The sequence below is a fragment of the Lactuca virosa genome, chromosome 3 (genome assembly GCF_052849685.1).
Source record: "Lactuca virosa cultivar CGN04683 chromosome 3, Lactuca_virosa_CGN04683_v6, whole genome shotgun sequence".
Lineage (NCBI taxonomy): Eukaryota > Viridiplantae > Streptophyta > Magnoliopsida > Asterales > Asteraceae > Lactuca > Lactuca virosa.
This window is the reverse complement of record NC_136428.1, coordinates 65,379,582-65,451,670: the sequence shown is the minus strand read 5'-3', so window position 1 is coordinate 65,451,670 and position 72,089 is coordinate 65,379,582. Positions and strand designations below refer to the sequence as shown.

The 72,089-nt window shown below is 36.9% G+C and overlaps 2 protein-coding genes and 1 pseudogene across 2 annotated transcripts; all 3 read left to right on the top strand.

Moving 5' to 3' along the window:
- The first annotated feature begins 22,612 nt into the window (after positions 1-22,612).
- Positions 22,613-24,551, top strand: LOC145165869 (protein LAZY 1-like). Its single transcript, XM_079084780.1, has 5 exons — positions 22,613-22,868; positions 22,950-23,010; positions 23,115-23,869; positions 23,953-24,208; positions 24,296-24,551. The coding sequence occupies exons 1-5, from the start codon at positions 22,863-22,865 to the stop codon at positions 24,313-24,315; spliced, it is 1,098 nt and encodes a 365-aa protein (XP_078940906.1). The 5' UTR covers positions 22,613-22,862; the 3' UTR covers positions 24,316-24,551.
- Positions 24,552-54,128: 29,577 nt separating this feature from the next.
- Positions 54,129-58,933, top strand: LOC145163603 (F-box/kelch-repeat protein SKIP25 pseudogene; annotated as a pseudogene).
- Positions 58,934-61,588: 2,655 nt separating this feature from the next.
- Positions 61,589-63,176, top strand: LOC145163602 (protein LAZY 1-like). The gene is made up of 4 exons (XM_079082421.1): positions 61,589-61,666; positions 62,159-62,695; positions 62,801-63,071; positions 63,157-63,176. Exons 1-4 carry the CDS (start codon positions 61,589-61,591, stop codon positions 63,174-63,176), a joined length of 906 nt encoding a protein of 301 aa, XP_078938547.1.
- The last annotated feature ends 8,913 nt before the right edge of the window (positions 63,177-72,089 follow it).

Here is a 72,089-nt window from a genome sequence, read left to right as displayed (position 1 = left end):
TGGGATTGTGAAATGAGAATCATTGGAATTATGTTCAATCGATCTATTCCACAAAATAAAGATCATAGACAAACATAGTGTGCATACTTGGTGTATGGCATGACTATTGTTTGGATAAACATAGTGTGCATGCTTAGAGCATGGCATGACTAGTGTTTTGATTCAAGTAGAGAGTTGATTATTTGAAACATTATGCAATCAATAATGTGTAATCAATATGGTGATAAATAAAAGGTGTTCTATTTATATTCATAAATTCTGAGACCATATTGGATTCGATTATTCTTGTGTTTCACTTTGCATGTTTTGACTTCCAGAATAACTAGGTCATTCTTCCCAGATGACTACGTTATTCAAACCATCCACAGTCGATAATACGTTGGAAGTAGGTATTAAGGCAAGACTGTCATGAATAGGGTTTGTAGATGTCTAAGGTGTTGGACATAGCAAGAGTTTCTACAACATTCATGAGTGCTCCTGGAATGAGATTCGAGTATTGGATTCAACCCACGCTCATTTGAATCACTTCATGGATTTTATCACGAGTGATTCATGAGACGATAATATCTTATATTCTTCAAACCTAGAGATATGAGTTGTTGACTATGAGTTGGTTGTACATTGATTGTACGAAAACGCATTGGTAACTTGATGTTATAAAACATGCCTTTATGTATGATTCAACAAGTAGTAGGACAAGCATATGAGTCGAAGTTTATCCATTCCTTTTACCCTTGGAGGGATAAAAGCGATATCTGTGGGCCCCTCGATGATTTAGTGATGACATCCCTAAGTGCTTGGCCAAGCCTGGACTGATTTGATTTGTTCAATTAGTCTGTCGTCATAAATCAGAAATCGGGAAACAACAAATGGACAGAGAGAATGATTATAATCCATGTCTCAGTCCATATGATATCTAGAATGGAGGAATATATGATCCCTTATCTAATGGACAAGTCATTGACTAGGTCAGAGTTCGATAGCTGCTTTAAGAGCTACGATTTCTAGTCGGGTTTTGGAGTCATACGCAATAATAGTTTTAGACTTATCCAAGTGGGAGACTGTTGGATTAGTGTCTAAGTCCATAACTATAATTGGTATGTACTTGACCCGATTTGGAATGGTCCATTTGGGTTGCATGGAATCGGAACAATTGGATAGACAAAATGAGAAAAAGGATACTAATTGATTTATATTAATATATTATAAGTTCTAATATATTAATATGAAATCATATTATTTATTTATTATTGATCAAGAATTAATTTAGAATTAATTTAGTGATCAAAAAGGAACTAATTAAATATGGACTCATATATATATATATATATATATATATATATATATATATATATATATATATATATATATATATATTTGTGTGTGTGTGTTTGTGTGTGTGTTTGTGTGTGTGTGGTGGGCCAAGTTCATTTAGGTTGGGATAAGCGTTCATGGATAGTCCACGGATTGTTTAACCCATGGATCCTATGGAAATGAAAGGTCATGGGTATTAGGGTTTACATGAATGTAACCCTAATCCTCCACACTATATAAAGAGGTCTATGGTTCATGAAATGGGGTTGTGTGCTAGGCACTAGAGCGTGTATACACAAAGAGGGCAAAAACTGATTTCATGAGTGTGAACCTAAGTATCCTTATTCTCTAGTTATTCCAAGGGTTCTTGGTGTTGTGTGAACCATTTGAGGTGCAACACTTGAGGCACTAGGCTCTTAAAGGTTCAAGATTTCAAGCTTCATCAAAAGGTATGTCATTCTACTAGATACTTATACTTATTATTATGCTAGTTAGGATGAAACCTTGGAATATCAAATATTTGCATGTATAATAGAGAAAACATAGATCCAAAGTTTATAGGGTTGCATGTACACCATAGGAGTGTTAGAATGCTCAAAACCCTTCAGCAGTATGCTGGGAGCTTGCCCAAGTGCAACAAGTGCAATTTCCACCATAATGGACCCTGCCGGGAAGTGCAGTGAGCTAACTGCAACAGGAAGGGGTACACTGCCCGTTTCTGCAAGGCTCCGGCTAGGCCAATCACCCAAGTCCCCGGCGTTGGTGTGGGCCAGGCTTGCTATGGATGTGGCGAGGTGGGTCACTACAAGAGGAACTGCCCCAAGGCAGGAAATGCTGGCGAAGTGGGAAGAGTTTTGGCTATAGGCCATGAGGAAGCAGTAGCCGACCCTACAGTGGTCACTGGTACGTTTCTCCTCGATAACTGTTATGCATGCATACTGTTTGTTAGTGGAGCGGAGAGGAGTTTCGTGAACCAGAAATTTGCTCACTTACTTAAACAAAAACCACGTGCACTGAAAGAACCGTTCACTGTAGAAATGGCTAACGGAAAAACTGAGAGCACTAGCAGTATATACATAGGTTGTACTCTAACTCTAGATAGCCATTCATTCCCAATCGACCTCATGTCGGTCTCAATTAAAAGTTTCGACGTCATTATCGGCATGGATTGGTTGAGTTCTCATCGTGCCGACATCATGTGTTACGAGAAGGCCGTTTGTCTTAATCTAACGTCTAACGAAACTCTAGTTATCTACGGCGACACACCAGGCACGAACCTTCGTATCATCTCGAGCATACAAGCCCAGAAGTACTTACGAAAGGAATATCATGCATTCCTTGCTCATGTTGTCGATGTGAGCCAAGAGACGAAAGACATAAACAACATCCCAGAAGTACGCGACTTTCCCGAAATCTTTCTAGAAGAACTACCAGGATTACCTCCACAACGTCAAGCCGATTTCAGAATCGACTTAGTTCCAGTGGCTACCCCAGTAGCCAAATCGCCCTATCGTCTAGCACCAGCCGAGATGCAGGAGCTATCCGGTCAACTGAACGAACTGCTCAGCAAGGGCTTTATTAGACCAAGCTTCTCACCCTGGGGAGAACCGGTCTTGTTCGTAAAGAAGAAAGACGGATCGTTCCATATGTGTATCAACTATAGAGAACTAAACAAGCTTACCATCAAGCATCGTTACCCTCTGCCTCGCATAGACGACTTGTTCGACCAAATGCAAGGGGCGAATTACTTCTCAAAGATTGATCTGAGATCCGGGTATCACCAGTTACAAGTGTTAGAGGAGGATGTTCCGAAGACAGCCTTCCGAACTCGTTATGGACACTACGAGTTTGTAGTTATGCTATTAGGATTGACCAATGCACCCGTAGTATTCATGGACTTAATGAATAGGTGTGCCTTCCTTACTTGGATCAGTTCGTCATTGTATTCATCGATGACATACTTATCTACTCTCGTAGTAAGGAGGAGCATAGTCAACATCAACGTCGGGTCTTAGAAACACTACGAGCAGAGAAGCTTTATGCGAAGTTCTCTAAATGCGAATTTTGGATTCGAAGAGTCAAATTCTTGGGTCACGTGGTCAGCGAAGAGGGAATACAAGTGGATCCTTACAAAATTAAGGCCATTGAGAACTGGTCAGCGCCGAATACACCTACATAAATTCATCAATTTCTAGGTCTCGCTGGCTACTATCGCAGGTTCATTCAGTACTTCTCTCGGATCGTGAAACCACTTACTACATTGACCCAGAAGGGCATGGCCTTTGGCTGGGAAGAGAAACAAGAGAAGGCATTCCAAACGCTAAAGCGAGCCTTATGCAGCGCACCGATACTATCCCTCCCAGAAGGGATAGAAGACTTCGTAGTTTATTGCGATGCATCCAACCAAGGGGTTGGCTGTGTTCTTATGCAACGAGGAAAGGTCATCGCCTATGCCTCAAGACAGCTAAAGACACACAAAGTCAACTACACCACACATGAACTTGAGTTAGGAGCAGTGGTATTTGCTCTGAAGATCTGGAGACACTACCTGTATGGTACAAAAAGCACTATCTTTACAGACCACAAAAGCCTTCAACATATATTCGACCAGAAGGAGCTCAACATGAGACAACGACGGTGGGTCGAGCTACTCAGTGACTACGAATGTGAAATTCGTTATCATCCCGAAAAAGCCAACGTAGTAGCTGACGCCCTAAGTCGGAAAGAATACTCTGGTCGTAGAGTCAAATCATTGACTATGACTATCCATTCACATTTGTCCACACAAATTAAGGAGGCTCAACTTGAAGCCTTGAAACCTGAAAATGTGGTGGGTGAATCCCTGAGAGGGATGGATAAAAACTTGGAAGTCAAGGGTGGCGGAGCCTTATATCTCATGGATCGGATCTGGACACCGAGGCACGGTGGTTTTAGAGACTTGGTCATGACTGAAGCGCACAACACTCGATATTTCGTCCACCCAGGTTCAGATAAGATGTATCTGGATCTTAAAAAGTTATATTGGTGGCCTAACATGAAAGCATAGATTGCTACCTTCGTGAGTAAGTGTCTTACTTGCACCAAGGTTAAGGTCGAATACCAGAAACCCTCAGGTTTACTACAACAACCGGAGATACCTGAATGGAAGTGGGAGCGGATCACAATGGACTTCATAACCAAGTTGCCTAAGACAACGGGTGGTCTCGATACCATATGGGTGATCGTAGACAGGTTAACCAAGTCTGCACACTTCATGCCTATCAAAGAGACTGACAAGATGGAGAAACTAACAAGAACCTACATTAGGGAGATTGTACGGTTGCATGGCGTTCCCATATCCATTATCTCTGATAGAGATAGTAGATTCACTTCAAGGTTCTGGCAGTCGCTACAAAGTTCCCCGGGAACTAGGTTGGACATGAGTACAGCCTACCATCCGCAAACCGATGGACAAAGTGAGAGGACTATTCAAACTTTGGAAGATATGTTGCGAGCCTGTGTGATAGACTTTGGGAAGGCATGGGATACTCATTTACCCCTTGTCGAGTTCTCCTACAATAACAGTTATCACACGAGCATAAAGGATGCTCCATTTAAATCCCTCTATGGCTGAAAGTGCAGATCCCCTTTGTGCTGGGCTGAGGTGGCTGACACACAGTTAGCTAAAGGACGAGTTCCTGACAGCACTCTCACAGGTCCGGAAATCATTCGGGAAACGACAGAGAAGATTGTTCAGATTCGTGAATGATTGGAAGCCTCTAGAGACCGACAGAAAAGCTACGCAGACAAGAGAAGGAAACCGTTGGAATTCCAGGTTGGTAACCGTGTTCTATTGAAGGTCTCACCCTAGAAGGGCTTGATACGCTTCAGAAAGCGTGGAAAGCCAAATCCAAGATACGTAGGGCCCTTCAAGATTATCGCTAGAATCGGCCCTGTAGCTTACAAACTCAAACTACCTCGAGAACTTAGTAACGTACACCCTACTTTCCACGTTTCGAACTTGAAAAAGTGTCTATCGAACGAGACTCTTGTAATCCCACTCGACGAGATCGAGATCAACGAGATCCTCAACATCGTGGAATAACCAGTAAATATCATGGACCGAGAGGTCAAGCAAATGAAGCAAATTCGTGTCCCGATAGTGAAGGTTCGCTGGAATGCCAAGCGGGGACCTGAATTCACTTGGGAGCGCGAGGATCAAATGAAACTGAAATATCCTCATCTTTTTACTTAGTTATCTGTAATTTCTTAAACTCTAATTTCGGGACGAAATTCTCTCTAACGGGGGGACGATGTGACAACCCGAAATTTCTATCTTGTAAAGCCATTCAATTCAATCAAAAGTCAGACTTGTTTCTGCTATCTTTTAGCATTGTTAAGGGTCTGTTTTAGTGTTCTAAGCCTAGTACATTCAAGGATTGGGTGTTAGGAAGTATCTATCAGAGTTCATTGTGCAACATTCAAGCCGGAAAACTCCATCACTTGGAGTTTACGGCCGTAAACTAGAGCTTACGGTCGTAAGCTCTGGTTTGGCCGTGAACTCCACTCTTAAGTATGATATTCCTTCATTTTTCTTCACTTCTCACATCTCCAAGTTAAGAACACTCGATTCTCTCTCAAGTATCATCAAGAACACTTCCATTTCTCGTCAAATTTGTAAGTGATTCTTCCATTTATAAGTTGATATCCTTCTTGATCTAGTAAAACCCCATGATTTCATCCGTGAATTCGTCTATTTTGGGTTAGATCTTCAAGAACACCAAGAACACACACTAGTTTCTTTGAGCCGTGAACACCCTTTCAAGCTTCCAAATCGTAAGTATCCTTTCCATATACTACTTATCCATTAGAAGCTCTTGAAATACGTCCAAGAATCAACCATTTTAGCTTAAACATCAAGAGTTTACGTCCATAACTTATCCCTTGGCCGTAAACCCTTCTGAAGAACATCTTTGGCCGTAAACACCCATGGTCGTAAACACCTTGGCTGTGAACACATCTAGGTCGTAAACACACTCCTGTGTGGCCGTGAACACCTTTAGAACAATCAAATGTGATTGTAACACTTCATTTCAAGTGTTTCCTAGTCCCTAAGGTGGTTCCCTATCATGATTAGTTGTTATATACACTAATTATATACATATATGTGTCATTAAATTCTTAATAGGATCTATTTGTGCTCGAGACTCCACTTGACACTTAGCATCCTATATCGATCTTACATTCCAATCACTCACTACAGGTGAGTTCATACCCTTAACTTATCTTCTAAATGATTTTAAATGCTTTTATGGGGGGGGGGGGTGAATACAAGTAGAAAACATTATAGTTATTGTTGTTGGGTTTTGAGCATTCTAACACTCCTAAGTGTACATGCAACCCTAAATACTTTGGATCTATGTTTTCTCTAATATACATGCAAATGCTAATATTCCAAGGTATTACCCTATCTAGCATACAATCATAGATACTTGGGTAATAATATAGATAGAATACATACCTTTTGTAGTGTAGCTGGACTCCATGGGGCTTGAGTGCCTAGTGCCTCAAATGTGACACCTCAAATGGCTCACACAACATCAAATGCTCTTGGAATAACTTAGAGAGAAATCCACACTTCAAGAAATCGGCTAGCTCTTCTTTTACACACACTAGTGGCCAATTTTGGTGAATAATATGATGCTTATATAGTATGTTACAATTAGGGTTACACCATGTAAACCCTAATTGTCATGACCTTTCATTTCCATGACCCATGGGTTAAGTAACCTCCATGGAGCATCCATGGAGCAACCTATGGGTTTAACCCAACTTGATTATCCATGGAGCTTTGGCCCACTATATAAGTTATGGATGATTTACACAATCAACCCATATATTTAATTAGTCTTCTTTTGATCACATAGTTAATTCTAAATTAATTCTTGATCAATATATTAGAACTTATAATATATTAATAACCAAAGTGTCTTATTTCTCTCATTTAGTCTATCCAAGTGCATGATGCCATGGAACCTAAATGGACCATGCCTGGTCGGGTCAAGTACATACCAAATATAGTTATGGACTTAGACACTAATCCAACAGTCTCCCACTTGGATAAGTCTAAAACTATTATTTCCTATGACTTCAAGAACCAACTGCCAATCGTAGCTCTCAAAAGCCTCCGTCGAACTCTAACCTTGCCGATAATCTCTGACCTTTGTCAATGCCTTGTCCATTAGATAAGTGATCATATATTCCTCCATTCTAGATATCATATGGACTGAGACATGGATTATAAATCATTCTCTCTGTCCATCTGTTGTTTCCCGATTTCCGATTCATGATGAATGACTGATTGAACAAATCAAATCAGTCCTGGCTTGGCCAAGCACTCACATGTGTCATCGCTAAATCATCGAGGGGCCCACAGATATCGCTTTTATCCCAAAGGTAAAAGGAATGGATAAACTTCGACTCATATGGCTTGTTCTACTACTTGTTGAATCATACACAAAGGCACGTTTTATAACATCGAGTTACCAATGCGTTTTCGTGCAATCAATGTACTATCAACTCATAGTAACAACTCATATCTCTAGGTTTGAAGAATATACGATATTATCGTCTCATGATCACTCGTGATAAAATCCATGAAGTGATTCAAATGAGCGCGGGTTGAATCCAATACTCAGAACTTATGAGCACTCATGAGTGTTGTAGCACCACTTTGTCCACCAACTTGGACCTCTACAAGCCAACCCATGACAGTCTTGATTCATATCTACTTCCAACATATGACCGACTGTGGATGGTTTGAATAACTTAGTCATTTAGGAAGAATAACCTAGTCTATTCTGGAAGTCAAAACATGCAAAATGAAACACAAAAATAAATGAATCTAATATGGTATCAACCTATGAATATAAATAAAACACTTTTTATTTATCACCATACTGATTACTCATTATTCATTGTTTCGGTTTTATCAACTTTATACTTGAATTTAGAAAACACTAGTTGTCCCATGCTCCACGCATGTACACTATGTTTTTCTAAGAAATAGCTTTTCAATACATCAAGTATGCACTCTATATTTGTCTATGATCCTTACTTTGTGAAATAGACTAATTGAACATAATTTCAATGATTCTAATTTCACACTTCCAAATCCTTATCGAAAAATGTGAGAATTTCAAATTCCTATAATTTATCGAAATCTGTTTAGATTTTAAACTTATATGCACTGACCCTCCTGTAATGAATATGTACAAAGTCACAAAGACTTGTCAACAGTCATTATAAGGTATTCCAATGGAGTTCAACTCCATGGAAACTAAGTCTCATATTCAAAGTACATTGCTTTGAACATGCTTCTTGCATTAAGTTTTCTAATCTTACATAGATAACTTCCACCTATGGAGACAACTCCATATTCTCATTTTGACTATCACTTCTGAACAAGAGATGCCTCTTTTCAGAATATGTCAATATGGTCCTTCCAAAATTAGCACTATACTTCCAACTGTCCCTGAGCAACCAATCTTTGGTAAACCTTAGATTGTCCTCGACAATTGCTTAATCCTTGTAGTCATATCCAATTCTAGACCTTTTCCCTTCTTAATGCCCCAGGCATTTGGAAAATTTTAGAAAGGACAAATATTATAGCACATGCAATCGATCTTGTACCCAAAGCAAATGGGACACGATTCATGATGTCTCACATAAAGACATGATTCTAGACCAGTCTTTTGCTACAATATTTTTATTTGCCATGTTTTCAAAATTTAACTATGAAGAGGGATGCCGTAATCATAATCGAATTTTGAGAACGCAATATATGGAATTTACTTAAGTTGAACCAATCCAACATGAAATTCATATATATATTCTTGACTAAAGATGATTAAGGTCTCAATCTAAGCCTTTAGAACTGAAATGAAGTATATCCTCTCCCTTAATTATAGCAAAACAACTTTTTCAACCCCTGCAGCTTCACGAATTGAAACTTTCGTTTTTCTATAATTAACATTGCTAACTTGCAACACTAACAATAATTATCATGCTCCCACTAACATGATCATTAGCATAACACTTAAGCTCCCACTAGCTTTGACATGTATTCAGAAATCAGCTGAACTTCTAGAAATCAATACTTTATTGACTTTCTTACCAAAGTTCAGACTTCTGAGACGAGATTGCCTTGATAAGACTTTATCAAACTCATACACCTTTCCTTAGATAGCATGCATGTGTGTCTAAACAATTTCAGAACTATGAAAAGGGATGTATTAATCATAGTCTCAATTGTTTAGACCTTTTGCCATCTGCTTCAAATCTACTTGGTGGAAGTGTTTCCTCATCATCATTTTCATGAATCAGAGAGAAACCTTATGGCCCTTAGATTTTATGGTGTATGTGTTCTTATCCATGTGAATCGTCAAAACCATAGTCACAAGACAAGGATAATGACAAATCCAAACTCAGATGGACTGAACTGATGCAATCTTAACTTCTTGCCACCTGGCAGCTCAAGGGCCTGCCATTGCTTCCAAGTTGTTATGCAACCAACTGAGAACTCTAAGAACTCATATGCAAAGCCAACTTTAACTGGAATGGGCACAGAAATAGAAATATGTCAACACGATAGGTTATAAACCTCACGTCGTGTGCTAGTGTTAAACTACAGGTTTTATTCTTGCTTAGTTCTTGAGACTCTCAAGACCTTTAAGACTCCCACTGTCCTCTTGACATATAAGACTCTCTTGTCAAATATTCAAGGGATAGTACGGATTCTTTATCAAGACAAACACTTCACACAATTGGCCTAAATTGGTCTTTGTTTTATCCAAAACATCACAACTTACCAATTTCAAATGTACAAGAGTAGGACACTTTTACTCTTACATTTGACAAGTGTTTTGAACCTTTCTTTAAGATATGTCACTCAACTTATAGTCTTGGAGTATGACTCTAAGACTTGTTTTGAAACGAAGTATGACTCATCTTCTTGATTTAACCATTTCAACAATTCATGACTCCTCTTCTTAGTCATAAGAATGCACTAAGATGTCCTTAGAAGACCAATTGTGACGTGGTTCTTAAATCCTTAAGATGATCACAAAACATGATACTAAAGTACTCTCCCATCTTTTTAGATTTGAGAAACTTTTATCTTTCTCCCTAATTTGATTCTTCTCATTCGTTCTGCCATACATCGAGACTTTTCCAATGCTTCAGAATTACACTTAAGCCTGTAAGTATAACCATATTTACTAAACTTTAGTAAATAATGATGAAAGTCTTATCGATCTTTGTGGTGGACTTGACCAGTGCACAAGAATGTGTACTCGATCCCTTTAGTCATTTACTTGACTCACATATACATGTGAACAAGGAATTAGTCTTAATTTTCGAAAGCTGAAAGTTCTCATTCATCATACTATACAACTTGCATGATTCACAGTTTCGGTCCAATTGAAACTTGGGTGATGAGAATCTTTCCTTATTTGGTAAATTATGACACTACCACAAACGGAAGAATTAAGTCCATTTTTCCAATATTGATATCAATGGAATCATATAAACAACCATTTTTCACAAATGCCACTGTAAGGATATTTAAAATAAATAAAATTAAACATTTTTTCTTTTATTTTAAAACTTTGCGGAAAAACTTAGCCTTACAATCCATATGAAAACTTGTTGTTATCTATTCCTAAGCAATAGATCATAACTCCTTAGTAACAGCTTCAAAAATTCTGATCACCAAACCATGCGATCGAAATCCATCTTCGTGATCAGAATCAGCATGTACTTCCTTTAAGCTTCTTCACTTTTCTTTGATTTTTAAAGCATCAACATGTGACCCAGTCACATCATGTAATGAGAATCTCATAATAGAAACTTAACAGAGTTAGATAGTGGACTTTTACCTGAAGAAGAGTCAAACTTCTTGACTTGATCAACCTTATGATCTTTCAGGTAAATAGGCAGCTTCGCAATCAATGCCCCTTCCTTTGGCAAGATAAACATATGGACTCTTTGGTAATGGGACTATCTCAGACTTAGCCATTCTCTTTACCATTTGGTCAACCGGGTTGACTATGGCCAATCCCTTTCCATTGGGAAGAGAATGCTTTTTCTGGGTATCCAATGTTACCATTGTCAATGTCCATTGAAGGTTTTTGGAAGTTGATCTACTAATCAGATTTGCTTTACTAGCCTTCCAAATCATTGCTGATTCAGCAGTACCAAGCAAATAGATAAGATCATTAAGGGTCTTGTCATAGTCTGTATCATAGGAGTCCCAAAGGAACTCACTATGTGACTTAGAAAGTGATTGAACCACCAACTTTCTCAAGACTTTGACACCCAACTCTCCCGGCTTGTGAATACTTAACTTCATCTCCAAGATGTGATCACACATAGACCTTGCTTGCCAATAGGGATTGAGTGACCTTAAACTTTTCAAGAACTTGTGGGTTAGGGAGAATAACTGGAGGAGGTGAAAGAAGTAAAGTTCCAAGAGATTTGGGAAGATCATAGATGTCTGAACTTAGACATCTTTTGGGAGATATTCAAGATAGTTGATCTAAAGTCCTTAATATGACACCCAATATGAAATATTAAGGCTAGGACCCAACAAACTATTTTATAACTTAGAAAAGGGATGCCGTAATCCAAGCTATAAAATATTTGAAGGTAGGTGAATGACGATTCACCAATTTCCACCAAGATAAACGAAATGTATTATTAGGTTTTAATTGGATTTGAAACTCCTAGATCTTTTGAGATTCATTGAACTTTGCAATGGCATGTTTCAATCTCGAGTGTGCCCTTCAGGTGTTGTGACTGGGATGCCGAGGATCACAAAACAAGGTGTGAAGTAACCATGCAAATTACTTGGTACCCTTAAGTGGTTACCCCTCAATCGATGTGCCGGTTAACCACACACGCTCCATCGATACTATGATAAACATTAAGTTACCCTTTGCCTACCTTGTTAAGTCTAGGTTAGTGTGCCGGTTAACCACACACGCTCCACTAACGGCTTAAACAAAGTGCAAAGTGTAATTTAATGGATTAGCACCTTATTCACATTTTCCTAAGTAACTAAGATTGGGAATTTATAAGTGTTTAGTTACTTAGTATTTATCATTAATACTTTTAATGAAGGGAGAATTATAGTCTTTGTCCTACCCGTTCGGCTAACGACCCTCCACCAGTCAAGAAAGCGGTGGGTGAGAGTGGGCACCCATTAAACTGCCATTTTATAGGCAGTAACCTTATACCTCCCTTATTGACCGGCTTAGTGAATGAGGCCTACTAATGGTAAGACTGACTTTACTCTTATACATATATATAAATATTATTAACTTATAATATTATAAAGTATAAGGGTTGAATTTAACTTATAAAATTCTAAGGGCTAACTTGGAATTAAAGTATTCATAAGTGAAAACTTTTTCAAATTCCAAAACTTGAGGGCAAGTTTTGAAACTATTCAAAACTAATTAATTCCATAACTTATGTGTTTAAAGTAGTTTTAGTTAAAAGACTCTTCAAGTTCCATAACTTGAGGACAAGTTATGGAAGACTTTAAACTAATAAAAGAATGTAACTTTTCTTTATTTTGTAACTTATGGAATTAATTAAGGTTACATATTTTATTACTTAATGAAGTGACTCTTGAATCTCCATAACTTGAGGACAAGACTCTTCATTTTTGTAACCATTTCCAACTTTTATGAGTTTTATGAAACTTAAATGTGACTTTTCATATAACTTGAGGACAAGTTACAAAAACACATTTTAGAATCAACTCTTAGATTAAAATGGACTGAAAACACATAATCAATTAACTTTTCTATTAATCTAAGCAACTCATATGAACAAGATAATTGGAATCAAACTTTTTCATGTAATTAGCATAACACTTAAACTAATACAAAACATGAATCTATTGACAATTATCTTTGAAATTGGATTAGCATGAACATTACCACATCAAAAACAAGTTTATAAGTTCAAAAACAACTTATGGTAATGTTCCTAGTCCAATTCCAGCCAAAACAGTCGAAGATATGCTGTCTGGGACACAAACTCGTCGAGTTCTTATAGGAAACTCATCGAGTTCATGCCTTAACACATGAACTCGTCGAGTTTATGGCCAGAACTCGTCGAATTTTCTGTCTGGACAGATTCTCAGCCTTGAAAAATAAGTTGCATCAAGTATAATTGTAAACAGCCCTAGGCTCTAATACCACTGTTGGGTTTTGAGCATTCTAACACTCCTAAGTGTACATGCAACCCTAAATACCTTGGATCTATGTTTTCTCTAATATACATGCAAATGCTAATATTCCAATGTATTACCCTATCTAGCATACAATCATAGATACTTGGGTAATAATATAGATAGAATACATACCTTTTGTAGTGTAGCTGGACTCCATGGGGCTTGAGTGCCTAGTGCCTCAAATGGCTCACACAACATCAAATGCTCTTGGAATAACTTAGAGAGAAATCCACACTTCAAGAAATCGGCTAGCCCTTCTTTTACACACACTAGTGGCCAATTTTGGTGAATAATATGATGTTTATATAGTATGTTACAATTAGGGTTACACCATGTAAACCCTAATTGTCATGACCTTTCATTTCCATGACCCATGGGTTAAGTAACCTCCATGGAGCATCCATGGAGCAACCTATGGGTTTAACCCAACTTGATTATCCATGGAGCTTTGGCCCACTATATAAGTTATGGCTGATTTACACAATCAACCCATATATTTAATTAGTCTTCTTTTGATCACATAGTTAATTCTAAATTAATTCTTGATCAATACTAATTAAATATTATTATTCTTATTATTAATATATTAGAACTTATAATATATTAATAACCATAAGTGTCTTATTTCTCTCATTTAGTCTATCCAAGTGCATGATGTCATGCAACCCAAATGGACCATGCCTGGTCGGGTCAAGTACATACCAAATATAGTTATGGACTTAGACACTAATCCAACAATTGTATTAATCACATGTGATTAATAACTATCAAACAAGTGGATTTCTTATACTTCAAAACTGTGTTATCAAACAATCTATTTCAAAACATTTTATAAACTGACATCAAGTCATCTATAATCATTCAAATGGTTAAAACTCTTTTATATGCTAAATTCTTTATCAAACTCTTTTAAACTTATATATTGTCAAAATCATGTCTATATAGATATAGTTATATACATAAGGTTGAAAGGGCTTAGGACTGATAACTCGGTTTATAACCTGTTCCTTGTTTGGTTGTGGACTTAGAGTATCGGTTGTTTGTTAGAGTGTCGTTTGAATCTTAGTTATATATTATGTATATGTGTATAGATATAAAAGTTCTTCATTCATTTCAATAACTTTGGGTAGCAAAGGTGTACAAACATGATCAGTCATTCAAACAACAGTACTAGTAAACTATAATAGGTATAGTTTAGAGGATTACTACTCACTATTTCTAGAACAATGAAACATACAAGAGTCAGTTCATACATGAGTCAGTTCAAACATACTATAACGAGAAACAGAAAGAACATACTATAACGAGAAACAGAAAGAACATACTAAACACTAGAACATAGAGAACATACTATACACTAGAACAGAGAGAACATACTATACAAATACAAGAACACTATAACATTAATGTGAGCCACTACTTCATGGCACGGCAATGTACTGCTATGTCAAGTTTTGTAACCAGAGTCTCCTGGAGGGAGAGCATGAATTTGTGTATAGATCTATACGGGATTGACCATCCTACACCTTGCTGCTAGCTACAGTGGGACCTGCAGGTCTACGGGTGACAAATGTCATACCATTTCGACATCTTTGATTGTCGTGTTTTACTAGTCAATCAAGTATGGTTATAATCTCATCACATTTTACCTTAATTAAACAATTGGTTTAAGGTAGTTAGTACATCCATAGTTACTATATACAATACTACTGTACATCGTCATTTTCCCATTATATTCATATTGTGATCTTCTCACATAAACGGTAATGTAAACTATTTTCTGGTAACAATAGTCATTCTTGGGAAAAACACTCACTTTTACAAAAGAACAAACAGACAGAACAGTAGGGTCTTGGTAGAAGACTACTTTAGTAGAAAATATAGGATTTTCTAGGAAGTATACAAACATTTACAATAAACACTTACAAAAATTTACATCAAACATTTACAAACACTTTCATCAAACTTATACAAACATTTATAAAACTCGTCTTTTATTTTGATATATATATTTTTGGTGTCTTACAAATACATTCAGAACACACTTGTGTTAAATTATATTATTAATGCAATGGATGATGTTGTTGCTTGTTTTACTATTATGCATTGTTATGATACTGTAAATGACGTCCTCGGCCCCCGAACGTTTCCGCTGTTCTGGTTTGGGGTTGTGACATGTTCATGTGTAATTTTCACTTTTCATCACAAATCATAGAACTTGTAATAAGGGATTACAAAGCTTCTCCATTAAACTGTTTATCATGATAGTCTAGTACCCTAAGGTAAGGTACTATCATGGGCTTATCATCATCATTTTTTAGTTTCCAATATTTGTATGATTCGATTCAGTCTTCATATTGTTTATCTTCCTTTCAGGCTCGAGAAATATCTTCATGTGTCTTTTCCTATTCTTCTTTCCTTGTGATGACTTCACTTTCCAGTCTAATGCACCATCACTCATCTTTTACTAGTGTCCTAGTGTCACAAGGACACCCTTCTTCCATAGCTACCATCACACTTGACACTTGATAATGTTGTCATCTGGTTGTCAACTCCTTAGGATCCTATTAGATCTCATTGTTTCAACAACATCATAATTCTTTCCAATTTTTCTTGGTCGCGCTTTCAAGTACTATATCTATTTCATCATCATATCACCATTTCTCCAAATAGGTAATTGTGCATACGTTCTAACACTGTCAATTGCATCTGAGTATTTACTTTCATCTAAATATGGAATCCATGATTCCATTTCATTCTTTTCTTAATCAACTCGCTAGTAATTTAAAGTTATCACTCTGATGTAGTAACATAAGCTCGTCCTAAATTACCAACTTCAACTATTTTTTATAATCATAACTTTGGAGTTCCAGTTCTTGTCCCATTTTAGACTTTTTCCAAAAGTCAACCATGTCCTTTTTGAGCTAAATTTTTGTTAACAATTTAAATAGCTCAATTCAATTCATTCCTTGGCGTTTCTAACTCATTACCAATGATACTAAAAGGGTATAAACTCAATTTCAACCATATATCAAATTATCCCAAGTAATTTCTCATTTTCATACTAGTTGTTTGACTTTGATGGAAAAGTCAAAGCTATCAAAATTTTCCATTATCCATTAACATACTTTGAACTCTTTCATGACTCCATTTGACACGAGGTATGTGCTCATTAAGTCCTTCACTCACTTGAATCTTTACCATATTTCACAAAACCCTTTCATGGTTCCACCAAGTTCGTGTATGTATCATATGTTTATAATAGTACGGGTCATATACTATTATAACCACATCATACATAACCGAACTTGACTTCACCACTTAGGAGGTTTTGATCCAGTGGTTTAGATCGTCCATACACTAGTCTTACTTCCATTACTCACTTTAGAAACACTCAATGTAGCATTCTAAAAGTTAATCTAACTTATCTAAAGCCTCATATCATCTAGCATGGCAATTCCTTTCTATCACTTGTTGAATATGATTCTATATAACTTAAGGCATAGTAATACTATGACTAATTCACACTTTCCATAACCAAAGTCTGAACCTAGAAGTGGAATGATCCAATCCTAATTCTCTTAGACTATGGCTCTTATACCAACTATAACACCCCAATTTTTTCATAACTTTTTCAAATGCTATGGTTATAAAAACAGTTAGGTATTAACTCCCATTTAACATAAAACCAATCCCATAAAAACAATTACAGTTAAAACCTTGGGTGTTACCATTAATCATCATACATCCATAGCAAGCAAATATGAATTACAGCAATAACATTAAATAAAGAACTTAACAAGTTCAACTCCATTCTCTATCTCTTAATCTTCTAACTTCCATATATCAATTTTATCCTTAATTTCAACCTGGAATACATGGCATTAAAAAGAGATACGTAAGACAAAAATGTCTCGTGAGCTACGTGGGTTTGTGACCCAAAACATTTATCACTTTTTCATCAAAAACATTTCATCCTTTCAAAACATAATTTTAGACCATAAATTAGTTTCAAGCATTTTCAAGGAAAAATTGTTTCGTACATATCATAAATATCATTCATTTCATTTCATTTCATTTCATTTCATTTCATTTCATTTCAAAAGAAATCTTTCCATATTCCATTTTATTTTATCATTAAGGGCTAATTCTGATATCAAATTGTTTCCATTTTTATACTTAGGGTCTACGTCCAATAAAGGAACCACTCCCAAGTCTAGACCAAGGTGGAAAGAACAAATCAATCCACCAAGGCATCATTTCCATTAGGACATCTATCTCGCGAAGGGGAGGCGTCATCCGATAGATTCCTCTAGTGCCTCCTACGAGGTATCATGGCCCGGGCAGTTTTCATTTCGTTACTTTCCAATTCTTTTCATTACTTTCCATTCCTTTTCATTACTTTACATTTATTTTCATTACTTTCCATGCTTTACACATTTCATACATTAGTATCATAAAATCATTTCAAAAGTAAAGCATCTATATTTCAAAACATTTCAAACACATTTTCAAAACATTCGATCTTCCAAAACGTTCTTTTCTTTCAAAAACATTCTTGCCTTTAAGGTAATATTTCAAAATACTCTTTCCAAAAACATCTGACGCTTTCATTTCAAAACATTTCATATATCAAAGCATTGCATTTCATTATCATAAAATCATTTTACCATGTACCCCAAAGTGGGAAAAATGCCAACACGTACTCACCTCAATCACACGTAGGTTAGCTAATGCTTTTCTAGTTCCTTTCCCTAGATCAATCCTCTTCAAGCACAACCTACACCATATATGGACAAAAGTCATTAAAAATGACCAAAATACCCCTCATATCTTCCATTAATAAATTTTATTGTTTCAAATCATTCTTCGTGCAAAAATATGAATGTATGCAAAAATCGTGCATAAATCCGAGTTCATATGCAAAAGTTATGAATAAATCAAAAAAACCTCTAATAGGGACTTACACGGGCCGTGTAAATTAAAGCATGCATTTACGTGGGGCCGTGTTTTCATGTCTGCACACACAAAAAACTCGATTTTTCTCAAAATAACACTATACTTTGCATAGTTCTTGAAGTCTCTTTTCCAAATCACTTTGTACTATTTGTATAGGTTCTCACACATGTTTAGGAGGTTTTTTATCATCTTAAAACTCTCCACTTAATCCATTAAGTGTTCATTGAAACCTTAAGATCATGAAGATCCTCAAGTGTTTAAAAGAAGGGTAAACTAGTCCATTTTTAACTTGAACATTCCAAAGCTCACAAGTCTTATTCCCAACTTACTGAACACTCAAATAAATGTTGTCAAGTACATCAAACCTCATTAATCTCATTATAAATACATAAACTAACAATGTAATCCTCAATTCCTTTCCATGTTTCCCAAATTACCCTTATAGCCAAACAATCACTAGAACCACTTATAGATCAAGAGATCCTTCACGTTTATATTTCACTATCATCTCTAGAGTGTCAATTAATGTTCATGAATGTCATTCACTTCTTATATGACAATCAACATATAGTTATCCCTAGATTTCCCAAAATACCCTTATGACCAATTATTATATATATTAATCTAGGAATCAAGCAACATCTTATGTTTTGATTTCCAATCATCCCAAGAGTATCCATTTGTAATTATGAACTTCCTTTACCCATCGATCTCTCAACTACAAAGGACTCCATTGGTTTCATCATATTGTCCCCAAATCCATTTCTACCCTAACATATACATGATTCTACCATCATTGATGTGTTTGAGCATTCCAATTGGATTCATTGTCATCAAACATCATCTAGGTCATTGAATCCATTCCAATCTAACATACAAACATGAAATCCCTAATTTGAATTTCTAGGGTTCATAAAGGTTTTCCCTCAAATCCATCAATAGGATGATTGGATTGAGATTAGAACCATGGAAACCACTCAAGGGAGGTTAGAAAACCAAAACCTAATAACTTAATCTCATCAAATTCGACATTGGGGTTTTACCCACTTCATAAAATCGATCTCTAGGCTAAGAGGGGAAGAAATTATACCTTGTAAACATTTGTTCCTTCATTTCTTTGCGTGGGTGTTCAATTCCTCACTTGTAGATGGAGAATGGATGAAGAATCTCCATTAGAGAGGGTTTTTGGTACTCAACCTCGTTCTTACTCCATAAAGGAAGAGTGGATGCATCTTAATTTTGGATTTGTCACATTTGGTCCCTCTAGTTTGAGTATTTTTGCCAATTTCCACAATAAACTCAATATTTATGATTTTAACTCAATATTTGGCATAACAAGTCCTCCTCCATCCATTATATAAAATTTCTAGTCACTTCCATTAGTTGAGTCAACCCTTGGTCAAGCATACTTTTCCAAATTGGCACTTTTGGTCCCTTAACTCTGAAATGTTAGCATTTCAACCTTTAACTTTCTAAGCTTTATATCAACTAATGATATAATTATCATTTAAATGACTTAATTATGTAAATAATCCTTTATTTAGTTACTTAATTAATTTAAGAACCTTATCTTAAATTTTAGGATGTTACATATAATTTGTTGATCGATTCAGAAGTTATACTGTCAATTATAGTTATAGACTTATCCAAGTGGGAGACTGTTGGATTAGGTGTCTAAGCCCATAACTAATATTGGTATGTACTTGAATTAATAGTAGCACAGTCTTTTTGGGTTGCCCTCAAACCTAGCAATTAGACATGATGATTAGAGAGAGAGAGATTAATTTATTATGTGAATAATAAATTAAATAAATAGTTTATTAATGTGTTATAAAAATAATATATTAATTAGAAATCATATTATTTAATTAATAATTACTCAGAAATTAATTGGAATTAATTTTGAAATTAATTGGATTAATTAAAAGTACAGTGACTGTTTTGTTATTTATTAATAGTTGAGAAAGGAAGGCTCTAGAACCTCTTAAAAGAGGTGGACGAAAATCTCTAAGGAAACCCTAGGAGATTTCGTCCAAGGCCCCCTTGGACAAGGGGTTTGGGCTGCTTGGTCACCAAACAAAGGATTTAGGCATATCCCTTTAAACCCTAGCTTTGGCATCAAGTTTCCTCAACAATATAAGGAGTTCCCTAGCCTTATTTTCGTCCCATGCTTCCCTCCACAAGCCTTGGACGAAATTTCCATCCTCTCTCCTAATTCAATCTCTTGCTAGTTTGGGTGTGATTGCATTAGAGATACGACACTTGTGGTGCTTGCTTCCAAGAGATCTTCAAGAGGAATTTTAGTTGTTTGCTATAACAACTAAAAGGTATGTAATCCTAAAACCTTCTAATGTTAATTTCGAAAATTGCCTAGGGTTTACAGGTTTCTTTTTGATGTTCTTAGTTATAGGTTTAACAAGAAAACATAGATCCTATTTATATTGCATGCAAACTTAAGGGTTTTAATTTTGTTTGTTTACCTAAATCACATCAATAACATCCCTATTGCAAACGATGTCCTAAATAGATAGACCAACAATAATGTTGCAACGATTTTATCTATTTTAGGATGGCTGAAATAATTACATTATGCATATATAGTAGCCAAGTAGCAAATTAACTAACCAAACTACTGAAGAGCTTCTAGTATTTTTTTTATGAGATCGAGGGTTTAAGTTTTGTCAGAGACATTGATAAATTAAAGAGTAATATAGGAATATGTTAGATTTATCGTTTTTTTAAAAAAAAAAACAAAAAAACTCACTAGCCGAATGTATTAATTAGGTGTAAATGAAAAAGAAATACCATTAAATCAAAAGGGTACAAAAATAAGTTAAAAGTTAGCCACCTTGATCACGATGCTATTGGGGATATGGTGGATCTATGAATTGAAGGACACTTTATGTTGTCATGGGTATACGAGTCATATAATAGCTGACAAACAAAGGCCATGATAGTAGTTAGCCAATCCAATCATGATAGCCTACACACATCTACTAAATCTTCCATACACAAACCAACAAAAATACACTTGATCTAGATCTAGTTTAAGTGACACATATGATCAAATAATCACCGGTCAACTTTCTTTCATATTCAAGGCCCCACATTAGTTACACGTTCGTTTGCATGATTTCATTTTCCTAAGCCACCTTAAACGAGTTTGGGTCATAAAAATAGTCTCACCCAAACATACGAGTATATATAAAGACTCTTGTAAACCTAAAAAAGCGAACACCAAAAGGACTTAAAGATCTATGTGACCAATTCACAAACCCCTATGATGTGCGCATAAAACGGAAAATTTTCAACCCATATATCATGTAAAACTTAAAACTCATAATCATTAGAAATAAAAACATAGTTAGACCCTAGATGGATCAACGGCCACCAGTGCATATACATTTATCTATGTGTGCCACCTTTCTTGACAAAAGAACAATAACAGGGCCCTGGTGTGAACAACACACAAGTCACACGATGTCAATCAGGATTCGCAACACGAACAACAAGTGGGAGAGCAGGTATCAATCAGGCAGAGTAAACAAATAATTATTTCTTAATAAGATGCTTTCCCTTTTTGAGTTGGCACGAAATGTCAAATCTTGTATCCAAGTTTTCGGTTCGTTACTTCATGAACAAAAGATCGCGTAAATATCTGCGATCATTCAACTCTTATTACTTACACGATATAGTCAGAGAGCATTTTAACTAAAGATTAAAGGATGATGGAAAGAATAAAATATAAGTCACATACAGCTGTCAGATTCACAGACAGTCTTCAACAAGCAACTATTTTTTTTTTTTTTTTTTTAAACAAGCAACTTTGTTGATGTACGTAGAGTTGTTTTGTTATTTCCATCGTATTAGGCCAAAAAAATGTTATTCATTTTTGTGGGACAACGCGTAATGTGACCATTAACTAAACCATTACAAGTAAAAAAAACAACAGTACGTTCGTGATGAGATTCATGAGACTTAGATGGTTGAAGTGTATACCTTATAGCCACCGCAAAGACCATCATCTCACATGGCAATGGCATGCAAACATGAGACATCAACTAGTTGGCCCATAGACTAGTGACCTTGGGGGCCAAATAATTTGGTCTTTTCACAAGTATCCACCCAAAGCTTTGTTATTTTCCTTATGTTCCTCTTCACCTGCCATGAATTTGACATTGATCAACTCCTCCTGGATTATTTCACATTGAGATATTAAGCATCACATTAACCATAAGAAGTCCATTTTTCTTCTTTCTTCTTGTCAAAGAATTGAGTGAACAGAAAACTCTTCTGGACTGAAACTATGAAGGTATGTTCAAATTTGCTATAATGTTCAGCAATACAATGCATGCACCCTTCAGTGACTCATGCTTGCATGTCTTCTTGGCAGTTGCTAGATTGGATGCATCGCAAGTTTAGGAATGGTGATCCACTAAAAGAATTTGCTACAGGTATGCCATGCATCCTCCAACACCTATTAATTATATATGTATATTTCTCGATTAAGGAGTAGATCGTTTTGATGTTAAACTTGGATGCATGATCCATATACTAGGAAACCCTTGTACTTGTCTTATGGGGCAACCATCACTTGATGATCAAGAGTACTATCCTAGATCAAACTATTACGCCAAGACATCGAGCAAAGCACGTGAAAACCAGCTCCTTAAATCATTTTCATGCATAAGAGCAGATGACGAGCACATGGGAGAAGAATCATCTGCTGCTCTTTCTGAACTCTTTCATGGATTTTTGGCGATTGGGACTCTTGGAATAGATCCAATTAATAGTGATCCAGCAACACCAACATTCTCCACATCAGTCGAGTATATTATGGAAAAAGAAACCGAGGCAACAGAAAATGAACTGCAGTTCATCAATGATGAGTTGGAGAAGGTGCTGGGTGCTGAAGGAAAAGAAGATGACTCATCTGGGAGAAACAGTTACGTCAGTATTGGAAGAAGCAGTCATGGAAGCACAATTACACTTAGTGGCAAACCTTTAGAAGCTGCAGAAAATGAAAATGGAGCAGTTGCTTGCCCACTTCAGGGTTATCTCTTTGGATCAACAATTGGACTGCCGGAAACAACTACAGGAAAGAAAGAACATAGAACATCACTAGGGGAATTGTTTCAGAAAACTAAAATGGCAGAGGAAAATAGTGGACTTAAATGCAACAGGATAGAGAAGCAGAAGGAAAGAGACACTGATAAATCTGCTGTCCACTTGATGAAAAAGATTCTGAAAGGAAGAAAATCTTCGGGAGGAACCAATATTGATAATGCTTCAGCGGATAAGAAAGTGCACAAGGTTACGCAACTCATTACCCTGCACGTCTGAATGCATGTTCAATTTTCAATTAATTTTTCTAATCTTTTATGTAATACTTTCAGATCCTACATCTGTTCCACAGGAAAGTTCATCCTGAAACTACAACAAAATCTCAAAATCACTCCAAGTATTTGAGAAACAGCACCTGTGTCAACGAGGACCGACATAAAAGAAGTAACCAAATGCTGTCTGAGGAAGATGAGAAAGAGATTTCAAAAAAGGGTGCAAACAACACAAGAATCAACATGCCCCAGGGTCCTTGTGGTGCCGGTGATTCGAATGGGAACAGAGAATGCTGGATCAAATCAGATGCAGACTGTTAGTATTCAAACATGCACTGTCTGCTATTATTCAATTCCACACCATAATATATATCTGACTCATTTTGTTGACATTTCCTATCAGATCTGGTGCTAGAACTGTAGAAGACAAACCAAGCAGTATGCGAAGCACCGATTGAATCCTTCCCTGGAAGAAGTGTATTATGTATGAACTATTCTATTGATAAGCATGGCAAAAAGATGTTTGAGTCTTGTATAATAGCGAGCTTGTGATAATAATATCTGTTTGTATCAAGCATAATCTATGCATCAGACATTAAAACAGAACTTGTAATAGTACTTCAGGGATGCTTGATTCATATAAAGTTAATTTTTTTCAACCCACACACACAATCTTAAGATGCGTGAAAATAGAAACATACGAGAATTACGTGGTTCACAGGATTAATAATCAGTGTTATATCTACGGCCAAACTAGAGAAGTTTCTCATTAGCTGTTAGGGTAATAGGGTAATCACACTATACATGCATTGAACTAGAGTTCAATGGATTGATACATCATTTTTTTTACATTCGTTATAACACTATCAATTTTTTCCTACAATGCATTAAACTCTATAAAGTTCAATAGAAAACTACAAAACTAATTTATAATATGTATTTAAGAATTAAAAACTTTCCTTTTTCTCGTTGAAAAGTTCAATGACCATTGAACTCCAAATCAATTGAATGCCAAATTGACATCTCGCTATGGTTAATCCATTGAATGACAAATAGACTTGTCACCTCATTTAATTCCCCCTTTGAACTCACAATTGTATATGTTCTAATCCGCAATGACGAATCTAGTATAGAAAATCATCTAGTCCCTAACCGGGTCCAATAGGACCAATTCAAGAAAAAACAATGTTCAACCAGGAAAATAACCGGTTGGGCATGTATAAAAACTGATGATGAGAGGACCAATCCCAAACCAGCACCATAAGGAATGAGGCCTATACCAACGACACTTTCAGCAACTATGCCGACGACATGTCGTTGGACAAGCCTATACCAATGACTTGTCGTCTATACAAAGTCGTCGGTATAGCCCCGTCGGTAAAAGTGGAATATGTCGTCGGTAGAGAGCCACCAATGTCGACGACATGTCCTCTTCAAAGGGTTGTCGGGACTCATTTTCGAGGGAAAAAAAGTGTTATTATAAACCTATTCTGACGACATATCGTCGGTATAAAGGTCACATTTACCGACGACATGACATCGGGATAGGGTTCAGCAATACATACGACATGTCGTCTGGAAAAGCGGGTGGCAGACAACTTCAATTTTAGTACTAGAGACGACATGTCGTCGGTAAAGGTGAAACGGTTATTACAGTTATAAAGCTATACCGACGACATGTCGTCTGTACAACCTTTTTTTTTGTTTTTAATATTTTCACAGATTTTGTTATATATACCAAACCTGTTTTTTTAAAACAAATCCAAACAGTATATATGCAGAATAATATCAAACACTTAATAACCATACCAAACCATTAAAATTCAAAAAAAAAATCCACTACATAGCAAAAAAAAAGGTCTTCAACAAACATTGTTCAAAAATAACATAAAAGATCAATCAAAATCTTCATTGTTCTCGTTCTCATTGTCGTCCTCGTTCTCCTCATCCTCGAGCTCATTGGTTGGTGTATTGGGATTGCATTGGAATTGTGGCATTGGTTGTGGTTAGAAGTTAGGAATGACGGACGCGAATATGCTATTATACATTTGTTGCACATGTAGCATTGTTGTTGCATGTATTGCATTTTTGGGTTAATGCAGCAACTTGGGAATTATCTGAAGATTGGGTGTGGAAGCTTTGGAACGGTTGGAATGTTCATTTGGGAATAAATTATTGTTGATGCTTAGTTTGTAACACCCGGAATTTTGAGTAACAATTTTAGAATAAATCACCTTTTGAGTATTCGAAAAGGCGTGTTAGAGACACCAACACGGTGTGTCCAAATATGAGGAAACACGGATTTTATCAAGGACAACAAGGCGTGTTGATAACCGGTAATGAAACCCTAATTTTCCAGGTTTTGCTCCCTATTTAAAGGAAAGTGGAGGCTAGGGTTTGTTCACCCTCAGCCCCCATCAGCCCCTCAAACCCTGAGAGAAACCCTAATAATCTTTCCCTCCCTTTTTGAAGCTAGTTGGTGTTTTTGAGGAAGAAGGTGGAAGAAAGAGGTAAAGATCCAGCAAGCAAGTCACATCCTTTAGTTTGGCACTCTTCTAGACCTTTGTAAGTGCCCAAGATCCGATTTTTATCATTCAAAGTTCCTAGATCCTGAGTTTTGTCCCTTTTTCTTCTTGTTCTAGGATGTTGGAATGGGTGGATCTCATAAAGTTTGCAACTTTATGAATCTTCAGGTCGAGATGACCTAGTTTTGTCTTGGATTTGGTCTTTAATCAAGTTTTGAAGCCATGTATAGAGATTAGGTCATAAATCTTCATTTTGACCTAATATGGGTTCAAGACATACATTGGACATGTATGTCTAAAAAGCACCAACCTTTGAGATGGGTTTGGTGTTAGAATCACTTCTGGAAAGGATGGATTTCAGACTTTAAGGATTACGTGCTTATTGGTTAAGCCCTTGCATTTTTAAGCTTTATGGATTAGGTGTTGGACCTTTTTGGGTAGTCCCAATGGACAAAGTTGGAAACTTTATCCTTATGGATCATATTTCAGACTAGATATGAGCTTTGGGCTCTTGGAATCAAGGAAGATGGCTTAACGTTTTAAGCTGTTGGATCTTCGGCAAACACGGCGTGTTCTAAGTCAACACAGCGTGTTGGTCGGGGTTTTCCCAACTGTTTGGGTGCAGATGGAACACAGCGTGTTCTAATTCAACACGGCGCGTTGGGTCAACATGGACTGTTGATCTTGACCGTTGACTTTGACCAAGTTTGACCTCCAGGGCATTTTGAGTATTTTGATGGATTTGGTCACTTGGATGGATAGGTGTTGGTTGGAGCTGAGATTCGGAGTCGGGACCTCATAAGCTATGGATCAGATCGAGAGGTGAGTTTTCTTCGTTGTACTTTTGGGTCGAAGGTGCCAAGGTCGGCCCTATGGATTGTTATCCTGGTTTATCATATGATTGTGTGCTATAGTGATCTGTTAGATCTATATCCTGGTAGATAGGATGATATTCTGCCTAGTGATCTGTAGATTTGCCCGTTTGCCTGTTGACTGATTATATGTTTATCTGTTATGTATATGTCAACATATTGTGTTCGGTTGAGGTTGTACTGCTTTGTGCTGTTGCCAACAAACCCTAGACCATTCCAGCTATGAGCTGAGGGCCGGGTGGGGCATGCCTGTCGCACCCCCAAACCAGAACGGCGGAAACGTTCGGGGGCGGAGGACTTTAGGTAAGTATCACAACACATGCAATATAGTAATCAAAGTACAAACAACCATTGCATTAATAAGTATAAATTTTACATAAGTGTTCAAACATTACATATTCAAACACCAAAGTAGGTACAGTAGAAGACAAGAGTCGCGGTACGGTACTAGGTAGTCTTCTCAAAAGCTTCGGGAGTGTACCTGTCTACTGGATTCCTGAGAATACAAGTTATTTAGAAAGAGTAGATCAGCATTTAAGCTGGTGAGTTCATAAGTATTTTAGTTATGTTAAGTATACTCTAAGTTCTTTGGATAAGTTCACTGGTTTCTCCAGGAAATCCTATATTTCCTGAGGTGATTAACTGATAACCTCAATAGTTTCTCTCTGTAATTACTTAGTTTATACTGATTATATATAACCCAATATCGAATGGACAGTTAAATGGGTGTATCTGCCCTAAGCCCACAACCAAACAAGGAACAGGAAGTAAGGCGGAAGTCACACATTTCACTGTCAATCGGTTATTACTTATGTACAACTCTGATGTAATAACTAAGGAATTATAGAATTAACCACTAAAGGTCTTTTATGTTATACTAGTTTACAAAGATTGAATGACTAAGTTTCATTTGATAAGTGGTTTAATCCCATAAATCGTTTCTTTTGTATAAGTGGTTTAATCCCATAAACCGTTTCATTTGTAAAAGTGGTTTAATCCCATAAACCGTTTCATTTGTAAAAGTGTTCTTAGTTATATCTGTTATATAGTAAAAACCTTAGTATTAATCCTGGAGAGTATTGTATTATCCGTAATACTGCCTTGTGGTTTTAAATGTTCAAAACCAGAAGTACAATACTTGATTTCATGATACGTAGCTCTTACTATAAGTAAAAGCTACTGAAGGTATATTTGGTCAAGATGTAATTAACTTTCCTTACTGTTATAAGAGAACTATATTACTTTGTAAATCACTCGTTGTTTTACCCATGTGAGTTCTATTAACCATACTAATATGACTGATATGCCTGCAGCGACGTTCTTCAGGCGTCGGAAACGGTATGACATTTGACACCCTAGGCCTGCCGGCCAAACTGTAGCGAACAGCAAAGGTGCGGGATTGTCAGTCCCATATAGATCTATACATAAATTCACGCTCTCCCTGCAAGAGATTCTGGCTAATAGTTCAGGACTTAAAAGTTCGTACTTAGATAAGTACACCGTGAAGGGTCTCACAAATTTATTGTTTCAACAAGATTTACGATGTATTATTATTACCCTATGAATGCTAACTCTGCTACTTTGTATCGTACCCTCGGTTAATGCAAACTCGGTATGATGTATTATTACCTCGTGTTTGCTAACTCTGGTACTCTGTATAGTACCATTGCTAATGCAAACCCGGAATTATGTATTATTACCTCGTGTTTGCTAACTCTGGTACTCTATATAGTACCATTGTTAATGCAAACCCGGAATGATGTATTATTACCCGTGATTGCTAACTCTGGTACTCTATATATCGTACCTTTGTTAATGCAAACCCGGTATGATGTATTATTACCCGTGATTGCTAACTCTGGTACTCTGTATATCGTACCTTTGTTAATGCAAACCCTCTATGATGTATCTTTACTTCTTTAATATGTTGTTCATATATTAAAGATATTATACATATCTTGGTATAGTTGAATAAACTTTGGTAATTTCCTTGGAAAGTATACAGTCGTGAATCATACTTGTATAGGATCATAAATTATACCTATTATAATTTATATGTTCTATCTGATTACCATGATTTCTCATAGATGAACACCTTTGCTCAGCCTGATACAAAGGTATTGATACCAAAAGGAGTAACCTTTGGTACTCATATACGTATAATATATATATATATATATATATATATATATATATATATATATATATATATATATATATATATATATATATATATAATTAAGAAGGAAACGACCTTCGTACAAATAACATAACCTTAATTCCACGTCCAAACAAGGAAAATGATATAAGATAATTCATTAGTCCTAAGCCCTTCAAATCTTATTTATATATTTATACATATATAAACATGATTTTGGCATTTATACTTTGAAATAGCTTATAAAACATTTTTCAAAGAATTTAATGGAGTTTTACATGACTTTAAAGATTTAACATGACTTCAAGTCATTTTGAAAGTATTTGGAAATTCTTAAAAGCATACGGAAATACTTTGTGTGATTATTAACACATACAGTTATTAACACAATTTATTATTGTGTTAAACTAGTATTCCCCCCCTAAAAAGCATTTAAAAATCATTGAAAAGGTAAATTATAGGGGTATGAACTCACTTTGATAAGTGGTGATTCGGGCAGCGTTTCGTTTCCCGTAAAGAGTTTATTTGACGAGAAACCGGCTTAAACCGGGTAGAGTTTCGACAAGAGAGAGGATGACTTCTCGAGAATTCCGGGGCTCCGGGGCTTGCTTCAGGCTTTAGACATGATATCGGGGCCTTGGGGAGTCGTGAGAAAGTTTACAGGGTTAAAATGTGAATTTTGGAGAAATTTGGGGTGAAAAATGGCTTCCATCCGAGAAGGCTCGCACCCTTTATATAGGGGTGCGAGGGTTCGGCCGAAGGTGCTTAGTCATCAGACAGGTGGCGAGGTTCGGACAGCTGGCGAGGCAAAGGCTAGTCAGCAGACACGCGTCAGAAGGAGCGAGGTCCACGAGTCCGAATGCGAGCCAGCGAGGCAAGGGGTGTCAGATCCGGAGTGGACCGAACCTCGGTCCAATGAGAAGGTGCCCGAGGTCCGAGGGGGTGTCTCCTGCGAAGGTTGTCGGCTGCCTATTGGACCTCGGTCTCGTTCCGATCAGATGGTGACACGTGGAGGCTGCATGCGAGGGTGACGTGTCCGAAGAGTGACTCATGCGAAATTTCCCGGTTTTCAAGATTTTCTTGATTTTCGTGCCAAAAACTTGCGAAAATCATAACTTTCGCATACGAGCTTCGTTTTTGGTGTTCTTTATATGCACGCGTAGGTAAAATCATACTCTACGAGTTTTGTTTAGACTTCGTCGGCTGAATTTGACATTATTTTTAATATTATTATTTTTAACAGGCTGGGACAGGAAATCTGTTAAAAATTCATAACTTCTTCATCGGACGTCCGTTTCCGTCTGTCTTTTTACCGTTGTGCTACTTTTGACGAGACCTTCGATTCTCGTTTAAGTTGCGTCGGCTAAATATCGATCGATTTTTATTTCGTATTTTCAGTTGTCTACTGCTAAACCGAAACTTCGAAAAATCATAACTTCCTCATACGAAGTCAGATTTTGACGTTCTTTTTATGAACGTTCTCGGTTTAACATATTCTACAACTTTCATTTAAATTGTTAAGGCTAAAAAGCATTTTATCGAAAATTCGCTTTTTACACTGAACAGTGTTTTGTCGGTTTTGTCGTGGATTTTCGATTGGTCATAACTTCTTCGTTATAACTCGAATTTCATTGTTCTTTATATTTTCAGAAACCTTGTTATAAACTCTACCACTTGGTTCATCCCAATTATGATTATTGATCTATTTATTTTTGACCAAAATTTGACTGGTGTCACAATGCCAGACTCATACTGAGGGCTCAGGTGCATTCCAGATACAAGTTGAGGATCGGGTTGTATGGCAGACTTGTACTGAGGGCTTGAGGGTATTAGAGCATTCCAGATATGAGTTGAGGGCCAGGTAGGGCATGCCAGACTCATACTGAGGGCTTAGTAGCATTCCAGATACGAGTTGAGGACCGGTTAGTATGCCAGACTCGTACTGAGGGCTGAACAGTTGTATTCTAATCTGATAACCGATTGGACTAGGGAGCAAGCCAGGCATAAGTTGTAGGCGTCGAGGGCAAGTCAGACTTATGTTGTGGGCTTAGGAGCAAGCCAAATATGAGTTGTGGGCTCGATAGGCAAGCCAGACTCATACTATGGGCTCAGGGGTAATCCAGTCTTTTAGCTGCGAACCCAATAGATGATGTTATTTGAATATGTTATTTGTTTGTGTGTTGGTATTTTAGGGGAACTCACTAAGTTTCGTGCTTATTTATTATTTCTTCAGATTTAATATATATATATATATATATATATATATATATATATATATATATATATATATATATATATATATATATAAAATCAAATTTTCCAATAAAATAATAAAATAAAAATAAAAAATAAAACTAACTAAGGGTCACTCGGAATATTGTGTTTTTCTGAATAAGCTATATATAAATGATAATAAAAAAGTAACGATAAATCAAAATAAAAGAATGCCGTGGGCTGAGATAATAACCCTTTGAGTTAAATTGATATGTTTTTAGGGAAATGTTATGAGCCTTTAAAGCGTACTGGTTTCATCTTTGCATCGATTTCACTCAAGTGACATGGATGATCAGCCTTTGTTATCACTTGGTAAATGTGCACAACCTCTTATTGAAATGATATCAATCTTGAATATAAATAAACATCTCAACTGTTTTTGAAATAGTCAATTTTCATCATTGTATTGATAGTACTTGGGAGATATCAACATTTTTTAATAAGGATAAAAACAACTAAGCTTTGGCACGAAGATTAGCTTAAAAATAGAGCTACTTGATGGGGTGTGATTATCCATTTGGATTTAAATGCATTGCCCTTGCCCTTGGCGTGCCTTACTCTACTTTTCTCCTTTCTCTAGGAGTAAAAGTGGAGCAAATTGTGCGCGTTCCAGGTCCGGGGGATGGGCCTCCCGTCTTATGCTTTCAGAACCTAAGCTCCATTTTGACATGTCTCTAGAATCTTGTACAGGCCTTCCGAGGTGACACTTAGTTTTCCATGAGGTTGTGCATTACTGGACTCGTTCTTTCTCAACACCCATTATCCTACCTTGAATTTCTTTACTCGAGCACGCCTGTTGTAGTGATTTTCGATGCGATCTTTGTAGGCAGCTTGGCAGAGCTAGGCGGCTTCACGTTTCTCATCAAGCATGTCTAGGTTTCGACGTCGCCTAGTTTTGTTGGCATTTGGTTCGAAGTCTGTCACTCGTAGCAATCTTGTCAGAATCTCAAGTGGGAGAACTACCTCTGTGCCATATGTCAAGCTAAAGGGTATTTCTCCAGTGTTGGACCTTGAGGTCGTGATATACATCCAGAGCACCATGGGCAATTCTTCTACCCATGCCCCTTAGACCTTATCAAACGCTTTTTAAGGCCACTGACGATGATCTTGTTTGATATATCAATCTAGCCATTGGCTCGGGGATGTGCTACTAAGGCAAATCTGATGGGTTATGAGCACTACAACATTCCTATGGTGTACATGCAAACCCTAAAGCTTTGGATCTAGTTTGTCTAATGAACATGCAATAATCATCCAAAGCCATAAACCCTAGATCTAGCATGTGATAATCAATATTAACATAAGAATAAGGGTTTAGATCTTACCTTGATTGTTATGTAGCAATAACAATCTATTCCTTGTAGTAATTTGCTTCTAAAAGGCTTAGAGTCACAAATGTCACTCCTCTAATGGCTCACAAACACCAAGAGCAAGAGTATGAAGAAGGAGAAGAGGAGAGGAACTCAAAAACGTCTAGAAACCCTAAGGAATCAGTTACCCACGTTTTTGGTGCCCTAGGGGTGCTTAAATAGTGAGGCTATTAGGGTTATCTAACAAGGAAACCCTAATTTGACTGCTTAGGCCTTAAGCAACCCATGGACTCCTCCTTTAGAGGCCTTGGATGAATTCTAATGGGTTTCCCCATAGATTTCATCCACTCCTCTAATATGGAGTCCATTAGCCCAATATTCAACTATCACACAATTGACAGTTCTAGTCCCCTAAGTTTAATTAATCTCTTTTAGCCACAAAATTAATTCTTAATTAATTATTGACTAATATTAATTAAACAATATGATTTCTCCTTTAATATATTATTCTCATAATATATTAATAAATCATAATTAATCCTCTCTCTCCATAATTCATCCTATCAAGTTGTTTTTGTGAAGGCAACCCAAAAGGACCATGCACCATCGGGTCAAGTACATACCAAAATAATTATGGACTTAGACACTAATCCAACAGTCTCCCACTTGGATAAGTCTAATAACTATTCTGCGTATGACTTCAGATCCTGATCTGCAATCGTAGCTTTCAAAAGCCGCTGTCAACTCTGATCTTATCAGATACTCGTCCTTTAGATAAGGAATCATATATTCCTCCATTCTAGATATCGTATAGACGTGAGACATGGATTGAAATCATTCTCTCAGTCTATGTGTCGTTTCCCGATTTCTGATTTATGACAACTGACTAATTGAACAAATCAAATCAGTCCTGGCCCGGCCGAGCACTTTCCTTTGTCATCACTAAATCATCGAGGGGCCCACATATATCGCTTTTATCCCACATTGGGTAAAAGGAATGGATAAACTTCGACTCAATGCTCGCTTGTACTCACTCACCGAATCACACACAACAATACGTTTTATAACACCAAGTTACTGGTGCGTTTACATATTATCAATGTGTAACCGACTCGCAAGATACAACTCACACATCTCGGTTTCAAGAATATAAGATATTCTCGTCTCCTCAATCACTCGTGATAAAATCCATGAAGCGATCCAAGTGAGTGTGGGTTTAATCCAATGCTCAAATCATATTCGTAAGCACTCAGGAACGTTGTAGCAAACTTTTGCTATGTCTAATACACTTTAGACAATCTACACACCAATTCATGACAATCTTCTTTCATACCTACTCCCAAAGCATGAGCGACTGTGGAACGTTCAAATAATTCGATTATTCTCAATTAACTCAAGTATTTAGGAAGTCAAAACATGCAAATTGAAACACAAGAATAATACTAATCTTATATGGCCCCAAACCTTTGAGTATAAATAAAACACTTTTTATTTAATCACCATATTGATTACTCATTATTTGTTGTTTCGGTTAATCAACTTCTTACTTGAATTATAACGACAATTGTCCCATGCTCTTAACATGCAAACTCTGTTTACTTATGGTCCTTACTTTGTTAAATAGTATAATTGAATAACATTTTCAATCACACTCATTTTACAATTCCCAATCTCTACCACAGGTGTAAGAATACCAAATTCTTGCCACTTATAGAATATGTTAGATTCTAACACTTTATGCAACAGTCCTTTCGTAATGTCATAGCACCAAAGTCACAAAGACTATTGCCAATGAAATTACAAAGTCCTCTATTGGAGATTGTTGCAAGACAATTCCATAGACATGAAGTCTCACATTCAAAGTACATTCCTTTGAACATCCTTCTTGCATAAAAGTTTCTAATCTAGACATATAGATTCTTAACGTCCAACTCCCAATCTGGAAACATTTCCATATTTTACATATGACAACTCATTACTAATAGATTCATATCTAATAATAATAATTTCAATATGGTCCTTCCATTACTATACTTCCAACTGTTCACAAGTGACCAATCCTTGGCGAACCTTAGATTATCCTTGACAGTTGCTTAACTAATTCAGTCAATTCCGATTCTAGTCCTCTTTCCCTCTTAATGCCCTAGGCATTTGGAAAATTTTAGAACGGTCGAATATTACAACAACATGATACTTTACGAGTCTTTTGCTATAATATTTCTATTTGCCATGTTCTTGCGATTCGAACTAGGAAAAGGGATGTCGTAATCATAATCGAGTGTGAGAACGCAACAAATATTTCCATATATATAGAATTCTCTTAAGTTGAATCCTTTCAACATAACATTCATATATCTTTTTTGACTAAATTTGATTAAAATTTCTCGATCTAAACCTTTAGATTTGAAACGAAGTATACTATTCTCTCCCTTAATTATAGCAAAAACAACTTTTCAACCCCTACAACTTTGCAAAGTGAAACTTTTATTTTTCTATAATTAATATTGCCAACTTGCAATACTTAAAATAATGATCATGCTCCCACTAACATGATGATTATATCCTTTTAGCATAACATTTATACTCCCACTAGCTTTGACATGTATTAAGAAAACACTTGGAAAGTGAAACTTTTGTTTTTCTATAATTAATATTGCCAACTTGCAATACTTAAAATAATGATCATGCTCCCACTAACATGATGATTATATCCTTTTAGCATAACATTTATACTCCCACTAGCTTTGACACGTATTCAGAAAACAGTTGGACTTCTAAAAGACAATACTTATCGACTTTCCAAAGTTCATAGTTTCTAATACGATATGCTTCGATAAGCTTTTATCTAAGCATCTCAAACTCATACACCTTTACTTTAGACAGCTCACATGTGTGTCTTAAACAATTCCAGAACTTATAGCAATAAGTCTCGATTGTTCAAACTAATTGCCAAATCTCACAATTCGAACTATGAAAAGGGATGCCGTAATCATAATCGAATTTGAGAATGCAATTTACATAATCGCTATCTCCTTAAAATCTCTCTTAGTGAAAGCGTTTCCTCACAATCATTTTCATGAAGGAGAGAAACCTTATGACACTTAGACTTTATGGTGTATGTGTTCCTATCCATGTGAATCTGTCATAATCATAATCGTAAGATAATGTTCGTGACAAATTCAAACTCTTATGGACATAACTTGTTCATTCTTAATTTCTTGCCATCAAGGGTCCCACCATTGCTTCCAAGTTATTTAGCAGCTCACCTACGTCAGTCAATGTACTTTCATTGATCAAGGTGTTTGCCCTTATGCATTCAATTGAGAACTCATAGAACTCATATGCATAATCACTCAACTGTATTGGCACAGAAATAAAATTTTGTCAACACGATAGGTTACAATCCTCAAGTCGTGTGCTAGTGTTTAATAGGTTTACTTCTTTATTTGTCCTTGAAACTTTTCAAGATCTTTAGACTCCCACTGACCTCTTGACATATAAGATTCTCTTATCAAGAAACATTTCTTGACAAACAAATACTCAAGAGTTAGTGTGTGTCTTTATCAAGACAAACCTACATACAATTTGGTACTAGTTGGTCTTTGTCTTATCCAAGAAATCACAACTTACCAAAATGTGCTAGTGTAAGAACATTCCTACTTAAGATTATGTCACTCAATTCACAATCTTGGAGTATGACTCTAAGAATTGATTTTGGAACGAGGTACAAATCATCTTATTGACTTAACCATTTTTTTTGACAATTCTCGACTCCTCCTCTTAGCCATACTATTGCACTAAGGTATCCTTAGAGGATTAATTGTAATATGGTTCCTACAATAACCAAGATGATCATAAAAACACGATACAAAAGTAATCTCCCTTCTTCTTAGATTGGAGAACCTTTTATCTTTCTGCCTTCTTTGATTCTTCTTATTCGTTCTGCCATTCATTGAAACTTTTCAATAATTCAGAATTACACTTAATCTTGTAAGCATAATCATGTTTACTAGACTTTTAGTAAATCATGACGAATAAACTTATCGTTCTTTGTGGTGGACTTGACCAGTGCACAACATTGTGTACCAGATCTCCTAGTCCTTCACTTGACTCACATACTTATGTGAACAAGGAATTAATCTCAAATTTCAAAATACGAAGGTTATCATTCATCACACAATACCAGTTGCATGATTCCAAGTTTCTGTCCAATCGAAACTTGGGTGATGAGAAACTTTCCTCAATTGGTAAATTTCTGACATTACCACAAATAACGTAACTAAGAATCAAATCCATTCACAATATTGCCATTCAAACACCAATTTTCATAAAATCCATCGTAAGGAAACATAAATAAGATAAATCAAAATTTATTTTATTGTGGAAAAATAATTTCCTTACAATGTGATTACAAATGAAAAACTATGTAAATATTACTTAGCAATCTATCCTAACTCTAAAGTAGTAGCTCAAACAATCTGATCTTTGAATCATGGGATCAAGATCCATTTCTTCATGACCAGATTTAGCTCACTTCTTTTCTTTTAAGCTTCCTTTTTCTTCTTTGATTCTACAAAACACCAAATGTAATCTTATCACATCATGTTTTAAGAATCTAAAAGGAACTTAATAGAGTTAGATAGTGGATTTTACCTGATGCAGAGCCATACATCTTGACTCTCCCATCTCTTAGATCTCTCAGGTAGTCAGGGCAGCTTCGTAACCAACTCCCCCTCTTTTGGTAGTAGAAACATATGGATTCATCTTGGAATGGTACACGAGACTATTTCAGACTCAGCCTTACTCTTGCGTAGAGAAAACCTTTCTGGACTTCCAATGTTGCCATTGCCTATAGAGGGTTGGGATATTGATTTACCAGACAAATTTGCTGACCAGTACGCCAAATCATTCCTGATTTAGCAGCAAATAAGCAAATAACTCAAATCAATAAGGGTCATGTCGTGGTCCATCATATAGTACTCTCTAACGAACTTACATATGATTCGGGAAGTGACTGAAGAACCAAGTCAACAGCCAACTTCCTTGAGACATCGACACCTAACATTCCCAAACTATCAATATGTTATCTTTTATTCAAGACATGAGCACATATTGACTTTCTATTTTTCATGTCTTTTGCCAATAGGGCTTGAGTGACTTTGAACCTTTCAAGTTTTCGAACACATGGGTCAGGGAGAATTATTGGAGGAGGTAGAGGAAGAGAAGCATGATTTCTATTTCCACAATCCAATCGTGGAACATCATCTTCATATGGAAAACTTTTTCCAACGGATTTAGGAAGACCATAGTTGTCAGACTTTGACATCTATAAAACGGGAGAAAATTCAAGTTTAGTTGATTGAGTCCTTAATAAAACACCCAAATGAGATATTAAGGCTAGGACTCAACACAATATCCTACAAATTGGAAGAGGGATGCCGTAATCCAACTCGCAGAACATTTGAAGGTATGTAAATGACGATTTACCAATTTCCACCATGAAAAACGAAAAGAAGGTTTAAGTTTTAAATGAATTGAAACTCCTAGATCTTTTGAGATTCATTGAACTTTTCAATGTCATGTTTAATCTCGATTATGCTCTTCATTTGTGACTGGGATGCCGAGGATCACAAATAAGGTGTGAATAACCATGCGAATGTACGTGATGCCCTCAATGTTACAGTCACCTAATCAACGTGCCGGTTAACCACACACGCTCCATCGATCTATGACAAAACATTGAGTCACCTTTTGCTACCAATGCCAAACCCAACTTAGTGTGCCGGTTAACCACACACGCTCCACTAATTGTCTCGACAAGGGTACAAAGTGTAATTCCATGGAATTGCATCGATTTCACTTTTTCCTAAAGTAACTAAGATTTGGGAATTTTATAAAACATTTAGTTACTTTATTCATTATACTTTTAATGATGAGAGGGTTCGCCCTATCCTACCCGTTCGGCTAACGACCCTCCACTAGTCAAGAGTGCGGTGGGTAAGAGTGGATACCCATTCAATCGCCATTTTATAGGCAATTTCCTTAAACAATCCTTATAGACCAGCTTCGTGAATGAGGCCTACTAACGGTAAGACTAGCAGTTTAAGTTAGACATATATAATATTAAACTTTTAATGTTATATATAGTATAGGGTGTATTTTACACTTTTAAAATACTAGGTGGTTTAATTTTATATATTACACTTTTAATTTAAATTAAATATAAACCATATCATTATGGATTTATTAACTTTCTTTAAATTATACCTTTAATTAACTTAATAAAACCATAAGGGTGTAATTTGAACTTTTTCAAAACTAGGGTTTTAGAATTTAACATTTTAAAATCAAACTTTTAATCAAATTTAAATTCCAAAACTTGAGGGCAAGTTTCTAAACATTTCAAAATATTAGGGTTTAACTATTTAAATTTCAAAACTAAAACTTTTAAATTTGAAATTTAAAACTATGAAACCTAAAGGGAGAAAATTGAAACTTTTCCAAATTTTATCAAGATCATTCTAGATCAACAATTCAAATAAGGCAATTAACAATTAATTTGGGTATCTAATTTTGACCTAGTCCAGTTACTTGCAAGACAATTCACCAAATAACTAAAATAATTATACATTATCATATAAGGCAACAAATATTTGATTAATTGGCAATTATCTGCTATTTTGGCAAGGATATGCACCCAAAATCAATAAAAATCAGATTTTACTAATTAAAAATGTTTATGGTGAGTATCCCAAGCCAAAACAGCAAGTAAATCGCGAATTTTAGCTCCCATACCCTTGGACTCGTCGAGTCCACAATGGAACTCGTCGAGTAGGACCTACACGTCGAGTCCAGGACTCGGCGAGTCTGCCAGTCAGAACCCAAAAAATTCGATTTTTCAAGCAAACAATGAACAATTAAGCATCAATTCATCATACAAACAGCCTAGGCTCTGATACCACTGATGGGTTATGAGCACTACAACATTCCTATGGTGTACATGCAAACCCTAAAGCTTTGGATCTAGTTTGTCTAATGAACATGCAATAACCATCCAAAGCCATAAACCCTAGATCTAGCATGTGATAATCAATATTAACATAAGAATAAGGGTTTAGATCTTTCCTTGATTGTTATGTAGCAATAACAATCTATTCCTTGTAGTAATTTGCTACTAAAAGGCTTAGAGTCACAAATGTCACTCCTCTAATGGCTCAAAAAGACCAAGAGCAAGAGTATGAAGAAGGAGAAGAGGAGAGGCACTAAAAAATGTATAGAAACCCTAAGGAATCAGTTACCCACGTTTTTGGTGCCCTAGGGGTGCTTAAATAGTGAGGCTATTAGGGTTATCTAACAAGGAAACCCTAATTTGACTGCTTAGGCCCTAAGCAACCCATGGATTCCTCCTTTAGAGGCCTTGGACGAACTCTAATGGGTTTCCCCATAGATTTCGTCCACTCCTCTAATATGGAGTCCATTAGCCCAATATTCAACTATCACACAATTGACAATTCTAGTCTCCTAAGTTTAATTAATCTCTTTTAGCCACAAAATTAATTCTTAATTAATTATTGACTAATATTAATTAAACAATATGATTTCTCCTTTAATATATTATTCTCATAATATATTAATAAATCATAATTAATCCTCTCTCTGCATAATTCATCCTATCAAGTTGCTTTGGTGAAGGCAACCCAAAAGGACCATGCACCATCGGGTTAAGTACATACCAAAATAGTTATGGACTTAGACACTAATCCAACAAAATCAATGATGGATCCATTTTTCTTCACACCATTCTTTTAAGGGGCTTCCTTCAAACTGCGTGCCATTGTCGATGTTCAGAACCCTTGGAGTGTCGAAACATGTGGGGATTCTTTTGCACATGAATTTTATCATTTGTCTCCCTCTGATAGTGGTCAAGGGCTCGGCCTCGATCGACTTGGTGAACTAATCGATAGCGACAAACAAGAATTTAGCTCCACTTGGGGCGGTGGGAAATGGTCCAACAATATCTATGCCCCACTGATGAAAGTGCCAGGGGCTACTGAGTTTACTAAGTGGCACAACGTGATGATTTTGGAAGGGAGTGAAAGTCTGGAACTCCGGGCACTTTTTGGTGAGCTTGGTCGCATTCTTGTAGATGTCTGGTCAATAAACCCCAACACGGAGTATTTTTCCGGTGAGTGCCCGAGCACCCTCGTGTGCTTCGGCTTCCCTAATGTGGCTTTCTCCCAAAAGTGACTGTCCTTCAGAGTCTGCTACACACTTTAGCCATGGTGCCAAGTATCCTCTCTTGTATGATTGCGTGTTTCTTACAGTGAACTGTGGTGCCTTGATTTTGATCTTTCAAGCCTCTGTGGAGTCATTTGGGCGGATCTCATGTAGTACATAATCTATGAAGGGTCTGGTATAATCTAGAGCTGTTGTGATAACGTTGACCTGTTTGTTATCAATGTTTCTTTCTGGGATAATTTCCACCAATACTTTCTTGGTTAGGTAGTCGAGCGATGTCAATGAATCTTGCTAAGAGCATCAGCCCCTCACATTTTCTCCTCAAGGGGTCTGTTTGATCGAGAAACTCTTGAATGATTATGCCAATTATCGAAGTGTCTTTAGGTACATTTGCATCCTTTGGTCCTTGGCCTCGTACGTGCCAGTGACCTAATTGGTGATGAGGAGGGAGTCATTGAGGGCTGCAAGGTGTTTCAGTCCAACCTCTCTAGCTAGCCGAAGTCCTGCTAGATGTGCTTCGTACTCGGCCTCGTTATTGGAGACCTAGAAGTTGAATCCAAGGCGTACGTGATTTCGTCGCCGTTGGGGTTTTTGAGGATTATACCTACTCCCGACCCTTTCCTTGCTATCAGCTCCATCGGAGTGTAATTCCCAGATGTCCCGATTCGCTTCTGGTTCAGAAGTATCTATTGGCAGGACCGTTGGTATGCTCTTTAGCGTGTCGGGGATTTCGTCTAGGAAGTATGCCAAGGCTTGAGCATTGATGTTGGTGCATGGTCGATAAACTATGTCATGCTCGCCTAGCTCGATTGCCCATTTTTCTAGGCGTCCAGATTTTTCTAGCCTTAACAGGATTTTCTTTATTCGGTAACTGGTCAAAACCTCAATCTTGTGGGCTTGAAAGTTGTGTCTAAGTCGCCTGGCTGCCTAATTAATGTGAGGACCAACTTCTCTAAGATTGGTTAATTGAGCCTAGGACCCTGTAGCGCTCCGATCGCGAAGTGTGTTTCCAATTGCTTCTTATTCTTCTCTCTCTCTCTCACCCTCTCTCTCTCTCTCTCTCTCTCTCTCTCTCTCAACGGCTATCACTGATGGTATGGCTTTGTCGGATGTTGCCAAGTACATCTATAAAGTTTCTCCTGGCAAGGGGCTCGCCATGGTTAGGAGCTAGTGCAAAGCTTCGTTCAGATGTTGTAGGGCCTTGTCGGCCTTTAGTGTCCATTTGAATTGGTTTTTATGGATACATCCTTTGAAATTTTGGAAGAGTAGGAGAGCTTTCTCGACCGACTTGGCGATAAATCTGTTGAGTGTTGTTAACCTTCCATTGATCTCTTGCAATCCCTTAAGGTTGTAAGGGGTTTTAGAGCCGAGGAACTCCTATATTTTAGCCTGGTTTGGTGATATTCCTTCATTGGTTATTTGTTAACCCAGGAACTGGCCTTCCTCCACCCCAAAAGTGAACTTGCCCAGGTTATGCTTCATCTGTGACCTCGTCAAAGTTTGAAAGGTTTCTTCGATGTCGTGGAGCAATTATGCCTCATCATGGCTTTTGATGGCCATATCATCGACATATACCTCGACATTCCTATTTATTTGCTTTGCAAACACTTTGCTCATCAGGTGCTGGTATGTTGCCCCGGCATCCTTGAGACCGAATGGCATCTTCCGGTAGCAAACGGTGCCATGATCGGTATGAAAGGTCGTTTTTTCCTCATCTTCTCTTCTCATCTGGACTTGATGATAGCCCTTGTATACATCAAGGAAGAACTTGAACTGAAATCCTTCCAAGGACTCGAACTTTTGATCTATCTTCGGGAGGGGGTAATGATCCTTTGGGCAAGCACTATTCAAATCGGAGTAGTCAATGTACATCCATCATGATCCATCATGCTTAGAGATGCACAAACACAGGATCTGATCTGATTCGATCCGGATCCGGATCCGATCCGGTTTCATGACGTCACACCGAATCCGAATTAGCCCAAAATCCTAACCGGATTTGACCGGTTTTTCGACCCCCGAATCCGAATCGATTTAATCCGATCTGGTTAGGATCCGATCCGAAATCCGATCCTATTTACCTTTTTTTTTTAAAAAAAAACATTTTTTGGACCTCATATATAACACAAGCTGCAACATAGGTTCATTAAAATAGTTAAAACATACATCAAACGTCGAATTAGAAAGAGTTTTCAAACTACTTAACTAATAATAATAATAATAATAATAATAATAATAATAATAATAATAATAAAGTAGCGTTATAACATTTAGCCAAATAGAAATAGTTTTTGTGGTCTTCCACTTCGTGTCGCCTTCACTAAAATATTCTTCAACCGCCAAGCAAATAACTAGGGGTCTCATCAATACCATATTCTTCATCTTCGTCTTCATCTTCATCGTCATCGTCTTCATCTTCCGGAGGTGTTGATAAGCCTTGTGCATATTCTTCATCCATGATCTTCGGTTCAACATTTTGTGGTAGTGGGCCTTCTAGTGATGCCAAGTGTTATATACGTTCCACCAAATCCAAGTAATCCTTCAAGCAAACGCAAACCTCTACTGCAACCGGGGTAAGATTCATACTCAACTTTGATAAAACTCTACCACTAAAAGAAAAAGCGGATTCCGAAGCTATCGTGGAAGCTTGGACGGTTAGTAAATCACGGGCCATGATGGAGAGAATAGGAAATTGCGCTTCCTTTTCTCTCCACCATGCCAAAAGATCCAAAATTTTAAATTGTGGTGCACTCATGAATTTTAAAAAGTTTGACCCCATATAAATTCCAAGTTCGCTACTAGGGGTTAATGTGCGTGCTCTTTTGTTTTGTTCCTCCAAAAGGTAGTTATAGAGGTCGATATGAAAATCCGTTCAACCCCCACCACTACCCGATGCACCACTAGTAGAGTCGGTTACACTTGCAAAAATGTTTGACATATTGCCATATTTTGTAGCGTAAATGTCAAACAAATTAGTAAAAGTATTATTAAAAGTGTGTATTTAGTTACAGATGTAGTTTGAGTCATCTTTGTGCAAATTTAAAGACATAGAAATTTTGGTAATCAAAGCCTCTACACCCGTAACATTGATACAAGGGTTTAATGCCGCGGCGCAAGTAAAAAGTGGTGACATTTCTTTGAAATATTTGACTAGTTTTTGTCTCATTGTTCTCGTAACCAAAACAAATATTTCACTTCTTTGTCCAAAACGCTCCAATTGTGCGAACATCAACCATAATTCATTTAGTAACAACGGACTTGTAGGGTAATACACGTCCGATAAAAAAGTGGTTGATTGTTTAAAAACTTTTAACTTATCCACAAACTCTTCCATCAAATCCCAGTCATAATCCGAAACCGGGTTTTTTCCTTTTGAAATTGTGTCGTAAAATAATTGCAAAGAGATTCTTTGGCGTGTCAAACTTTCAAACATCATGCATGTTGAACTCCATCTAGTGTCAACATCCCAATGAGGACTATATGGAGTTACGTTAATTGAAATGGCAAATTTTCGATATTTTTCCATTGTAGCTTTATTTTTTCCAAAAACTCTAGTTAACACAATTTTGAATTTTTCAATCGCCGAATCAATCATTTTTAAACTATCTTGTACGGCAAGATTAATAATGTGACAAACGCATCTAGTATGAAAAAACGAGCCATCGAAAATAGGTTTATACTTTGCAATTAATCTTTTTGTGGGGGCGGTATTGTTACTTGCATTGTCAAACGAAATAGAGAAGATTTTGTCGTGTAAAATATAAGTCTCTATAACGCTTTCTAAAATTGCAAAAAATCGTGCCCCCGTGTGAGGATGCGCAAAAAGTTCGAAAGCAATAACTCGTTTTTTCATTACCCAAGTAGAGGGATCTATCTAATGTGTCGTGACGGCAATATAGCTTTTTGGACAAGTTCCGGTGGAGGACCAAACATCACAAGTTAAAGAAACACCAGTTTTTATATTTAAAAATCCCAATTGCATATCTTTTTTGGCTATATCCCAATACTTTAAAGCATCACGTCTAAGAGAAGTGCGACTTACTTGCCGGTATTGTGGTTGCATTTTTTCCCGCAAAATCCTTGTTAATCGTGGGTTGTCGAAGTGGTTGAAAGACAAGCCCTCTTGAATGACGAACTTGAAAAAGCTTTCACGAATGTCATTATTGTTGTAAATAAAGATCGAACCGTCGGGAGTAATATTTGGTTGATCCGGATCGCCTTGACCTTTTACAACCGGACACGTTTTTGTTGTATGACTCCTCAACGTACTATTGCCATCTTTTCCCAAAAACATCTCGTATTGCTTGCACCTTGCTTTTTCTTTCCCGTTCGACAACAAACACAAATCATAATGTTCCCACACATCTTTACTCTGAGTGGTTGGTAGGATTTTAACCACTGTTGCATCCGACTCTTGACCCGCGGTAGAATTTCGGGAGCTCATTTTTTGGAAGATTATGAAAATAGAAGTATAAAGTAGTAGAAATTTGTGTAAAATGGAAATGGAGCAAATGGGTTGTATTTATATGTGTTTAGAAGGGCCAAAGAGTCAAGAAAAGTCAAACTAGCCGTTTTTTTGGTTTCCAACGGCTATAAGGAAAAATAAAATTCAAAAATTCCCGTTTTTTAACGGTAAAAAAAAACCGGTTCGGATCCGGTTTGCGATCTAGGGTATAATCCGATATGGAGTCCGAAGCGAGGATCCGGTTTGGATCCGGTTCGGTCAAATCCGGTTTTGACTAAATCCGGTATCCGGATCGGATCGGATCCTATACCCGAATCCGGTTTTTGTGCCCATCTCATCACTTGCTTCACTATCCAGGTAGGGAAAATGGACTGCCGTAGAATGCCTACGTCTACCAGCTTTGCCACCTTTGTATTGATTTCCTTGTTTCTATCACCCACTTGCCCACTTTTTTTGCTTGATAGAGGTGCTCCCCGGGATATTGTTCAAGCTATGCTCAATGACCTCACGATCGACCCCTGTCATATCTGTAGGTTGCCATACGAAGACCTTGGAGTGCTGATTCAAAAGGGAAACTAGCTTTATTTTTGCTTCTTTCGATAGGCTGGCGCATATTTTGACTGTTTGCTTCGGGTAATCCAGGTAAATGATGTGCGTTTCTGTGTGGAAATCTTCCTTTGACTTTTTTTTCTGCTTGCACCAGCTCTGGTGCGGCAATGACTTGATGGAAATGGTGTGCTCGTAGGTTAATGGTAATTATTGCGGCTGACCCAACGTGTGTGCTAAACTTAACAATACCATGGATTCTGGATGGTATGGCCTGCAGCTTAAAGAACGAAGGTCCCCAAGCAAGATGTTATGCTCTGCTGGGAGACGCATCACTAAGAATTCGATCGTTCGCGTGATCTTATCCTTCCCATCGTGAAAGACCAAGGTGAACGGTAGATGTATGGTGCCCAGTGGCCATATGCTATGCCATGTAAATCCTACTAACGGTCTACATTTCGAAGTCTTTAGTCCCTCCTTCCAAGAGGTGGGCAATGTTCATACAATATGTCAATACTGCTACCATTGTCGATGTAGACACGATGAACTTGCGTTTGGCGTATGTAGGAAGTTATCAAGAGTGGATACCTGCGATCCCATTTTGGTGGCCTTGGGTCTTCTATCGAAAATCTGATATTGAGTATGTTGCTAGATAATACCTCAGTGTCGTCATTTTCTTTGTAGGGCTCGCCCCTTTTGCGGGGTCTGGTGATAGTGAAGATTCCACTCTTTTTGTCTTGACACTTGCCCGCATCTTTTTGAGCTCGTATGTTCTTTTGATCGGCATCGAACTTGGATCTCAGGTCATTTGCGATACCAGAGAGGTCGCCCTTTACCTGTTTTTCTTCAATTTCTTTCTTCAGCACCGTACACTCGCCAGTATCATGAGTTTTGCTTTTGTGAAACTCACAATAGTTTCCCTTTTCCTTTTCCGCCTTCGAAGGGGTTTTCTCGATGGCGTGGACATCGATTCGGTGGTTCTGGTGTTTGTCTTTGCCAAATGGATGATATCCTGGGAAGAATATCGTGAGTGCTAGTTGTGTTTGTCATGGCCCCCGTCCTAGCGCTCTAGATGGCCAGTGTTGGGGCGAGAGACTTCTTCTTCCTGTTTTATGTACGCATTGGCAACAACCTTTACGTTAGCTTCTTTTCTCTCTTGACCTTCAATTTGTCAAAGATATTTCTCCACTTTGTACTTAAGATCATCCCTCGACTGAGGTATCGTCCCCTGCATCTTCTTTGGTAGAGGACTAGGAAGTAAACCTTAGGTGAAGGCGCCTATGACAAGTAATCCTCATGACCCAGGGCGGTTAGCGTTACCAGAGTGAATCTGTCACAATACGCTCTTATCAACTCTCCCTCCTTTTTCTTGCATGCCATTATTGAGTTTACATCTCCCTTACCCTTCCTATTTTGCATGAAATTATTAAGGAAAAGGTATCGCAACTTCTCAAAACTCGAGATGCTGCCAGGTCATAGTGCCTTGAACCATTTTTCCACATTTCATGATAGCGTAACACGGGGAAATACGTGCAAGTGAACCGTTAATCCATCCTCAACGACGTCATTGTCCACTCATAAGTGTCGATGTGCACATGGATCGGTGGTACCGTTGTACTTTGGAATTTTTGGTATCATCGCCGAGTGTGGAATCTCATACTACAAGAGTTCCTGGCAAAAAGCAGAGTTGGTACTCCTCACCGGGCTTTCACGTATGGATATCGAAACCCACTACACATCATGAATTGTTGAGCGTAATACGAGTTGTCGTACGCAAGATTATACATCGCTGCTTACGAGATGTATGGTTGCTGTTGTGAGCTCGTTTGTATGCCTTGTTGCATCTGTAAGCTCGATCCCGATTGTTGGAGCATGTACAGGTGCGGCCCCTGCGACTGTTGAGCATAGGGATTAAGTTGATGCGCCGACGATGAGTGAGGGTTAGACTCCTGCGTCGACATCGTGCGAGAGTTGGATCCTAGCACTGGTGGCACTTGGGGAATAGATCCCTACAATTGCTGGAAGTGAGGGTTGAACATCGGTGGTTGTTGTGAGAATAGAGGAATGTGTGACATGCCTGCTATGGGGGAGAATTGATGGTTCGACATTGGATGTTGCACAGAAGACAGTATGGTTCCTGTGGACCAAGTTTACATCTCCGCCTGCTGCAGCAATGATTGTGGTTGAGAAACCGGTTGCAACTGCTGATTCGGTGGTCGTAACTGCTGGGTCACCGTTATCTATGGTGCTACAGTCGTGGTTGTAACCAGATGCTCTGTTGTGACGGGTGGCGGTCGCCATAGGGCAGCTATTGTTTCCGTTGTAATTTCCGACGTAGAGCCTGATGCTTGTGTTGTTGGCGTTTGGGTGGATGCTTGTTCCTCTAATGCAGATGCTTGCATGCCATCGAACAATGGCATGGATTTAAGTGGACTTGTTTCTCCTCCGTCGGATGCCATAGGTCCTTTCCTCGTCACCGTCGACCTCTAGAGTCGTATCAAGGTTGTGTAGCTTTGACTACACGCCCGGATGGTGCCAAATGTTGTGATATATGTTTGGGACATAACACCGTCACTTGATTATTTTTTCTTGATAGAGTCCTGTAATCACATCGATGAAGAGATAACGTCAGTCAACATCCGGTGAAACTCTAACGGTCTAGTTAGTATTTGTATGAGAATATGGTGATTAGGGTTTTGGAGAGTAGGAAAGCAATCTCTTCATCTGGTGAAGAAGGGTTCTTTTTATACATGTTGTTCTCTGCACATGATCCTACCATTATCCTTTGTCTCGTCTGGTCAAACAGGACGTGGAGGAGTCCCATTGGAGGATCGTGCACCACTAGTAGTTATCTGCTATTGTTGCAGAGTTAACAGAGGACATCGCCCTGAGCGTTGCATTTGTCGCTCTAGGAAAGAACCACCTGTGTTTTAGCTTATTATAGACTGGAAATTGTCGTCATGAATTGGACCTGGGCGCGAGGGGGCCAAGCATCAGGGTACTAGCGCGAGGACGATTTTCCGGGTCTGACGCTAGGACGGGTTGTGACCATTGACTAGGTCGTCCTAAAGATAACGGTTACGTTATCTTTAACCTATTCCTAGAGGGATACGTTAACACGCATCTAGACTCGTTAATGCCCACATGGCATATATATACCCTATATATTATTATTATTTTTTAAATTCATATTCTATATTTATTTAACTTATACTTTAAATCTCGAAAGGGACATCAAAGCATCAATCTTGTGGTCTTTTTAAGGGATTTTTTCAGATTAAGTTATAATCGAGTTAGTTTCTTCCCATCTATGTTTGGAATCAACCATACCTAAAGACAAAGACAAAGTCGTTCTAAGGGGAATAAAATCCATAAAGTACGTGTCACTATTAGAAGCGTTTCCTACAATTTTTTTTGAGGAAAACGTTTGTATCGTAATTGCCTACAAATTTCCGAGGGTCTTCCAATGAAACTATAGAAACGCAGTTATCACTTTTAGTTTAATTTCCTTTGGAAGTTCCTACACTTTTCCGACGGAAATTAAGGGTGCGTTTGGTTGTGGAAAACTGTTTTCATTTTCTATGAAAATGTTTTCAGAAAATAGAGTTGAGTTTTCGCTTTCAAATTTCAATGAAAATTTTAGAAAACACGTTTGGTTGAAACCGGGGGAGTTTTCATTTTTCCATCTTAGAAATTTGAAAAACTGTAAAAATCACTTTTCTAATTTACATACAATTTGGAAAACTGGAAATTTTCATTTTCTTGAAATTTTTTTGAAAACTGAATGAACCAAACGCGTTTTCAAATTTTCCGTTTTTCTTGGAAAAATTTCTAGAAAACTGGAAAATTTTCCACAACCAAACGCACCCTAAATACTCCAAAAAAAACTTCTTTAAGTAGTTCCTACACATTTTTAAGAAAAACTAGATGCTGTCGGAAATGGTGTTGTGTGGGTTGGAATGGTGCATGTGGATTGGAATCAATGTTGAAGTATTATATTATAACAGGAGGATGAAACAATAGACATAGTTATGAAAGTAGGTTGCTATTTATTGTATTTAACTAAAATTAAATGCAGAAATAACAGATTGCTTATACTTGAATAAACAACACTCAAACCTATCTAATACAAATAACGATGAAGCAAAAGCAAGTTCCTGCAATTCCATTGAATTTGAATTCAACAATCCTATTAAGATGTTGCATGTGCCTGCTTTAACTGATCAAAAGGGCAGGTTGATAGTAGTATCAAGTGACAGGGCAAAATCTACAAAAATGAAAAGAAATAAAAGGGCAGTATTACAGATTCAATTCTAACCATACATTCCAAAATGATGTAGTGGGATTTGTTTCACCCATAACAAAAAAGTGTAAAATCCATCATATTGTATGTAAATAGAGAACATACCAGGCCTGTAGGTAGAAGCTAGCATCAGATTCATTTACCACCGCCTTAACCCTCTTAAACCTTTCTACTGCTACCATACCCTTCAAAAAAAATAAGGAAGAATCGGAAGGTATCATCTTCTTCGAACTCGAAAAAAAAATCAGAAAAGTTAACAACTTTACTGAAAAATCATTGAAAACGGATTCGAGTATTTATACATTGATATTACATCGAAATTTGTTGTTAATATTGTATTTTTTATCTAATATGCAATTTAAAATTTTACAAACCTAGTTATGTGGCTCAGCTCTACCCGTTTTGACAACATCCTCCATTCCCAAGATAGGTGATAGCATAATTTGGAACCTGTATCTTTCATTTTTATATAATGAAAAAAGTACAGATCTGATGGTATAATTGAAATTTTGTTATTTAATAAAAAACATACAACAAAAAAGACGTTATATGTCGGACAATTTTGTTGTTTAACTACTTGAACTTTATGTTTTCTTATCAAAAAATTTCAAATTAACTAATTTGACATGCTATAAAAGACGTCATTTGACATCAGATTACCACTTTCTATATGTGCATTCAAAATTTTCGTTATATAAAGTATACAATTATCTCAATATTTAACTCTTTTACAACATCAGGTAATAAAAAAGATGATATAACCACATATCAATCATGGCAGAACTGGAAATTGGTTATTTTTTGTCAACCTACATAATATCTTAAATCGCATGTTAGATTTATTGAAAGTAAAAATGATGATGCGGTGAGAAGTCAATAACTCTAAAAATAGAGCATTAGATTATTCATCAGAGTAGTTTTTTTTGGAACCACTAACCAATACTCTGGGTTCCTAAAAAAGTAGATAAAACTTACATTGATTGTATGTCTTCCAAAAGCGGGCTAGATCATCAGGTGTGATAAAGTCCAAGAGATAGAACATGTGGATGCCATGGAAATTCTTGGAATGTATGGCCCCTTCCTCCTCTAATGTGTTTGAGCTTATGTTTGAACAATGAGGAATCTTTTTCCAGTTTGTAATAACTGCATTGATAGAAATATTTTTTTTATTAAAACCATGATGCAGCACAATTTTCTTTCTTTTTCTAATAAGAACTATTAACCATCTGGCCACTACTTCACCCCCAAAACTTTTATCTAGATTATTTTCATAATTTAGACTTACTATAGCTGTTGTCCACTGCACCATGCAATCACATCTCATTACGTATAACAACCTGAAGAGAAAAATATGAAAAAGAATGATAAAGCTATTAAGTAATAGAATGCTACAAACTTCATATTTTATCATTCTCATGCTTAAATCATAAGAACTTGATACATGAGACCAATATTGTAAGCATCATTTGGGTTATTGTTATAAAGAAAGCAAAAAAGGAGAAAAAAATAGTGATGTCATTACCTGGGAGGTGAATTAACTTAAGATGTGTCTCTAAATCAGGAATTGAGCAAACACAAGCAGACAATGATAATACCCCCTTTTTGAACCCATAAAATGAATCCAAAAGAAGCTTTATTTTCAGATTCAACATCAACAACACATAGCACCATAAGGCACCACTTTATGATCACATCAGATATTGTCCTCAGAACACGACTTTCATTGACTTTCTTCTTTGTCAATGGAGTTTCATCTCCCACTTTATCAAGAGCCAATACAACAATTTTCTGTTTTAATTCCATTTGAAAAGTTAGTTTACTGAAAATAAAGAGAATGGATGGATGTTTGAAGAAATGTGTCGATTCAAAAAACACGAACCTTTGTGGGTCCCAAAGCATTACCGTTTTTCAGGTGGTTTTGCTTTTTCTTCTTTTTAGTTTTCATCACTTGTAATAAAATATAAATTAGTATAATATTATAACTTCAAACCAATCTGTTAAATTAATTATTAATATATTTTCATAAAATGATGTATACGTCCATCCACAAGTCGGGTATCTCTTACCTAGATATCAAAGGTTTTGTTTTGTCAATAACAGGATTCAAATAGATGTAAGTTCCAGCAGTGGAGCCGATTTGAAGTCTTCCTGCATTTAGAAGTCAATTTAACGTAGATGTTAGACAGTTAGAAGATATGTTGGAAAATTGATCTAAGAAAGTGAAGAAAAATTGGAAATAATATGTTACCTGGGATCGATCTTTAAGTTCTACTTTTATAGCAGTGAACTCTTTCAGCTTTTGAGTGTCTGACACACTGTTAATTTTTGCAATGTAATCTTAAAAGCAACGTATTTAATACAAATGTTAAGAGAATAGAAGCTGTAAACTTTTTAGGGCGGGGGTACCTGTTAGGATGTAATTATTGTAGTCATTTTGTAATTATAAAAAAGTTGGATGATGATTTACTGTATAAATGTGAAGCTACATGGCAGAATTTTCTTTTCTCATTTGTTGAATCTGATTTATAGTTAGGGGCAATACATACCAAAAGTTTTGTGCCACATAAGATCACCATCGTTTCAGTTTTGCTAACGTTTTACTGATTTTTTTCTCCGCCTCTCAGTTTGATGTTTCAGGCTCAGCTTAGCGTACTCCTTCCTGTAGTTGCATATGGAGTAATTAGTAAGAAAGAAAAGCCAGTAAAAAACATCGGAAAAGTAAATAAAAGGAATGAATGATTCATGTTACCTCAGCCATGTTTGAGGTTATAATATCATGAATGTGGTCTGTGGTATCCTTATGATGTTAGCATCAGGGTATATCTCCTTCTGGTCCATCGCCTCTACACCCAATGGTTAGATATCATGGATTGCCATGATCCTATCATTCATGACCACACGTACCGATCAAACCAAATACCCCGTTTCCTTCAATGTTCACAAAACCATAATAAATAATATAATCATAAAACATATTTTAAACAATTCTCATCCACTAATAAATTTAAATTATTTATAAAATCCTAGATATTAATAGGCTTTCAGTTGAATTCCGTATGCTAACTACGGATCAATATATAATTGCATCTGTTCTATGACTATCTACATAATATCTAAAAGCTATATACAAAACAAAATGTAACATCCGGATTTCCAGGTATTATGTTTGATCATTTATTCTTTTGAGTAAAAGGGAGGGACTCGACGAGTTGAGGCGTAGACTCGTCGAGTAGGATCGCGTGTGCTGACTGGATTAATGAACGGACTCGACGAGTCGGAAAGGGTGGACTCGACGAGTCCGCGCTGTAATTTGAAACCCTAATTCAAGATCAAGACTTCTACTTCATCACTAATCTAATATATTCATACCAATGTTTTTGAATCATGTACGAAGAATCCTGAACATCTTCTAAACACATATATGACTTCAAATCAATTATTCAATGACCAAACACATGAACACCATAAATGGAGGGAAAACAGCAGGAACTCCAGACATACCTCATTCACAATTGACATCTGAACACGTTTAGACCCAAATTGACATGGACATTGTCGTCCACGGTCACATAAAATTTTGCATCCCATTTGGGCCCATCTCCAGCTCAACGAACGACACTTCTGGCCATCTAGTCATCGCCTTCGAGGCTATACAAAAGAACCATAAAGGCCTAAAATTGAGAGCAGTGGTGGGAGAGAGTAAAGATGAGGTGTTGAATGAAAAAGCCAAACACAAAAAAGGGAAGCATTACCTGGGTGATTAAATATTTCTTGAACCCAGGATCAAAGCGCGACTGAAATTGTAATTGATACCCAATCCAAATATGAACAATAAAAACCCAATCCATATATGAAATCTGTTAGGGTTGAATGGTTACCTTTCCAACCAACCCAACGATTCGTAACATTTTTTCGAACACCTTTGGTGCACAAACCATTTCTCCCTTTTTTACAGTACCTTGATGAGTAATGATTCCTGTTACATAAATTGTATGACAAAATTAAAGGATAATAATTGGGTAGGCACCTTCCCTGGTTAAAGACTTACCATAGGTGGGTTTAATCGACCGATGAGAAAATATCACCTTTTCTGATCGCTTCTAAAAAAAATACCAACAGATCGCAAACCCTAGAAACAAAGATGTAGTAGCTCCCCGAGTTTCCTAGGTACAACAATCACACATAGACTGAGGTTAAAAAAATGGAAGCTGTTTGTTCATAAAATCAGAACCGATAACGGGATTGAAGCGAACTGAAAATAGGAAAAGGAGATTGAGGATATTTAGTTGAAAGAATTCGGTAGGAGGAACTATATGGAAGGAACTGGAAGAAGGAGGATGTGGTGGATAACCAGTGGATGGATTTTGGTATAGATATTGTTCCTAGGGAGCAAGACAACGGTGAGACGTGGAGAAGGAGAAGCCGATGAGGTGTCGATGGGCCGGCAATGGAAATCCCAGGGACGTTGGTGGAAGTGAAGGCAAAGCAGGGCTGAGACGGTGTCGACCGTCTAAGGCATTGGATGATTAGGAGTAATTGAAAGTGGACGATTAGGAGGAATTGTCAACAGATGACCGGAGTTTAAGAAGAGAGAAGGTGGATCATATGTAGGAAGTAAGAGGTGGAGACCGTCAGGTGGGGATATTTTAGAGAGATGGGTGGAAGGATTGGGAAGTAAGAAAAGAAGCGGTGGAAACTGCGATGTGGAACAGTGGCGTTGTGTAGACGGTGAGAAAGTGTAAGGGCAACTCAGTTTAGAAAAGGAAAATGGAAGCGGTGGAAGGAAGTGGAAGGTAGAAGAGGAAGATAGACTGGGTGATAATACGTGGAATACTGGTATTCTATCTTAGAGGCGGTGTATCATGGGGAGGACATGTAGTGAAGAGACGACTGGTTGAGAAAGCGGTGAGGCAAAAGCACGTGGACACACAATATAAAAAATGGCAAAATATACCCCTAAAAGAAACAGGACGGAATTGTAAAAGTAGATATAGATGGAGGACCATTTCTGCCAAAAAATATACATAGTTCACTGTTCCTAGACATTTTTAATATATATATATATATATATATATATATATATATATATATATATATATATATATATATATATATATATATATATATATACACACTATTAATTACTCCAAAAAATAATAAAAAATACACTTTACCCTTTGACACAAGTGAATATTTAACTCCGAAACATTTTATATATAATCATTATCATTATTATCATTATTGTATTAAGAAAAAACATCATAAATGGTCTATGTGGTTTCCCAAAATCTGAAGTTTAGTCCTCGTGGTTTAAAAACGTCATAGATGGTCCTTGTGCTTTCAAAACTTTTGACGATTGATCCTTATTGCTAACTCCGTTAAGTTTCTCCGTTAACTAAAGGGCATTTTCGTCTTTTCACGATCATAGGGACCATTTATGATGTTTTTTCTCTTTTTTAAAAATAAATAAAAAAAGAAAATAATAAACAAACGGTCTCTCTCTCTCTCTCTCTCTCTATATATATATATATATATATATATATATATATATATATATATATATATATATATATATATATATATATATATATATATATATATATATATATATATATATCAGATCTACAACTCAATCCCAATTAATGTCATCAGATGTTTAGAACCACAAGCATTGTTAACCCCTTTCCTCTCTTACATCGTCTGCTTGTTTGTTGTCCCTCATTCCATCTGGTCAATCGCAACTAACTCTTTTCCTATCTTAGACAAATCATAGCTTTCAAGGATCTTTGTCGTTCCTTTAATCGAGTTGCATATGTGTAAATTAAAGTCATAATGTTCATTCGGTGCCTGAGTTGGAGAAGACGTCTTCGTTTGGGTCTGCTTCTTCATCTCTTCCGTTGGCTATCTTACCGCCATAGCTTTGACTCCATGGAAAAGAGCTAGAAAAAATGAGCAACCCTGTTTGCTAAAGCCTTTCACCAGATGCATCGATGTGTGCCTCTACTCTCAATTGAAGAAGACGATGGCAATAACCGGTACTCATACCAGAAGATGTTAATGTTCCAAAGGATTTAACCTCTGAGGTTTTCATGAAATCGGTAAGAGAACCGAAGACACCATCAATTTATCTTTGATTTGTAGGTGATTGCAACAGGGCAATGTTTTGGTTCTGTCATTTCACCGAACACTTTATGTGCATAGCTCGTCTGATAATTTATTATGAATGAATGCACGACGATTCAGCCATAACTTAGTATATGAAATCCAACAGATAACAGGGGAAGTGTAGGGATGAAGGTTTGAAATTGAAGAGATTAACAAACAAGCTTTTGTTAATTAGAGAAATGAATTAATATTTGAGTAAATTACACGAATGGTCCCTACAGTTTGGGGTAATTTGCATGTTTGATCCCTAACTTATTTTTTTAACTCGGAAGGTCCCTATTGTTTGTTTTTGTTATGCGCTTGGTCCCTACTGTTTGTTTTTATTAGACGTTTGGTCCCTGTCTTACCTAAAAAAACTATTATTTAAATAGGGAAAAATAGCAAGTTATATAAGATAAAGTGAGGGGGTGGGGTTGGAGGTGTGTTTATTCAACTAAATTAAAAAATCAAATTCAAAAATAGTCTTTTTAGGTAAGATAGAGACCATGAACGTAACAAAATCAAACAGTAGGGACCTTCCGAGTTAAAAAAATAAGTTAGGGACCAAACACGCAAATTAACCTAAACCATAGGGACCATTTGTGTAATTTACTCTTAATTTTTCTATTTTGTTGATAATTGGGTTGGAGAGAGATCGAGTGGTTTTTAGAGAGAATGATCGAGTTAGGCATCTTGGAGGTACGGTGGTTTGTTGGTTGTCTCACAAAAAAATGCAGAGATATGGGTGGTGACGGTGGAATTAGGCGGAGGAGATCGAGTGGTTTTTAGAGAGAGAGAGAGAGAGAGAGAGAGAGAGAGAGAGAGAGAGAGAGAGAGAGAGAGAAGAGAGATGGGACCCCCTTTTTGCATATTATTTAACTTTTTTTTAAATAAAAGAAATCATCATAAATGGTCCTTGTGATTGTGAAAAGACGAAAATGCATTTTAGTTAACGGAGAAACTTAACAGAGTTAGCAATAAAGACCAAACGTCAAAAGTTTTGAAAGCACAGAGACCATCTATGACGTTTTTAAACCACGGGGACTAAACTTCAGATTTTGGAAAACCAAAGGGACCATTTACGATGTTTTTTCTTGTATTAATAATATTATTATTAGTGTTAGCATTTTGTGTTTTTATTGAGTAAAATTATTCCATATTAGTTTGAATTATTATTATTATTACTATTATTATTAGTATTATTATTATTAACACCATTGTTATTACTACACATGCACAAGCACAAACAATAATAATAATAATAATAATAATAATAATAATAATAACAATAACAATAATGAAGAAGAAGATGATAGTCATAAAAATAAGGACAAAACTTCAAAAATGGTCCCTGTGATTTTCGAAAATATCAAGTTTAATCCCTAAGTTCAAAAAACCTCACAGATGGTCCCTGTGGTTTCAAAACTTTTAACATTTGGTCATTCCGGCTCACTCCGTTAGCATTTCACCGTTAAGTAAGGGGCATTTTTGCCATTTCACTACCGAGGGACCATTTATGAGGTTTTCTATTACTTTTTCAATCACTTTGACTTTCTGATGATCGAAGATCTCTTCACGCTATTAAATTTTTGCTAGTGGAATTGGTTCTCACTACACACAGACAGTTGCTCGGTCGGTGGAGAAATGGGTGCTATGAAAGATTGAATCTTCTTATAGAAAACAAATAGATCCTGATGGGGTTTGGAAAGAGATGCGATCTTTAAGAGATTCCAAGCTTTGTAGAGAAGCCATCGACGCCGTCGGATGGAGAGGAAAACTTTGTATGGTAAACGTGAAAGGTGATTGTGCAAAACAAGGGTTTGTTTACGATGTGGATTCCGATGAGTGGGTGGCGATGACGGAAGGGATGTTAGGTGGTTGGAAAGGGCCGGCGACATCGATGGATGAAGAGACGCTATACGTGGTGGATGAATCAAGAGGTATATTGAAAAGATACAATAACGATAGGGATGACTGGTCGGAGGTTATGGAAGATAAGAGGCTAAAAGGGGCGGAGTACGTTGCCGCCGGGGGTGGTAAAGTGTGTGTTGCGTGTGAAAAGGACGTAGGGATTTTAGTGGTGGATGTGATGGCCACGCCGCCGCGGTTGTGGGTTGTGGAAACCCCTGCAGGACATGAAATCTTGGTTCTTCATATTATGCCGAGGATGTGTTTGCCGGAGTTTCAATTGCCGGAAACTGTATAGAATCCACCGACCGAGCAACCGTCTGTGAGAAGATCACTTTGACTACCCAGGGACCCTTATTTGTGTTGGAGAGAGAGAGAGAGAGAGAGAGAGAGAGAGAGAGAGAGAGAGAGAGAGAGAGAGAGAGAGAGAGAGAGAGAGAGAGAGAGAGAGAGAGAGAGAGAGAGAGAGAGAGACCCTTTGCATATTAAATTTTATTTATTTATTTATTATTATTTTTTAAAAAAGTAATAGAAATCCTCATAAATGGTCACCGGGTAGTAAAATGAAAAAAATGCCCCTTACTTAACGGTGAAATGCTAACGGAGTGAGCCGGAAGGACCAAATGTTAAAAGTTTTGAAACCACAGGACCATCTGTGAGGTTTTTTGAACTTAGGGATTAAACTTGATATTTTCAAAAACCACAGGGACCATTTTTGAAGTTTTGTCTAAAAATAAGGGATAACATCATTATAGTTCTCAACTAACTTTTTACTTTTTGTTTAAAAGGTTGTTTATGTTATTTTGGTAGTCTAAATGCAGAAGAGAATAGCCGGTTGCAAGATTTACATGACATGTCATGTTGCATTTTAGTCGTAAGAGTTACCCACATCGCGTTGACATGTTGTCCATGTGTCTTTTTCTTTTTATTACATATTTTCAAATATCCTAAAATTATTATTATTAGATTTTATTAATATAAAGATTATGAAGGTTGGCAGAACAGTCAACTAGTTTTTAGTCATTTGAAAAACATTAAAAAAAAACCACCTAACACCATCTTCAACTACCACTATTAGCCACCAACACCATCCATCTCCCAACTATCAACATTCAACAACCACCTTCAACTACCACCATTACCCACCAACATCATCCATCTCCCAACTATCAACAATGACCATGAACAAGGTTTCAAAAACACCATCAAAATAAAACCGCAAACAAAAAATGGATTTCAAGAACATTAACATATAACAAAAATTGATATCAAACACAAAAAGCCTAAAATAAAAACAATATGATTTCAAGAACAAAGTTCTACAAAAATGTATTTAAAGAATCCTGGACCAAAAATTTAATTCAACAACATTAACCCAGAACAATATGATTTCAAGAACAAAAATCGATAGCAAGAACAATCGACATGGACATTTTGGTTGAGCATTTGAAATCTAAGTCGTTGCAGATATGGAACACATTGTATCCCTCGAAATTCTTGTAGATCTGGAACACATGAACCGTTAGTGATTGTAGATCTGGAACACATCGAAGAACATTTAAATATGAATAACATTTGAAGATTAAGAACAAAAATATCTAAAGAACATTAAACTCAGTTTCAAGAACATTTGAAATCGATTTCTAGTTTGGTCCTAAACTCTTTGACTCAATTTCAGGGACATTTAAACATTAAGAACACTAACCCATAAAAAACGTATGATATTCTATTCAAATTGATTTAAGTACGGTCAATAGCATAACCCTTATTGTTTTGGTTCCAAAAGCTTCAAATTTCCCTTGAAGATCTAGCGTCCTAAACCGACAAATAACATTTTATTAAAGAGAAATTAAATATCTTCTTACTTTTCTTCGTATATATATTCTTACCAATTTGTAGAACCCTAACCTAACCTTTTAAGATTAAATGCTTTTATCTAATAAAATATATAATACAGTCTTACTTATACTTTTACAGAAAAAAAATACAATAAAAAAATCATGTGTACATATCATTGATTTACTCGTGAAATATGTCATTTTCTTTTTTAATACGTAAATAACAGTTTATACCCTTAAATTACCAAAAATAACATGAAAGACATTTTAAACCAAAAATTGATTGGATTATAGTGACAATATTACCAAAAAAAATTTACATTTAATAACTATACATGACAAAAGTCATGTTCAATACTCATTATTTTAATTTCATTCAGGTTATGCATGACTCATATTTCATTTTTCGTACCCTTTTCAATTTATTTATACAGTATTTTTTTTTAGGGAAGTGATACTTCCACGGACAATTTTAGATAATCCACTGATTTTTTAATGAAATTGACAATTATACCCCTTATTTATATTTAAACGGTAAATGTTACTCAAATGCAAACTCCTTCCTTAGTTCTTTCGCTCTCAATCTCCCATCCAAATTAACCCCGTATCCAACTTCTTCTGTCTTTTCTAGTGCCGACCACCACCTGCAAGCCTGATTTGCTAATCCCAATCCTAAAATTACTCTTCGATGATTTCTAATTCCTCAAGCTGGCTCTAGCTTAATTTCCTAAGACTTTGCAAAGGAATGTTCAAAGTAGCTACACTCCTTGCAATCATCCATCACCACTCGCAAGCTCATCCTTGGGTAGTTGGGCTTCCCGGTGCCTGTAAGTGATGTTTCCAGTGAAAGGAGAGGAACAAAAGTTCTGATTCAGGCAATGGTTTAGGTTGGGGAGTAGTGTGAATTTATATAAAAGAGGAAACCATAATAAATTTATCAATCGTCTTAGAATAATCTAATGAAATTGGTTGGGATTAGTAAGACCCGTGAGGGAAAGAGTTGAATTATAGGTTGGTTGTTTTGTGTATAGATGATCGATCTGAAACAGAGTTTTAGAAGTGGAGCGTATTATGCGAAGAGAACATCACGAACATAGCATATTATGGTGAAAGTAATGGTGGCGGGAGACGGGACTTTGTTTGTGGTTCAAGGAGACGACCAGCAAGTTGAGCAGATGAGGAAGAAGTTGCAGGCATAATTCGTAGATCACTTACTGTTTGCCGACTGTTGCAGCGTCGTAGAAGAACTGCAGTGGTGTTTGCGTGGTTCTTGGTTTGGTATAATGGCTTACTAAAATTCTGCATTTAAAAAATATACTTAAGGGCATAATTGTCAAATTCCTCTAAAATCAGTGGATATATAAAAAATATCAGTCCCCTTTTTTTTAATTCAAAATTAAGGAATAATGAGATGACCGCGCCACCCCCTCCGACCCCTCTCTCAATCCCTCCGTTAACTACTCGCCATTTGAGAGGGTGAAAATAAACCAGAATGCGTTCTTTTGAAAAAATATCTGTACCTTCCTTCATTCGTTCAGCCTTTAAGAACAAACCCACTAGAGTTTGCTACAGATATGTGGAGAAGAGTTCTTCCCTTTGTATGGCATAAACAAGGGATATGTTTGTGATTATAGCATAATTAGGAGATGTTCCTTTGATTATCATATGTCTACACATTGAAAAAGCTTCAAAAAACAATCCATTGTCCACAAGCAACGCCAACATTATCCACCTCAGTTGAGTACGTTATGGAAAAAGAAACAGAGGCAACGGATAATGAACTGCAGTTCATCAACGATGAGTCGGAGAAGGTGCTGCATGCTGAAGGAAAAGAAGATGACTCATCTGGGAGAAACAGTTACGTTAGTATTGGAAGAAGCAGTTGTGGAAGCACAATCACAATTAGTGGCAAGCCTTTAGAAGCTGAAGAAAATGAAAATGGACCAGTTGCTTGCCTACTCCAGTGTTATCTCTTTGGATCAACAATTGTAGTGCCGGAAACAACTACAGGAAAGAAAGAACATAGAACATCACTAGGGGAGTTGTTTCAGAAAACTAAAATGGCAGAGGAAAATAGTGGACTTAAATGCAACAGGGTAGAAAAGCAGAAGGAGAAAGACACTGATAAATCTGCTGTCCACTTGATGAAAAAGATTCTAAGAGGAAGAAGAGTGTCTGGAGGAACGATTGATAATGCTTCAGTTGATAAGAAAGTGCACAAGGTAGATGTATTTAAGCTTTACGCAACTCATCACCCTGCATGTCTGAATAGTGAATACTGTTCAATTATTAATTAATTTCTCTAATCTTTAATGTAATACTTGCAGATCCTACATCTGTTCCATAGGAAAGTTCATTCTGAAACTACAACAAAATCTCAAAATCATTCCAAGTATTTGAGGAACGGCACCTGTGTCAACGAGGAGGGACATAAGAGAAGAAACCAAATGCTGTCTGCGGAAGATATTAGTATATTTCCTGAGAAAAAGATTTCTAAAAAGAGTGCAAGCAACACAAGTAGCAACATGCCTCAGGGTCCATGTGGTGCTAGTGATTCTAATGGAAGGAGAGGATGTTGGATCAAATCAGATGCAGACTGTAAGTATTCGAACATGCACTATCTGCTATTATTCAATTCCACACTATAATATATATCTCACTCATTGTTGACATTTCCTATCAGATCTGATTCTAGAACTGTAGATGACAAACCAAACAGTATGCGATGCAGCACCGATTGAATCCTGCCCTGGAAGAATTTTATTATGTATGAATTATTCTATTGATAAGCATGGGCAAAAGATGTCTGAGTTTGTATAATAGCGAGTTAGCTTGTGATAATAAGACAATATGTATTCAAGCATAATCTATTATGCGGCACATATTAAAACCGAACTTGTGATATTTTGATGTACTTTAGGGATTCTTGATTCATATAAAGTTAATTTTTTTTCAACAAACACACACAATCTTAAGATGCAAGAAAAGAGCAACACATATGGATTTACGTGGTTCACACGATTACAATCGTGTTATATGCACGCCTGAACCAAAGAAGTTTCTCGATGTTAGGATAATCGCACTACACACACTCACTACACACACTTTTCTTAGCCAACGTGATGTTGTTCAAGTTCCCTATAGCAATCATTAATAAACTCTCACTAGGACGCTATCGGCAATGGCGAATCTAGTACAGAAAATCACTTAGTCCTTAACTAGGTTCAATCGGGCCGGTTCCAGAAAATATTATGTTAACCTGTACGCCATGTATAAAAATTAATGATGAGAGGACCGAGCCGAAACCGGTTCTTAATTAAAAAGTTATGACTAAAACAAATTTAAACTTGGAGTAAAGTTGGTCCTAAGCAGGCCTCCACATGTTTCATGGTATGGAAGCGTGAATGAGACAACATGTATTTATAACCTCCACCACTTTATTTTTTGAGTTGATATGACACTCATTCACCATTCACGATCCCTAAACCATTTGTTTTCTAAAGCATGTAGCTGTCGTAAATCCAAAGACGTGTACACCCCCTACTACAAGGAATCAAGGTAACAGGGGCATCATTTGTTGCCGCTAATACTATGAAATGTCGTCTTTAAAGGTTTGTGGCGACATTGAAAAAATTGGGGAGGGGATTTTCCGGATCTTATTTCGGTGAATATTAGCGGTGACGCGGCTAAAGCATTTGTGTCGACAGACATTTGCACCCCTATTAGTTTTAACAAAAATGTGTCTTGGCTGTTGGATAGATCAATACAATGGATGAATATGATTGACTCTTGACGAAGCACACAAATTGTAGAATTGAGCATCCGCGGCAACAACAAAATTAATTGGCTTCATGTCGCCACTAAAGGGACTGTCAGCAAGTGATCTCTCTCTCTCTCTCTCTCTCTCTCTCTCTCTCTCTCTCTCTCTCTCTCTCTCTCTCTCTCTCTCTCTCTCTCTCTCTCATATCATATAACATTTCAATTAATTTGAAATCTTGAAAATTTAAAAATTTTGCTTGTGTCAAAACTAAGTTTGCTAGTATTCTATTGGATAATTTAATGTGAATTTAAAGGTTTAGTTAAGCTAATATGTTATAGTATATTTGTGTCTTTCCAGTTCTAGTGAAAAGACAAAAACACGAACTTGTATAGTTTGAGGGATATAATATGTTGTGCATGACTTTAAATGTATCTAGGAAATATTATGTAGTCGTTGCACTTTAGGCTAATACATTTAACCAATAATGGTTGAAATTATGTTCTCTTACTTAAGCATATGTTTTTCTTGTATGTTTTAGTTTGAGAGAAAAAAGTGAGATATGGAAGAAAAATGAAAACAATTGTGAAAAAAAAAAAGTTGTCAAAAGTTGTTAAGTGAATAAAAATTTGCAAAGTATGAAGAAGTTGAAGAAAATGAAGAAATAAGGCAAATTGCCAAAATCCAAGGGTTATTTATTGTAATTTTTCTTTCTAGGTTATTTTTATCATATGTATGCTTGGGAACTTAACAAAAATTACCTTGAGGTTAACAAAGTTTTCTCAGGATGTATACGGAGGGATGCATAAATGAGTGTTGTTCAAAATAAGTGGGGAACGTTTATGAGAATTGTGAGTATTTAGGACATGGGAAGTAATTAGGGTCTAGACACAAATATATGCATTTAGGCGAGACATAATTTGTGAATTCAAATTGGGTTATTCTATGTGATGTTGGCAGGCGAAGTTTTGATATAGCATAATAACAATCTAGTTTGCTTGAGGACATGCAAAAGACAAGTGTGGGGTATCCTGATATGTCCTTATATAACTATATATTTTAGACCACTATCTTAATATATTTGATTAAAATGTTATATTTTTAGATATATGATACTTATTATACTTGAAAATGTTGAATTACAGTTAAAATGGGATATGGGATGCAAAAGGAGGAGAACGGAGCTGAAAAAGACACAAAAGGATGTTGTTGGCAACTTGACCCTCGTTAGTGTTTTGAACATATCTCATGACTCGTATGTCCAATTGAAAAGATTCAAGACGTTCCGGAAACCAGACAAAATTCCGGGCAACTTATGTTTTTGTGCCAAATGCGAATTCCCAGTTCTCATGACGTGAGACCTCTTACCTCACGACATGAGAATAAAAAAACCTCCAATAAGTCGCCATGTCGGTCTACGAGTTCGTATGCGACAAGGAATCCCATTATCATGTCGTGGAGCCGAAAAATATATAAAAACACCGGATTTCCAACCCTAATCGGTGTGCAGCCTTTGGGGACTATATGCGAGACTTTTACTTCGTTTTGAAGTCCAGAAACCCTCCAAGGGTCGAAATTGAAGCTAGAGAGTTGATTGGAGCAAGGATTTGAGGATTCAAGCGCTAATACATCGATATTTCACTTCGGGATCGTGTCTCGCAATTTTTTGGTGATGTTTTTCTGCTTTAGTTCACTGAATATGGTGTAAAAACCTTTAGTTTCAGTAGATCTTGATGAACCCTCGTTGATATGCTTTGATTTCGTTAGTAGGATTAATTGACTTTGGTTTTTACTTGTGTTCGATTGATTGGTTTACTTTTCATGTTAGATTTATGAATTTTATTGTTTATTGCTGAGTATTGTTAGGATTAGATGATCATTCTATCTTGATCTACTTGAATCATGTGAATCTATGATCATTAGGTTTATATGATTGTGACTTTGATCATAAGCCTAGGGTTAGGTAATGTTAATCGGTGACTTAATCTGTGTTAGAGAGCATAGATATCCATGCTATGATTATATTGATTGTCATGACCATTTACGAGAAATCACTAGATCATATCGTTCATAGTTCGAACATATTTAATTAATTATGTGTTCACTAATTGCATGATCATTGTCTTAGTTGTTCATTAATTATTAGTACTAGGAAATTCGATCAAGATAACTAGTCATATTACAATTCGGTAATTAATTCATTAATCCATTGCACTTGTAATAAATCAAGCATAAAAACTTAGGGGATTCATACTCTAGTGGAAGTAGTTCTTATCTTTTGTTTTAATTCTATTCTTTACTTCGTTTGTTTAATTGAGCGTTAAAATTAGTTTAATTTAGTTTGAATAAAAACCATTTTTACATTTTTGGTTATTAATTTAATTAACATTTGAATTATTTGATCTAAACCATTCACGTTCCCTGTGTTTGACACCCTTTCTTACCCTAAACTATATTACTTCCCGACTAGGTACACTGCCTATTTGTGTTTAAGACTAGTTGAGATTTGAAAGGACTTTATAAATCAAAAACTAGTGCATACAAATAAACACATCAATCTTACAGAGATGAAAATTTTCTTTTTTCTCTTATCTCCTCAAGTCTTCTAGTTAGTAGCGTTTTGGGTACGAGCCATTAGAGGCACTCAAGATTTTGGTGCTTGCTTTCCAAGGAACTTCAAGAGGATCTGGTGTGATTATTTACTATAATAATCAAAAGGTATGTAACCCTAGATCTATATGAATTTCGATTTTCATAGCCTTCCCTTAGGGTTTCTTGATGTTCATAGATAATTGCTATCAATAGAGAAAACATAAATCCAATCTAGGTTGCATGTGAACTTAAGGGTTAAGTGTTTTTCCGCTACATGTATTTTTTTATAACCTAGAAAACCCATCAGTAGCCAACTAATGTGTGACAACCCGGAACTTCCATCTAGTCAAGTCAACCAATGTTAAACTCGTTTCTGTTATCTTTTAACACCGTTTAAGGGTTGGTTTAAGTGTTCTAAGCTTAAGTACAATCAAGGTTAAGATTAGGGATGAGTTATCAAGTCGTAAGGTAACAAAATTAGGTCATACACTCTCTTAGGAGGAGTGTACGGCCGTACAACCCACCCCATGGCCGCACACTCAAGGTGGTGGGTCACCCACCCCTATATATATGAGTAGACCCCTTTCTTTCATTCCTTTCTCTCCTTGGCTGCACACTACTCCTTCTCTTTTAAGTATTGTTCAACCGTGAACCCTCCAAGGCTTCAACAACGTGAGTAATCCATCCTCTAACTTGTTATCCTTGAAAGACCACTGTATCTAAGCCTTGATTCTGCAAGATTCGTCATGTTCTTCATGTCTTGAAGAGAGCACGGCCGTACACCTTCATAAGGTGGGCCGTACACTCCTTAAAGACTCTCCAAAGTGAGAGTTTGACCCCTATCTCCTAGTTGGACATGACCCTAGCCTTGTTGCACCTTAAAGTCGACATTTTGGGCATGAACATGAGGGGTGTACGGCCGCACACCCCTATGTACAGCCGTACACACCTCTTAAGGCCTTGAATCCACTTTGATAATATTTATTGGCCTCAAACTTACCCTATAACCAAACATGGACCTAGAACACTTCATGGGTGCTAGTATAAACCTTGGAAACACCTCAAAAACACATCCCATCATGAGTGTACAGCCGTATACTCATGGGCCGTACACCCATGGCGGTACACACCTATAGGGTGGCCGTACACCTCCCTCACTCAATCCCATAATGTTCTAACACTTAGTACAAGTGTTTCCAAGTCCCTAGAGTGGTTTCATATCATGTCTAGTAGTGAAATACCCTAATTTGGCTCCTATATGTATTATTACATGTTGAATAGGATCCAATCGTGTTCAAGGTTTCACTTGACACTCAACATCCCGTATCGATCCTCCAATCAAGCCACTCACTCGAGGTGATTTCATACCCCTACGTTTTCCAAATTTTAATGTTTTCAGGGGGAATACAAGCAAAAGCACAAGCAATCTTGTGCCCAAATATATTATTTTGTTTAAAGTAATTATATTTTCAATATACCTCGAATATGGGAATCAGTTTTATCAAAAGGGTTAAGATACCAACTTGCAAAAGCAGTTTTCAAAACTAAGGAAACGAACTTATGAAACATGAAGAAAAAGATATTATTTTATAAAGGATTCATGTTAATAACAAAAAGGTTTTTCTTATAATATTATTCGTAAAGTCGTTAATCTAGTTGGAGACACGTCCTTGGGCGCTTACAAACTTAACTAAGTGTGATGACTACCCCTTATGAACCAGAATCTCCTGGAGGGAGAGCGTGATTTTTTTGTATAGATCTATACGGGACTGACTATCCCGCACCTTACTGCTAGCTACAATAGGACCGGCAGGTCTACGGGTGACAAAGTCATAAAGGATACTGGTGCCCGATTTGCGCCATATCAAGTTAATGTATGGTCATAAAGCTTGCAATGTAGATAATAACGATGTATTTATGTAATAATAGATCGAACGAACTAACTTTAGAGTTAATAACCAAGTGATCACGGGAGGGTATTACCATCACCTTCAGGATTCAGATCACCACGTTTTCAATTAGTTTTATTTATGTAATAAGACTAATATACCTCACTGGGAGTAACCAGGGTTTTTAAAAGGAACAATTCTTAAACGATATAAGTATGGTAGATACTTGTACCCTTCAATTTAGAACAGATAGCTCAATAACTTACTTTTAGGGAAAATATAGGATTTTCCCAGGATAACATCGGTATTTTATAAATAGATGGTTTATAAATCAACTAATGAGTATTCATATTTCTTCCATAACTCCTTGATTTATGCGTGACTAGTATAAACAAAGAAGTCATAGAAGAAATGGGTTTTATCATGCTTTTCATAAGAAAATATGGGATTTTCTTGAAGGACACTTTCAACAGATACCGAAGAATCATTTTACTTAAGGTTATTCATTTATTACACCAGATAGCATAAGGTTTTCTGGGAAAGATATCGCCCTTTTCAAAAGAACCGAGAACTGTCTTTCTAAAACAAAATGCTTATGAACTCACCAGCATTATGCTGATACTCTTTCAAAACTGCTTGTATTCTCAGGAAATCAGTAGACAAGTACTTCCAGGAGTTTTGAGAAGGCGGAGCGTTAGAGTCACGTCTCTCTATTTTACTTTTGATATAAACAAAACTATGTTTCAAGTGAATGTAAACCTTTTTCATGTATGTATTCAATGTTTGGTTGTGTTTACTATGATTTCTATGATACAGTTGTTGTGATACTACACATGACGTCCTCCACCCCCGAACGTTTCTGCCGTTCCGGTTTTGGGGGTGTGATAGATTGGTATCAGAGCTATTGTTTATAGTGAACTAAGTATACCGAACCTTACATGGTATACAACTATAAACACTAAGGGGCCAAAGCGCTGTAAACTAAAAGTATACTTTTAAAAATATAAGTATTTTTATAACAAAGTATATAAGTATACCCGAGTACTAGAATCTGTGTCATATGTAGAACAAAACAATAATATTTGGATGTTGGACATTCTGGTTAAACCTGGACAGTTATGTAATCATATATGAGATTAATATAGCCTGATCAACTATATTCATTTGAGATATGACCAACATGTGTTTGGGAGTGATTGTAATGTTGCAACAAGCATAAAACTTACCTAGATACCAGAAGAGTTCCAGAACCAAGCATAAAGGATTAAAATACTATAGGAGTATTTTATGATGCTATAACACCCTAACCGGAAACTTACACAAATTCATTTTTCAAGAATCAATCACGTAACTATAATACAATGGAAGTATTATTAGATTCGACGCCTATTAACTATCCCTTTACCACTATCTCGCTTAGATAACATTGCTGGATTCCATCTCCCTGGCGACCCGTACTTTCCCAGCCAAGGAGATGATAGATGGCTCGAGCCAGAGCCAGAAGAAAACCATGAAATTCCTTTGGACGATTACTTCGCCGAACAATTTCCTGAAGAGACTGACTCAGAAACCGAAGTCAAGAACCTACCTCAAGTGGCCCCAATACCAAATCCTAACCATCGACATAAATTCCAAGGTCCAACGCCTATGTGGGTTGAGAGTTTGAATAGGTGGAGCCACGAGCAAGACCAACCCATTCCATACGACAGAAATCGCAACTTCTACAATCTGAACGAAGGAGGCTCCGCAGACAGGGCCCTTCCAATCCTGATACGCCGAGTGGCTCGCAATGTGGAGCTAGGTATGGCAACCCTTGAACGAACTGTGGAACTCGAAGGAGATTCGAACACCAACACGGATTGCATTCGTCGCCTTGAAATTGCTCATGGGAAAGCTGCGAGGAACAATGAAGCTCTGCAGCGAGAGTTAGCTACAACCCGAGCCGAAGTCATAGAGCTCTGAGCACGCCAGTCAGAGTATGAGAGATGCCTACTTCGTTTGGAGCTTCAACTGGCCAAATTAAGGTTTCATTTGAGGGGTACCCGTCGCCGATAAGGGAATACTCTACTCATCCTTCCTTTTTGGATTAAGGAATAACTTTCATATTTATGTTCTAAGTAGCTCTTTTTCCGTAAACATTTCTGTCTTGTAAGTACTGTCTCACTAGTCCTTTATGTTGTCAAGATTCTCTCTCTGTTGTTATGACTTAGACCTACTCTTAGGTCCAAGTTTCCGAACTATGTGTAATCTCAGTTCTAGCGATAGTGGCAACAATCCTATTTCAGTTAAAGATTATCATTATCAAAAGTATACCTTAGATCGGTAGCATGCAAACTAAGCAACTTTATCAAAGTCATACCACTGTTTCATCTTTGAAGCATATAACATAGCATGTACTCTTACCCTAGATGATCATTCCTTTTCCCCATCGATCTCATGCCAGTCTCCATAAAAAGCTTCGATGTCATAATCGGCATGGGATGGTTGAGTCCCAATCGTGCTGATATCCTTTGCTTCAAGAAAGCTATTCGTCTCAATCTTCCCTCTGACGAATCCCTCACTGTTTATAGTGATAAAATTAGTTCGAACCTTCGTAATCATTTCATGTGTCGAAGCCCAGAAGTCTCTGCGGAAGGAATGTCATGCATTCCTGGCTCATGTTGTTAACGAAACCCAAGTAGTTAAAGACCTCGAGATCATCTCTAAAGTCTGCAATTTCCCTTATGTCTGCCCCGAAGATATTCCAGGGATTCCTCCCAAGCGCCAAGTCGAGTTTCGTGTCGACTTAATCCCCAGAGCTACTCTTATAGCTAAATCTCCATATCGTCTAGCGCCGACGAAAATGTAAGAGTTATCCAGCTAGCTCAATGAGCTGAGCAGCAAAGAATTCGTAAGTTTATTGTATGTGAACTTTATTGTGTTCAAATCTTTTCGAAAATTGGAAATCAATATCCACCAATCGAAGGTAACTTAGTTCAGATGACACTCGGTCTTTAACTATCCTAGAAACTTACTTCTATTCTTGCTAGGACCACATCTTGGGGATGTGGGTCGAATCAATGAGAACCAGATAGCAAAATGGGAAATTTTCATGCATATATATAAACATTTAGGATACATCCAGAGGCAACCATTGTTGCTCACAAGCTTCTTTTCTTGACATGTAGCAGACCATGCCTCCGAAGAAACGTAACCAACCCACCAGTACGACACCAATACTTCAAATGGATTCAGCTACGTTCCAAGCTACTGTCACAGCAGCCGTAGCAGCCGCCATAGCTGTCCTTAACACTAACAACGCAATTGTGGGTGGAAGTGTTAATGGCAATCCTAACCTTGGTGATAGCCAATTTCAACAACAAGTGCCTACTAGAAAGG

What these genes read in the sequence shown, in the direction of transcription:
- LOC145163602 (XM_079082421.1), top strand. Translation starts at nt 61,589, where the DNA reads ATGGTGGCGGGAGACGGGACTTTGTTTGTGGTTCAAGGAGACGACCAG. An exon ending in AGATGAGGAAGAAGTTGCAG is followed by an intron (nt 61,667 to 62,158) that starts GCATAATTCGTA and finishes ACATTGAAAAAG; the next exon opens with CTTCAAAAAACAATCCATTG. An exon ending in TTGATAAGAAAGTGCACAAG is followed by an intron (nt 62,696 to 62,800) that starts GTAGATGTATTT and finishes TAATACTTGCAG; the next exon opens with ATCCTACATCTGTTCCATAG.
- LOC145165869 (XM_079084780.1), top strand. An exon ending in ACTAAAAGAATTTGCTACAG is followed by an intron (nt 23,011 to 23,114) that starts GTATGCCATGCA and finishes TCCATATACTAG; the next exon opens with GAAACCCTTGTACTTGTCTT. An exon ending in CGGATAAGAAAGTGCACAAG is followed by an intron (nt 23,870 to 23,952) that starts GTTACGCAACTC and finishes TAATACTTTCAG; the next exon opens with ATCCTACATCTGTTCCACAG.